Source organism: Cebidichthys violaceus, unplaced genomic scaffold, assembly GCF_023349555.1.
Source record: "Cebidichthys violaceus isolate CVI_PGR_0920_01 unplaced genomic scaffold, fCebVio1.0.p SCAF_14, whole genome shotgun sequence".
Lineage (NCBI taxonomy): Eukaryota > Metazoa > Chordata > Actinopteri > Perciformes > Stichaeidae > Cebidichthys > Cebidichthys violaceus.
The window spans coordinates 12,223,725-12,292,935 of NW_027176307.1; the positions used below are offsets into that span (position 1 = coordinate 12,223,725).

A 69,211-nucleotide genomic window follows, 5' to 3' on the forward strand; every position below is an offset into this window, starting at 1 on the left:
TTTGAATGAACTGACTACTGAATGAACATTCTGTTTCTACAGTGTCAGTGACAATTATGCTTATTTGGAATTAGAGGAACACTGAGAATAGTCTTAATCGGAAATAGAATAGCCTTACTATTGAAATAAAAGCTAATATAATATACTGTACTTTCACTGCAGAAACTTAAAAGGACCAGACTGGAGTGACATTTTTTTTAGGGGAAAAAGAGCTTTCAGTGATGATTCAGAATCTAGTTTAATAAAAAACATCAGAAAGGCATAAAAAATGTTTCTCACTCACAATTTATTCAGCACACGGTAGGCAGCGGAATCTCAGTATTGAAAATATACATAATTTTACATATATTGGTCAAAAGGTTGTAGCAAATAATAATTAGTGTTTGCTGTCATTCACTTCACTTTCAGCTACATTCATGGTTCCTTCAGAATAAAGAGATGAAGTCGGTTACTGTTGGTAGTCAGTCACAGAAAGTACTTCAAGTCAAGCACAGGTGTTTTCACTTAAGTCGGCTGATTAGCCCTCTCCTCTGGACCGTGATTGATTGCCCCATCTTCGACCTGTAACGAGCTCTAATCAGCCAGATAATTGAAAACACCTGTGTGGTGTGCCTATAGCCTTCAGAAGAAGCAAGCCTAAGTAAAGTAGGGTCAAAGAAACCATAACACAATGTTGAACTATCATTACATGTCGCACAGTTTACATTCTTTGTGTGATGTTGTGACAATTAAGTCCATTCAACCTCTCTAAGCTGAACAATTAAAAACAAAGGAGACACAGTACCTACTTAAATAAAGTAAGAACAAAATCGTATTAGTTGGAATGACTGGTGGCAGTGGAGTGTATTATATGGCCCTAATCACAAGATTTAGTATGGGTATGTACTTCTTGATTTAGCATTAGAATACAAGTACAGGACATGAATTAGTATAGAAATTAACAATTAATATCGCAAAATTAAGGAGGCGATAGACACAAAAAATAAAGAAGAGGGAATTGTCACTGAGAGCACTGCATTGGAATAAGATGAATGCAGTTTATTGGGTTTTTCATATTTGATTCGATGAACGAAAGCAGCTGCTGCAATACCACTGATCTGAAGGTTTGTCGCCTCTTACCTGCCTTGTGCAACTTGCTGCTCCATTGTACCCAGAAGCCTCGTCTGTACTGTGTCTTAATAAACGTCCTGCCACAGAACACAGCAATACTCCACCTGTGTGTCCACACCTCAACTCTGAAAATCAGGCGAGGGACTAAAGCGTTTAAGCTTTCGCGGAAACGTGAAACCGTGCCAAAATCAGACACAGATAATTCAATTAAAGCTGATTATAACAATAAAGCCCTCAACCCTAGTTTGGTTTTCACAGTGAAGGAGTGTGTGCAATCCTGTCAATGAGTACAGCTACGTCTTAAAGCTATAACCAAGTCAAATAAAAGACAGAATGACTCCCCTCGTGAGAGGAGTGAGAAGAGGAGGAAGAGGAGGGACGATGAGTCATGCTTTGTCCAGGTTGATGACTAACCAGGAGAGGTGGAGGAGAGGAAGAAGAAGAAGAGGAGAAGAAGACGACTTCATTGTTTGACAGAAGCCCAGATGATGAGTCCGATAATAACAGCAACTACAACCAACACTATCCCCAGGATGCACATCTTCTTCCGGGAGCGCCCCTGGGGGGGGGGGGGGGGGGGGGGGGGGGAGAAGCACAAAGAGGTTGTTTGTGTTAGTATTAGATATAATCTGGATGTTATTGGAGAGATGGATTGAAGTGACTCACAACCACACTATGAATCCGATCACCTTGTGACTCAGCTTTATCTTTCCTCTTTGTCTACGTCTTTTGCCAAAGCAAACGTACTAAGAGCTTAATCACACAAGGGAGTCCTCATGCAGGAGGTAGAGGAGTCATACACGCACATATACTGCTCCTTCAAAGAGCCCTAGAGCTATTACTCTTACTTAGATTTATTATTTATTTACTATCGGTCCACCAGTTACAAGCTAACTTCTCTAACATTTATACATTTTGAATGCCTCTGCTCTCTCTCCCTCTCCTTGTTTCCTTTCCTCAATCCCTTCCCATCCTCTCCGTCCTATCGAGTCTTACCTGGTAGTCCGCGGCACGTGACAGCTGCTGGGTTGCGCTCTGGACGTTCACGTTTGCAGTCTCCACATTGGCTTCTATACTGTCTGCAGGACACACAGGAAAACACACGCATATCACACGCAGCAGGTGGGAGGAAGAGGGAGCAGAGAGACTCTTTGCAGTATATATATATATATATATATATATATATATATATATATATATATATATATATCACTTGTTACATTATTAGAGGGACGGAGAAGACATCTAGGAGCAGGTGTCAAAAGCTCACCTATCATGTCTCCCTGCTCATGGACCATCATCCCCAGGTCCTTGAAGATGTCATTGATATCTGTGATGTCCGACTGAGCAACATAGAGGGAGATGGTTTCACGTGAAGCGGACGAGGTGCTGTACATATTAGTGTCCACGCTATTATAGACCTTTGATTCTTATTTGTACCTCCAGCTGCCTGATGGACGACTCTCTCTCCTGGATCAGCCTCAGGTCTTCTTCAGTGATGGCCTCAGTCTGAGCCTGCACCTGGGAATCGCTGCGGGGACAAGTTGTAGATGAAATTGTAATAATAGCAATGACAACAAAAGGAAACTGTGATAACGATCAGAAGTAGTGGGCCTACCTAAAAAAAGCAGGGACATTTCCGAAGCTGTCGTCAGGCTGTCCTCCCTGTTAAAGGAAATGAAGAAGTTTAAATAAACACACTGCGCTGATGTGCTAGTTATTGCAAATATACTGCAGAGGACGTTCTTCACTGCGATTGTGGGAACAGCAATGATAAATTACGTGCAAGGTTCTACAAAACCTACAGTGCCCATAATACCTCATTATGTATAATTAGATTAGGTATTAACGAAAAAGGCTTGCATGGTGACAGAGCAAATAAAAGCTGGACTGTAGCTCCCGCGCCGAGATATGTTCCTTAACAACCGTTTAAAGCTGCTCCTGCTTATCGGCATGAACACGGCAGATACAGATTTGTTTCTGTGCAGTGAGATTAGCGGTGTGGGGACAGAGTTGACAAGCAAGCAGGCTCTCCAGAGGGATTCGTGTGTCCAAAACCATAATGTGAGAGCAACGTCCTGTGAAACTTCTATTTTAAACTAAACAACAACAAATACAGGTTCAGCAGCACCTTCTCTTAAATGGGTCTTACTGTTCGGATTTATTTCAACATCAAAAGTAAACGTTTGATTTATTTCTACGTTACTTTTGAATTGATTTAGAATTCAGAGACACGAGGAGGAAGAAATCTGAGAAAATGAAGGAATCTATTTCTCATGGATCAGTTTGTGAATACGTTTTAGATGTGTAATGCGAGGGTGAATGTGTGAATTGTAATTTGTAAATGAAAGTAATCTTTTGAAAATAAATATAATAAGATAGCATTACATTTTGATCAGTAACTTCATTAGAAATGTATTTTTTTTTTAATAAGAACGATACAAAAGAACACTAATATGGCAAGACGTATTAAACTTTAGTTAAGGAAAATATGTTTAAATCATGCAGCCTATGAACATGAATGTATTGCAGCTTATCTCCTAGACAAGATGAACTCTGGATAAACTATGGATTTGTTTTTTGTGTGGTTCAGATACATTCTATCTGTTTGGCGACACCTGGAGGCTCCATTTTCTTCATATATTTTTACATATAATTCTTGTCATTTGGATTATCTATGGTGTATTTTTGTTATGTTGGTTATTCTGTACAGACGACATCTATTGCATGTCTGTCTGTCCTGGGATGGGGATCCCTCCTCGTTTGCTCCTCCTGAGCTTTCATTTATTTCTGGGGGAGTTTTCCATCATCCAAAGCAAGGATCAAAGGACAGACGTTGTCTGTATGTTGTAAAGGTTGTAATGCTCCTTGAGGCAGATTTGTGATTTTGGGCTGTACAAATGAAATTGACTTGGCTGCAGTGGTAGATGTCGCTAAAAGGAAAAAATCTCTGGAGGGTCTCTGGGTTTTGTATCATGCGAGTTGGAGCTGTTTCTTTTCTGTGAGCATGTCTGCTTTTTGTTCACATAGAAGTGTGAAGAATAATAAAGTCTAAAAGTTGCAAAGTTACATTTCTGGGAATCGTACAATATTTTGTAAGCAGACAGCCTCTCCTTTTCCCTGGTATGCATCTGCACCTTTCAGAGGTTGGATGGACAAACTATCCATCCCTCCTAATACGTCTGTCCCCACTTATCAAGCTTTTGATTACATTAATGTGCAGAAATCCTGCTTTAATTTAGGAAGATTAAACTTAAAAAAAGGAAGTAGAGGCCAGAAAACAAAGACTTTTGACTGACAAAGCATAAAGACAAATTAAAAAATGTGGATCAATGGCTACTCACTGGTGTTTGTATTACTGGTCATTAATATATCATTTAATCTGGTCTACACTCTGACCATGAGAGCGTGCAGACACAGCAGAGTACTCACAGACACCCTGGAGCTGGCTCTCACTCTGGCCACAAACTCTCTCTCTTTGTCGGCCGCCTGCCGCTGGGTCTTTTGGAAGCTGTTCAGGGCGGCGGAGAAGTCGTTCACCAGACGCTCTTTCTGTATCTTTCTCTGCCGCTAAAACACACATCGAATAAAAAGGTCACAAAACTATACAAAATAACGAGTGTGGTACCAAATCAGTATCAAAAAGCGGGGCAATTATGACTTCTGACGACAGTTGAGGAAGACGATGGCAGTTCAGTACCTGATCAGGGCCAACAGGAAGTGCACTGAATGCTTTGATTTGTCGGTCAGTCTCCTTCGCTAGCTGGTTGCCTTGCTGCTGTTTCTGTTGCCTGGAGACCAAAGACATTTTTTATTTATTTGGTAAAGTAGAGAAACACTGTCAAGAAAACAGATTGCTGAGAGGAGAAGTGGTAGAAATCATGAGACCTGACTTTCAGTAGAAATCAAGAGCAGTCGATGTGCGAATTGTGTGCGTCGATCATGATCGACCCAATATATAAATATTTATAGATGTATTTTTACGATTCATCACTTGTCGATCACTTTCAGACAGGCGCGCTTCAAATGTTCTCCACCTGCATTTGAACCAAGATGTTCGAAGTACACTAGTGGACCAATCATGCAAACCAAGCCGTGGCCCCGTTACTCACAGCGTCTGTGACAGCTGCCCGCCGTCATGCTCCGTTCCCAGCCGAGAAACCGCTCTCTGCAGCTCCGAGGCTGGTGAGGAAGAAAGAATGGAGACATTGTTCATCCGTACTGAAGTATCTCCACGTGTCCACCGTGATTCACTTAGTGGAGTCAGTAAAATGGGTGGAGTATGAAAGCTGCCGCTGATGATGATATGTGTACGTGTGTGTGTGTGTGTGTGTGTGGTGTGTATATTACTCAGCAGTGTCAGCTTCTGGATGTTGGAGGTTATGTTGTGAACCAGAGCACTGGGGTCCTCTAGCATCCCAGCCTTGTAGGCCATGACGGAGAGCTGTGAGGACACACAACACAATTAAATCACCTCGTTCAATCACTCACTAGTCAGACAGAGAGGTCTGTTACCAAAGTCACAAGTTTTAATCCTACACGACTGTGAGTGACACCAAATGGCTAAACGTGACACGGATATTACACCAACACATGACTGACATCTCACTCCTAAACTGGGAGACAAAAACGCTGAAAATCATTTCTTTATGGACCCCACTTCATGTACAGTTTCATGTCCAAAACAACAATTCCCAACCTGGGGGTACTTGAAAAATAGAACGTGTGAGATGTGAGATATATATATATATATATATATATATATATATATATATATATATATATATATATATATATATATATATATATATATATAGTTTGATTTATTTCCAGTCAGGAATATTTTCTATTTTTTTATTTGCATTTTTATATAATTTTAGGTTGCAAAAAGTCCTCTTTACAAATACATGTTATTTTGTATGAAGGGTTTTAAAATGACGACGTAATGTTTTGTACATGGAGAACAAAACGCTGTACAACAGTTCAACCCGACTGACAACTGAAAGTGCAGAAAGAGACAAATATGCACCTGAACAACAGCTGCGTGAAAATAGAAGAGAACACCAGTCAGTGGTGGAAGAAACTGAAAGTTTAACATTCAAATAAGTTCCTGTTTCAGTCTCAAGTGCACACTATAACTGCTACTATAACTAGAGGGAATACTCGCTTAAGCAAAATGTCACGATAGAAATAGAGGGTTGTTGTAGGGTTAACACTAGTTGAATACGAGTTGAACATCCTGATCAATCACAGCTTTAATCCCTTCAATCTAAATACTAGAGGCCAAGAAGAAGCTCTGTTGTGGTTCACTACTGATCCAGGGTCACTCGTGCTTTTCTGCACTGGAAAACAAAACAAGTTCAACATTGAAGGGTATTTGGGGATGATCGAATAAACATATGTTTTATTCATCTTCTTTTAAAAGGTGAAGCTATTTCAAAACATAAATAATGTATTTGGTGTCTGAATTAGAATATTGTTGTCTCTGTTAGAATGGTCACTATTGAAACAAAGGAGAAAAACATCAATACAAAAGATGGCCCCAAACTGTGTATGTACTGTATAAACCAATGTACTGTGTAAATATGAGTATGTACACACACACACACACACACACACACACACACACACAGTACAATCCACATATTGGTGTTTAAGGAAAAAATAAATATCCGTGTGAGTTTAGCCTCTGATTTGATCTGATTGTTACTAAATATTTTGTCACAATAACTAGTAAGTTACCAGCTTACTAGAGCTGTTCACTAAAAGACTCCTCTTAACTGGGACTATATGGGCTTTCCCAACCAACAGTCCCACACAGACCTCAAAGTTTGTCAAACATGTTCTAACCGGGCATCTGCTCTTATTTACTGTAGATACAGTCTAACATCGTAACGGGGTTGTGTCAGTAATGTTTACTATAACCCAGTCGAGCAGACTTCCTGTACTGAACCCACAGTGGGCTATGTGCATGTAACCCATGCTTTCTACTTTAGCACATTTAAACATTAAATCATGACTTCTACTCCTCCATGTCTGCCTGTGTGTGTGTGTGTGTGTGTGTGTGTGTGTGTGCGCGCGTGCGTGTGTGCGTGCGTGCGTGTGTGTATGTATGTGTGTCCACAGTAGCTGGCAGCGAGAAAAATGCGGAAATCACATGACTTTACAATCACAAGAAGAGTCGTGCACAATAAATGATCACGATTTACGAATGAGCCACTTATTACTATTTACGGTAAAGTTGTGTTAATTTGAACGGAAGTCCTGTGTGGACCGTAACAAGCAGCTGGTCATTAAGTTACAATCAAAGTCGCAGCACAATTGGAAGATTTGTCTCTCTTGCTCTTTTTTCTTTGGATAACATAATCGCTCAAATGTCTTTGTTCCTAAAAAAAATTAAAAACGGCATAATAAGAAATCTGTTAGCATGCTTGTCCGTCGGGATTGTAAACGATTCCTAAATGTTCAGCTCAGCAGAGTAAAGAGTTTAGACTTTACCTTTCTTGTGACTTGCGACAGCGGTGTGTGTGTGTGTGTGTGTGTGTGTGTGTGTTTCCTGATTCCGGGCCCCTCCCACGTCACATGATGTCTGGCAGCGAAGCCAAACCACTGGCAGAAGAAGAAATAGATCCGTCAAAGGAAGGTTTGTATTAAAGCAATGAGAAATATCACAGAACAACACATTCTAGAGCAATAAGTCCACTCACATGACTAGTGTCTACTCGTAGGCTTCTTGAGTTTCTCCATTATATGCAGCTTCATACTTACATTACACACTTATTTGACAGTTGTTATTGCTCGTTACCCAACAGATTACACACACACACACACACACACACAACGTGTGATTGTTTTCCTTATAAAATATGATGCGTTCTTATAGATTAAAATACCAAACAGTATACTGGTGCTTTAAATTAGCTCCTCTTTAACAAGCTACTTAAATGCATTACTGCAAGTACATATAATAATAGAACACTCTGAAAGGATTATACTGCAGAACAAGTACTTTTACTGTAAGTAATCTTTTACTTGTACTTGTACCAGAGTATTTTAATTTGATAAATTGCTCATAGAGGGTATTTTATAGGCTCATTCCAGTATTTTAATATTTAATTTATTAAAAATGTACTACTTTTAGGTCAACAAAAAAAAAAGAAAGAATTGTGGATTAGTCCTGGCAGTGTGAAGACAGTTGTGAAAACTGACGTGATGCACTGATGCTCACACTGAAAGCATTTCAGACACTGACTCAAAGGAATTGAAGAGGCTGATCTGATATCGGATACCATTAAAAGCCTAACCATTCACTGCATATATATATATATCTATGTATTTTGTCATATTTTTGTTTAACAAAGTTAGGAAGGCACTGTTACATCAAGCCTGATGTTGTCTTACACATAAACATTTTTTATCCCAGTCTCTTACCCAGAGCCCAGGTATGGCTACTGAAAAAGTCAGTGCATCCCTAAATTATAATAAAATCTTGGCTGCAGCCCTGCAGCAAACATCAAGTACCGAACATGTAATGTCCAGAAGAGATGTGTTGAACATGAGCGTTCTATAAGTGCTGTTTAGGTAGCTGATTTGATCTGCAGTCATGTGTATGTCTAGCAGCACGTGTTTAAACATTGAGGTTCAAACAGGTTAACCACGCTGATAAACAACAGGCCCCAGTTCCTGGTAATCCAGGTCAGCGTTACTTTGCAGACCAAAAGCCGGTCAGGATCATTATTCCATTTTGAATTAGTTGTACTTGTGCTTTCCCAGAGTTTTCAGGTCCAAACATGGGTCCAGAACCCGTGTTATCTTCGTCCTTTGAACATTGAGGGTCTGCAAATTGGCAGATATGGATTTACCAATGTTGACCAACAGGACATTGCTCTTTTTCTTGTTATCAGTCAACAGAACAGTTCTTTGGGTTTCCATGCAGGTTGAAATGAGTTTAAAAAATGTTTTACTATTAGATTTAATCATGTATATGCAATATAAATATACAGTATATATATATATATATATATATATATATATATATATATATATATATATTCAGATAGAACATAACAAAGGGATATTGAGCATTGATCATTGTGAATAGATTAAGAGTTTCATAGCTTTTTTACTTTTACTTTTAAACTTTTAAAATCCTAAATGTCGGTGAAAGTCTGCAGGTCGAGTAGCATGATTGCTCTTTTATATTGTTTTCATTCTACCTCACACTGCATTGAGTCGTCTTTGATTGTGTGTACGTGGGCGTCTGCATGAGAGGGACACTGTTTTTGGACGGTATTGAGCTCTGTGCACATTATCTTATCTGTCTGTCAAAGAGAGTCTACTGAACCACATGTCACATGGTTCGCTCAGGTGACCTGTGGGTCAGAACATTTGAACAGAGTACATAAGCCTTGCATTCATGTGACTTGAGTTTCAGTTCAGAGTAGACCGACTCCCAGCTCCTCAGTCATGCTGCGCCCCGCGGTCCTCGGCCTCCTCCTGGCATGTGCCGTGTCTCTCAGCAGAGCTGCTGTCATCCTAGAGAATGGCATGCCCATCCTGTGGGCTCAGACGGCCGGCCAAGTGACTGACCTGCCGATACAGAACGGCATTCTGACCCCCAACCCGTGGCACTTCCTTCACCGCATGAGTCTTTACCGGCTGATGATAGCTGCCACAGACCCATTTATGGGATCCATGGGGACGAACGCCACTGACAGTCCAATCTGGGGACTGCCGCTGCAGTTGGGATGGATGCTAACTTCAGGTAAATTGAAAATACTTTTGAAATCGTTTTGTTTTTTTGGAAGAATTATTTCATAGTTTGTTTCCCTTTCCAAAATGAGAGTTGGTGCAAAAGTTGGTCGTGAATCATAGGAGCAGTAATATAAGAAAAGATAATAATCCTTTATTAGTCCCACAGCGGGGACATTTGCAGGATTACAGCAGCAAAGTGGACATTGCAACAAGAGACATCAGTAAAAAAAAAAAAAAAAAAACTAGGGTCAATGACCATTTAATGACAATTTAATGACTAACAATCTAGACACAAACTGATGGCGTTATGTACAATGTGTTGTTTCATAGGGCGTCTCGCTGACCCAACTGCTGCTACAACCTGCGGCCAGCAAACAGGAGATACTATGTGTCTTTCTACTCAGAGCTGGTGGGGCTGTAAGTATGACAAACACACACACACACACACACACACACACACACACACACACACACACACGTTAAAGTTTAACAAAACCACTTCTTCCTCCTCCAGGTGTGAACTACTTTGCCTCTGTACTACCCTTCCTGTCCGCTGCACAGCAGGGCTTCATGGGAGCAGGAGCTCAGGTATGTGTGCTGCTGGACATCTCAAACAGAAAGTAAGACAATAGTAAACAAGACTAGAGCTATACTAGCTCCAGACTCTGTGAGGCTGCAGGACAGCGATGATGATGATGATGATAGCCTTTGCGTTCCAAATGTGACACAAACTAGTTGCATGTGTCTGCTACTAAATGGTGTAGCTGTTATCGCTGTAACACAAACAGACAGTACATGGTTTAGTCTCGAACGTGTGAAATGAAATGTTATAATTCACCGCATATTCTGGATTAGTTGTAACATAGCCTGTAATACTATGAAAAAAAGTATTATGACAAAAACTAGGTTTTTGTTCAACACTTACGAGTCCACAGGATCTTTCAATTCCACCCGTCCCATTCACTGTCTATGTAAGCAGCTGTGCAATGCATTCTGGTAAATCGCAAAAAGACAACAAAAGCTAAAAATGCAATATAATATACCATGCTGCACATATGAGGTGTCGCAATACGTTTGTATCGCAGAGTATTTATATTGCACACACGTACATTGATATTGATAAATGCTAATATCAACAAGCCATGGCCATGATGATAAGGGTTGATGTTGACTCTATTAGGTCCAGATGCAGGCCCCTGAAGGTGTACTGGACTATTGCACAACATATGCTGACTGTGCAACTAACTACCCTGACGCCATGACTAAGTGGGATGCCTTCTTCCAGGTACATCCGGGTACACACGCCAACAGATCCAACTGATTCTTATGTATCGATACACTAGTGGACACAAAGATGAATAATAATCTCTTCTGCATTTTAAGGAGGTGCAATAGTAAATCGCTGGAGGTACCTCCTCATGTCTGTTTGTGTGTGTTTAAAGGGACTCAAGGCAGCGGCTGAGTCTCCTCTCCCTGTAAATGAGAAGAAAGACTCTCTCCTTGGTCTCTACTGGGTGGCCCAAATGGCTTCAACTTACGCCTCTGCTGCATGCAATTCCAGGTAATCTATCTATCTATCTATCTATCTATCTATCTATCTATCTATCTACCTACCTACCTACCTACCTACCTATCTATCTATCTAATTTGCCTCAGAGGGCCTTTGACCCTCGCATCGGATCACAGTCACGACGAGCCCCGGTGCCTGAACTATGTGTTTACGCCCCTGTACCACTGTCATGATGTAGTGTGGAATCATTTTTGTCATTTAACTCTCGGCAACCATTCAAATAAGCTGCACCCCTCTCTTGTTCTCTCCACTCCTTCAGGCAAAGCCACTACTCCTCCGTAGAGGTGGCATTTTCGAAGAGCTGGCAGAACTCGGCCGAGTACGTTGCTGCGGCACATTTCCAATCCAATTTGGACAAATCTGCACTGTTCATGACCCCTCTCCCGAGTCGTATTTTACAGGTACGTAACGACGACCGCATCCGTCCATTAATTGAATTTGTTTTACGACCTGCGCATTTGTCCAACTCTTGTTCTGTCTGTCATATCTGCACGTCTAGGTGGGCGACAGCGCGCCTAACATAGCCGATCTGAGCGAGGCGGAGAACCACACACTATACATCTTCTCCTGGATCAGCAGCATCAACAGTTTACTGGGTAGGACACACACACACACACACACACACACACACACACACACACACACACACACACACACATTATAATCAAGGCTTTTTGAACTCTTAATGATGACCATGTCCTCTACCAGGTGGGTCTCTGGTGCGTATGTGGAAGAGTGCCATGTGTTCAGTGGCCACCAGAGAGAAAGGCAGAGATATGCTGGAGCAGCTCCTACTGAATCCCGAATTCGCCACAAGCACTTTCCTGTCCATCATCTCTGAAATGACCACGGGCTGCTAAAACAAACACGCTCTCACAAACAGAGAGATGTAGCAACATTTTAGTCACTTTTTCTGAAAGAAAACATGAAATAATCTGATTTTACTTTTTTAACATAGTACAGGATTACTTTTGCATTTTATGGGAGGGAGGTTTCATTAACAGAAGATATTTGAAATACAAAAACACATAACTGATGTTTTTTGTAAGTAAAGTAAGATACGTCATTATTTGGGAGATGCATATGATCAACAGGCAGTTCTATATTACAGTTTGAAGCAGTCTTCTGTCTGTCTTTGTTCTCATCACTCTCTTGTGGATGCATATTCCCCAATAAAGCATTAAAACAATATTACTGTCATTATAGTGCTCCGTTTATGATTGTATTATTGCACTTTGATCGATGATAGTACAGAGAAATCTCAAAGACGAGACACAGGAAGTTCTCAAACTCTGGTTTGAAGATGCACAGTTAGGTTTGTTTGCACAGAACATCTTTAAATCATACAACTGCAATCAACGTTTTTTTTTTTTAAATATTTCATCTCAAGACAACTCCAGGAGGTCACAAAGTGTTGAGGCCTTACTCTAGTCCAATAGCGCCCCCCTGTGGTAGTGTTATGTAAATGCTAACATATTTTGAATCGTCAATGAGCAAAGTAACGTTCCATAGACAATGAATTGGGAAAGGCGTTCTGGTATATGGGTACATTTTCTGCTTCAGAACTAAGAACAATATCGTTATGGGTCCATAAAATCAGTTCAGTGTCTGTGGAGCAGCTCCAGGCTTGAAGACATCACAGGCTTCATATTGGATTTCTTAATTTACATCCACAGAGAGAGAGACCTCGCCAGACGAACAGAAAGGCAGCCACATCTTTGGGGAGAAGGATGACTTATCTGTCCATTACATTATAATGGATATATCAGATGCCATATAAAACACTCAATATCAATTTTCAAATTGAATACACACCATTAGGGGTTTCCTGGTAATGGATTGTTGAAAGGGAACAGAAGCAGGAATAGTATTTCTGTGAATGTATTTCACAGGCAAAATGTGAACCTGAAGATACAATTCATAGACAACAAGCAAAGAAACGAGACTAATGGAAAAAAAAAAGTCTTTATTTCAACACAAAACACAACATTTACTTTAACGAAATACAACACGCATGTTAAATCACGGAAGGTGATGGCATCGAATAAGAATGACATCCAAGAGATTTGTTTAAAAGGAAGACACAAAGGGTCCTTACACCCGCCATGGAACAACACAATAAAACCATCTTCATATTATTAACATGATGTACTGTATCTACACTAGCTCATGATTGTCTGTGGAAAAGTAATATCAAATACAAACTCACACTAAAAAAAACAAAAAAAAAAAACAACCACAAATGCAGATTGTGATATCCTGTGAAGGCTGGCACACTATGTGTGCTTTAAGGGCTTTTTCTGGTTAGTTTTGAGCTTATTCTTGATGGTTCTTCCTTTTCATGATCATTAGATTAATGCTACCAAATCTGTTCTGTAAAAAAAAAACATAAATTACATTGATGGCGCAAGATTTCACGTTACAATTGAACATATCCACCTTACTCATGTCGTAATACAAATCGAAGAATGCCCAGAGTATATTCTGGTTGCACTGTAACTGCATAAAAACTGTACTGAAGTCTCATATAACCTGTGTTAACTTCCAGACAGGACTCATCACTGCTTACTCAGGACATTTATATGATTCACCACACTGTCTGTTCAAAATAGTTTGGATTCTACACACATTTCTCTGCTTAATTAACAGCAATGGTTCCCAAACTGTAGGGTGGAGCCCTCTAGAGGGGCGCAGAGGTATTGAAAGGGCCACACAAAAAGAAGAGTGAAACCACAGACGGCAAACAAACCTTATTCACCAGCAGAATATGTTGAAATGAAACAGAGGTGTAACTAATAAAAGGTATTAATTGACCGTTCATTGAAAAGCATTTTTCCAATTATGGTTTACTGTCCAGTTTTGGGATTTTGTCCACATGCTGAAGCAATGTAGCTACATGGGACATGTGTGAGGGTGATGTTCTGTATTAAGAGTCTGAGGTCAGAACCTTTAAAAAATAAAAGCCTTTGTAAAAAACAAAAATGCAGTTTGTGTTCATATGTTATTTAAATATATTTCATCTCCTTTTGTTAATAGTTTCCTCAGTATTGTTACCAGTTAATAAAAATTCAATACATTTATGTGTTTGGGTGTGGCGGGAGAGGGGCCGTTTGGGAACCACTGATTTACAGTAACAATGATCTTCTTGACAGTAACATTGGACCAATAAATAAATAATAACATTATCTATGTGAAGAAATGTTACAATTTTTTATTTTTTTTTGTAAAGTGTCATATTGAGCACCGGGGTATCCTAGTGGCTGCAGGGATACAAAAGACAGACAGTGGATTAGAAATGTCACCACGCTCCGACAAGAATGATAGCCGAGGCAGTTCTATCGCTCCGCTTCCTCTTAGCGCAGGATGTAAATTTCACCGAGCTTGACAAAAACCTGTGAAAGGTGGCATAACTAACATTGAGTCTGTCCAGATATGAAGAAGGAATGTCACTGTAAAGTCTAAACACAGGAGAGGAGTAGAGAAACATTTAAACAAACATTAGTCAAACCCACTGCGGAGCTGGATCAGCAAGTGAAACAGCCTCAGCAGAAGGTCTGCGACAAACGTCTTCCAAATCATACTCCAATGAATTGAAAACATCCGCGGTTGGTTTATGGTGAGCATGTATTTCACATACACGTGTACTACACAGTATCGGCCATTATCAATCTTGCTTTTGGCTTCTTTTTTTTTTTTGCCGTCTGCTGAGTGGTGAGGTAGAGAGATGACTGAACGGCAGACCTGCCGTTAGCGCCGTTAGCCGACTTATGGTCGAGACTGCATGTTGATGCCGTTCGGAGTGTTGCTCGGCTATATGAGAGGTCAAAGATCACTGCGCCTCAGACAGGAAACCGCCCTGAGCCTGCTAATGCACTGGAGTGTGTGTGTGAAAGAGTGTATCTGTGTGTTTGATTCTATCTGAGAGAACGTGTTTGCTAACGTGTTGGGTATGTCAGACAGTTAATGTATAGGTACATATATATATATATATATATATATATATATATATATATATATATATATATATATATATATATATATATATATATATATATTTTTTGTGTACGTGTGTGTTGAGAAGAATGTCCAAGGAAGTTAAGCCTCTCCATAGGCGGAGGCCTTGTCTTTCAACAGGTCCAGACACACGTGACAGCTCCAGCTCCCTGCAGACAAAGAGAAGAGGCTGAAATCGTTGTCCTCCTTGCCGTTTTTTTTCCATATATAGCCTTAGCTTGTAGTCTCTCTCAAACATACAGCACATGACATATATAGTATCAACACGCTCATGTATAATAAAACCTGTGAGAGTGGCTGCTGTACCTTCTGGAGGCTTGGTCATTGGAGGCTTCAGGCAGTACATGTGGTATCCTCTGTCACAGTCGTCGCAGAACAGCAGCTGGTCCTGCATTAGCAACATACCATCAACATCTTAATTATTATATTATATTATATATATATATATATATATATATATGTGTGTACAGGGGGCAGAAAAAATAAGCATGAATTCTGCCTGGAAACGGATATATGTGCTGGAGTAAGTAAATCGGTTTTACAATACTGCTATAAATGTGACCCACATTATGTTGCGGCATTTATTAGCTATAAAAAGAGGTCTGGCAAGTAGCACTGTGAGCTTTCAAAACATCTTGTGACAGCTTCGAAGAGAAGTCTTTACGCCCGAACTTCTGCTACGTCTGTCCAAAACGTGGTCGGTAACATGCAACCTTATATGATACGCCTTTGTCGCTGTGGTGGGTATGTATTACCTTAAAGTTGAAGTCCTCTTTTAGTGTTAACATAATTATCTTCTTATCTTATCTTGCAAATCACTGTAGATTTGTATAAAATGGTGCAACACATATAAATGTATCCCATGAATTTATGATCCAAAAAGAGTAAAACATGTATTTTTCGCTGTTATACAACACATCATTAAAAAAAATACCCATCGCATCACGGCTGACTTGTCACATATAATATCCGCTTGGCAAGTATGTATTGCCGTTGACAGGCTGAGTGCTGACACTGGAAAGGTCACATCATTAAAAAGGAAAGCGAGTCAAATTTGGTGCGCTTCAAAGCCACAGAGGACAATAGAAGACGTCCCTCAGCTACAGCAATACGTACGTCGTTCTCTGAGGTGCCGCAGAGGCTGCAGGACTTGCACTCTATGCACTGCCACTGGTACGTCCTCACTGCCTGCATCATGTTATCAGTGAACTGCAGACATGTGGGGTGACCTGCAGGGGGGATGGTGAGGGCAGGCGAGAAAAGGGAAGAGGGAAGGAAAGAAGGAAGGGAGGAAGGAAGGAAGGGGGTGACAAGAGTGGATGGCCAGAAGAGTTTACAAAACAATGTCAGTGGTGATTTGTATGTGATAGCTGAGAGACACATTTGCAGGAGCTCTGAATTGCAACAGACAAAGACTGATATTTAAATCATCCATAAAGAGCAGTATTGCCCCAGTGCTTTCTTCAGGCTATGTTAATAATTAGCAAAAAACTATTTGTAATAACCAATTGCAAAATATAAAATAAAATGCTATTATGCTTTCTTTATAGGTATAAAATGGTCATCTGGAGTAAAAACAAAAAAAAAAAGATATGGAAGCGATTGAAAAGTAATTTAGGAGAAGATTGCTCTGTCTTCACCAGAGACAGCAGTAAGTGTTAACTCTGCCTGTAATTGCACCCCATAGTGCTGACAGCCTGTACAGCTGGATGAAATGCAGCATCAAAAGCAGTCAAGTGATTATACGTCTGGAGAACAAAACACGAGCCGTGATGTGTGTGTGTGTGTGTGTGTGTGTGTGTGTGTGTGTGTGTGTGTGTGTGTGTGTGTGTGTGTGTGTGTGTGTGTGTGTGTGTGTGCGCGCAGGAAAACAGAGCCAAGCAGTATTTCATCATCCTCCCAAAAAAATGCACAGCTGTGACAACTCAAAAAGAATGATATTTTTGGTATATGTCACATTTAAAAATCGAATAACAAACATTTTGCAGCTACTGTCGATGTCTTTTTGTAGCCTCCCCACAGCTTCACGGTGCTGTCGGCCTCTCGTACACACGGTTATCTGCGTGACCCTGATATCAATGGGGTATCAATGAGCCATGAACGAGCCATAATGAAGGATTTACATCTGGACTGGGAAAGCAGCCAGAAACATGGAAAACATTCGTCAGCCTGCGATGGGTGAATGAAGACAAAATGTGATCTGAGCAGAAAGGTTTCAGCTGCTGCCTGCCTCCTAAATTAAACTGAGGAATTACAGGTCAGGTAGAAATAAGATGCGGCAGTTTAAAAAGACGGCCTGTCGTCTTAAAGGGATACCACACAGTGAGGCTGTAGAAAAAGTAATTTCTACTCAACGTCTACTAACAAAAGAAAAGATCTTGTCCGTAAAGACAGAGAGGAGCAATGGAGTGCCGATTGGCTCTTACCTCTCGGCTACCTGTCCTCTTTAGCCAATGGAGTGACTCAAGAGTCCACGCTCATCCCTCCCCCCGCCACATTAGCGACCACTCATGTAATTTATTCCTCTTTTCTCTGGTCCACCGTGTCTGCTATTAAGCTTTTCAGTCCAGATTTAATTAGGACGTAGCTCTGAAGATTAGTTTGTGATCTTGATTATCTTACGCAAGCAGGTGTGAGGAGATTATTGTTGCTTTATGAAAAATTGAAAATGTCTGAACCATGGTCCGACCTTGGTAAAAAAAAAAAAATGACACTTTATCCATCGGAGGCAACATTTCCAAGAAAAAGATGTTTTTTGAAGGAATGCGCTTCCTACATCTTTAAAAAAAGTAAAAAATAAATCTGGAGATCTTCAAGGCAAGTTGTCATTGTGGTCCAGTCTTCCAGAGTTCCCGCGATGAAAACATTTAATCAGATAATTGGTTTTATTGTCACGAGGTCCAGGTAGTCAGGAAGTCCCGTCATCAGCTGACGGCTACAGCATCACCATTGTCTGAAATCATAAGGTCTTCCAGCTCTGCGTCTTCAAAGCCATGAAAGGTGGAGGCCTCGCTGTCTGACGCGCTGCCGAACAATTCCTCTAGAGCACTCGGCTTCCTCCCATGCTTCTTCCCTCCTCTTCTTCCAGCTACCATGAAAACATCAGCGTCAGAGCAACACAGACAAGGCCACACACTCTCGCAGCTGTTCTAACAAAGTCTACCGTAGCAAGAAAGCATCTCACTCGTTGAAATGAATGCCCTCTTACTACGCAAGACGTTTGAGCTGATTCCAGAAAATGTTTTGCTGAGATATCCAGCAGAGGTGGCTTTGGCGAGTGTGGAAGAAAAAAAAAGGGGGGGGGGGGGGGGGGGGGACAAAAATGCAGCCAAAAGTGCCACAAAGTAATGCGTGAAAACTGAGCAACAAAAGAGTGAATATGCATGTCGTCTAAAGGCAGAAGCCCTTACTGATGGGCGAGGTTGACATGGAGAGGCATGCAGGATGGAAGGAAGCAAGTAGCGGATCAATATTATCTTTAGGAGGGAAACTGCAAAAAGCTCCAGCAATCGGCTCTCACTTTGGATGGTCTACGAGACTCATTGACAACCCATTGAAAAGACACCGCGGCAACACGAAAGCTCAATTCACTGCACGGCATGAACGCATCATCAGATCTACATCACCAGGTAAAGACACAGGTTGGTTTGAACAGAAGATGACACGGAATAATTGAACTAGAATGAACTGTGTGGATGTTAATGCAAAGTTTATAATAATAGTATAGTTTATCGACGAGGATTCCAAAAGATATGTAATTAATAATCTGAACTGCTCCACATTTGTGGCCATTAAGGAAGCACCAATTAAGTCCATGTAACGAAAATAAACATCCCAAGGAAGCGAGGAACAGACACAAACAAGATTGTGGATAAAAAAAGTAGGTAAAAAGAAACAAAATGAGATGTGTAGTAGACACAAATTAAAGTATGACACTGACAAACAACTAATTTCCAAACATCTCAATTATTTCCTAAAGGAAGAGTTTGAGATTTTGGGAAATATGTTTATTTGTTTTCCGCTAATTTGATTGGAAGGAGAAATACTCATGGTCTGCATCTAATGCTGACGTCAACAAAGGATCTGGAGCTTTGATGGAAATCCTGCATGTTGGGGCGAATGGAGACTCACCGGAGCGTCCACAGTCAGAGCAGGACACCAGCTCCTCGGCCTGGCCCGTCTTCCTGTTGGAGTCCTGGTCTCCCAGGCAGAAGTCACAGTAGTCGTTGGGGATGATGGAGCCATCCGCGGCCTTCTGAGCTGTTGGCAGGAACAGACACATGTAAACAGAAGGACACATGAGCTGCCATTCATTGTCTGACAGCTCGAGGCCATCTGCTTTCCCACAAACCGTGATTTGGGAAATTGTACGAGTGTGTGACTGCGTACATCGGGGAGTCTCTGTCCTGAGCTAGCACTTACTGAAACTTTTTGACGGGCTATGTAATCAAATGCTAGCCTGCAGCTTACGTTTGTGGTTGTCGGCGCTAAATGGAGGAGACGGGGACCTCTCCGTTTCCTTCTCCTCCTCACCCTCCTCCTCTGCCAGGTGAGTGTGGGTGTAGTGGTAGCTCAGGCCGGGCCGGTTCTTGTAGCGCTTTCCACAGACTACAGATAAAACATCAAAAGGTCCATTAGAGACACGTAAAACCTTGTGCAATATACTGTAGAGTAGTCGAGTCTGCTCAAAGGCATCTGTCATCCCTGTCTTAATTGAAATATAACATTATATCAATTTGCAGGAACTGTTAGTATTTATGTTTGATGATTTGCACTGTTTTACAGTAATTTTATGTGAATAAAAATGGGATGTAGCCATTAGTTTAAGACAGAGTTGTTGAGAGGATCAATTATTGCTGCTGAGACAGTGAGCGAAGAGCTTTATCTACTACATATTTAACGCCTACAAAATGGTTTTATGATTTAAATAATTTGAAACATTAATTAAGGCAGGACATAAAGCAAACATCAAATCAGGCATTTATCTAAAAAAGAAAATCCTAATTCAAAGTATTTCACAAGGAAGTCTAATGAAAGGAAAACTAGATATGGGGACATGACACAACAGACCTGCGACTGTTAAAACAATCAAAAAACAGATATTACCAGAAAGTAACAGGTTAAAACTATGGCATCTTTTTATAGAGACAGAGCGCATTCAAGTCCTGCTTACTTGTCCCGCCCACTACGCAGGGGAAAACAATTCATCGCTCTCCGTTGACTATGTCTTGCGTGAATGTGCCTACTTGTCACTTTCGTCTGATAGCAAACAATTGAAAATTGCCTAAAAGCTGCTGTGTGTTGGGATGCACTACCCAGAACCCCCCCAAAAAAAGACATCTCAGGAAAAATGTCAAAACTGTGCAATTCTGACACTAAGTACAGTGCAGCAAGCTTTTTCTCCAACTGTCAGTTCTAGGCTAACTATATTTCTGTAAGTTAAGTTAAACATTTTGACAGTATGCAACTTCTGTAATAGAGGAATGAGGATAAATCAGAGAGTTATGCAGTATTATGTTTGCAAGTGCCTAAGCTAACTACAATAGCTTGCTAACACTTAGCTAACATCTTGCTAACATCTTGCAAACATATTGCTAACAGTTGCTAACATCTTGCTAACACTTAGCTAACACTTAGCTAACATCTTGCTAAACTTGTTCCATCATCATTTTAGTACTCAACTGCACCCCTGGTAGACATAGGGTGTCAATATAATTACTTGGCATGCTGATATATGATGTTTTTAGCTAGCTACGGGCTTTTTGTTAACATTTCAGCCCTTGGTTGCATATTGTGGGGTTGATTCTTTTCCCCTCCTTGTGGGCAGTTGTTTTTTAGTATGACGCTTTGCGCTCTGTCTCTATCCTGCCGTGGCTGCACTGTGAAGCCAAGGAAGTCACAAGTCTAATATATAAAAACAGGATTTGGAAGCATTTATGCGCTCATGAATAAAACTATAATCTACAGTCTAATATTGTAGTAGCTCTAGGGGGTCCATGTAGAACACGTTAGAGCTGTAGCCATCATAGAAGTTTCTTATTATATTTATGCTGCTTTTCTTGCTAGAGAAAATTCTGCAGCCATTTTTTTTTTTTTTCACCAGAAAGCTCCAAAGCTTCACCTGTAAACTCACTGCCAATCCAAGCCCACAGTTAAAACCTGATCCATATGAAACATATTAAGAAAGTCCACCCAGTGTGAACACTTCTACAATGGCTACGCCTGTGGATCACATCACAGCTAGTGCGGCCTTCAGAAACATGCATCCCTCGTTGGGACATTAGTGGAGCTGCAGCTTAGGCATCATTTGGTGCATTCCTTGCAATATGCAAGCATTAAGGCACACAGCGTTAGTTTCATGCAATGCTCGCACTGAATTCAGGAAAATGGACTAGCATAAAGCACTTAAAGTGTTAGATATCTCCAGAGGGATTAGCATTCAGTCAGCCATTCCCAAACCGGATGCCCATGAGCAAAAAAAAAAAAAAAAAAAAGCCAATCATATAAAGACAGTTCACGGAGCCCCTAGAAGGACAAGATGGCGACAGGTTCAGATACCTTCTTCAGCCTTTTTTGAGTTATGCTTTTGTTTGTATTTATCTGGAACAGAGAAGACACAAAAGCAAACAATAAAGGAAAGACAGCACAAGACACAAAATGAGGATGAGATTCATTTGTTTGGGGCTCAGTCAAGTCAGCGTGGCTAGTCAGGTCTGGATTAACGGCAAACTCTTCCTTCATGCTGCAGAGCACAGCTCTTAGGACAGAAGAAGAGGGGGGCTAGCATTGAGAGAGAGAACGTCTGCTGGATTTGTCTGTTTATAGAAGCTAAGACTTTGGAACAAGCTTGTAGAAAAGGGTTTCCTGATACATCATAAAGGAATTAACTTGGGTAATGCCAGATCTAAGGAGCAGAGAGTTTCTCCACCCACTTGGGCTTTAGGAAACGCTCTGAATTTAGGTAAACTAGTATGTAAAGCAAAAAATAGTGACACTGATCACACGAGGGCACATGATGTACAAATAATTAGGTTTCCTTTTCCCTTACTGTCACAGACGTAAGGTTTGTCCTGGTCGTCGATGTTTACGGGTTCTGTCCTCCTGCGATTGGATCCTCTGTTCTGAAAGGAAACGCAACACCCGTCTGATGTTTAAACCTCCAGTGTGTGAATGTTGAAATTTAGGATATTTTATATTTAATTCGCAGCATACTGTACGTTACAGAAATGTGTATACGTCTTTAGACTTATACAAATATATTTTGTATTGATGAAACTGTGTTACTATTCTCTTTGACACCACACACACACACACACACACACACACACACACACACATGCTGGGTCTCTGGTCTGTAACACTCACTTTGCCTCTGTTTCTGTTCTTTCTCTTTGGGGTATCCTGCTCAAAGTCTTCATCATCATGGAGGCCGTCCCCGTTTTCCTCCGCCTCCAGAACTCTCTACGGAGCACAAACACACACATAGTGGGAAGGGTTAGGTAAAAGTAAAAAGAGGTTGGAAAGAAGTAATACGGGGAGATATGGGTTCATATTTTGGCAGTAGATATACATTAATAATGTATGATACTGTACATAATGTGTGACAAAATACCTGTATTTCCAGCAATGTTTCCTCTTCCTTACAGATGTTGTTTTTTTTCTCCAGCAGGCTGTCCCCCCTCAGGAGGGCCTCCAAGGCTGTGGCCTCCCCTGGGGGCACCTCGCGCTTGGGGGCCAGCTCGGCTTCTGAGGAGGTGATGACAGAAGAGAATAAGAGGTGTGTGTGTGTGTGTGTGTGTGTGTGTGTGTGTGTGTGTGTGTGTGTGTGTGTGTGTGTGTGTGTGTGTCTGAGCCAATGTCTTTTCCAATGCAATTTCTTTTTACAATTTCTCATTTGTTTGCTGACCACATTAAACACAACACTCAAATTTGTATAAGTGTTCTCTCCTGGCTGTCTGCAGGACCAAAGCAGAGAAAATGCATCAATGTGGACATTGTGTGAGTGCTGCCTCTGCATGTAAAAGGGAGCTTTAGTAACAGTGGCACCAGGTGCACAGTAAGAGAAGAGGAAATACTGAACCTAAACAAGAAAACACTGCTCACAGGCCTGAATTACATCTCCGGTCTCTCTCTCTTTCATGCATCTGCTCTTGGTCTTTCTTCCTCTCTCTTTATTCATTTCCGTGGAGGTGAACTACTAGCTCGTCTTTGAACTCTTAACACCGGGATCAGAGCAGAATGAAAGAAGGGCTGTGATAAGAACAGCGGGGAGTGTGTGAGATGTTCTTATTGAATACAGAACTGCTGGGTCTCCTCTTTTCCCTCCTCCTCCTCCTCCTCCTCCTCCTCTCATTTCTTTGTGTAGGTTGACTTGCTGGCACAGACAGGACAGTCCCCCACTCTGTATCCCTCACCACAGCCCCCCCCAACCCAACATATATACGGCTCCTCCTTCACCTCCGTTCTCTGCTGACACCCTCCCTCCTCTCCTACACTGCTTGCTTTCCTCGCCCCCTCCCATTTTCTTTGCCCTCCTTCCCCTTTTTAACCTCCTCACCCCTCCCTTGACGCTCCAGGACAAACGTGGTGGGGAGAATGTGGAGCTGAATGTTCTGCTCTGCCAGCGAAAAGCAAAGAAACGCCCCACACCCCCAAGCCCATACGAACAAACATCCACACATGCTCACATATCATATTGATCTGGATCCACCGCTGACCTTAAAGGGGCACTCCACCGATTCCACCCATGGAGGTCAGTTCTACTCAGCCCGTGAGAGCAGTTTGTAGAGTCTCTTCTATGGGGCAGAAGAGATTATAGCTCTTCTGGAGAAGCTTTCCAAGGTTTGAGAAAATAAAGCCTGATGAGGTCATTATCTGGGTTTGGGCTTAAGACTTAAATCTCTTACGGAAAGCTGACGTTTTCACACTGGAGGTGTGGGATTTGAAAGAAGTGGACATTTAGGAGGAGACATGGAGGCAGGGCTGTAGTCAAGACCAAGTCAAGTACAAGACCAGGTCCAGTCAAGTCCAAGTGAAGACCAAGTCTAAAGGCAGTCGAGACCAAGTCCAGAAAAAATTGAGTCCTGTTCAAGAACATAATAGATAATAGTGTCTTCCCCGTGGTGTTATAGTGATTAGGGAGTTCGGACGGACAGATATAATCTATCTATAAACAATATTGATCTTCTAACATGAAACTAATTCATTCATAGAATGGTTTGACGACCATTACAGATTTCTACAAGTATGTTAAGAAAGAGGCGGAGGGCTATTTTTTTTTTTTTTCACGCATCTGTTGGAAGAATCTTCCTGTACAACTGATCCCGAATCAACAACCAGAGACCAAGACGAGTACAAGACTTCGAAAAAGTGGTCTTGAGACCGGACTCGAGTACTACAGCCCTGCGTTGGGGTTTGCTTGCTTTTTTACAACCCTCATTAGATTAAATGGAGTTTATACTGAGGGAAGCAAAATGGCCGCTGAGTCATGTCCACTTAACAACGGCATGAACAAGAAGCAGAGGATCTAACGTACAAAACAAGGAGTTAAGATTCCGCTTTCAAAACGATTTCAAAGTAACCTTGTGACAGAACCTCTGTGTATCTTCACACAAAAGCCAAACCTCTCTGCTCAGGAAGCATTAAATAAACATAAAGCGTTTCCAAAAAGTCTGAAAGGGGAGCACTCACATTCCTCTGTCGTGTTATGATAAATATCTGGGCCAAACTGAAGAAATGGATCCCTGAAAAACTAAACTGGAGACGTCTACTCTTTCACCCTACAATGGCTGTCCTGCTCTGGTTAACTACAGTGTAACGCTAGTTTTCTTTCCCTCCACGTACTTTAGTTAGGTGGTTGCTTCTGGAGAGTTTCTTCTCTCTAGTTTTTTTTTTCCTGAAAATGCCCCTTGTGCTTAAAGCTGAATCGTTCTTGGTGGAACACTCTGGAGTATTATATTGCGTCTGGAAGACAGCAAGGTGGAAACAATAGTGTGGCAAAGCAGATACAAAGACTCCCCTTTATGTCTCCCACTTATCGGGTTCCTGAGGCATTCCTTTGCTAAAACCCCCCATAACACACACACATATGCATGCATGGATACACACACACACACAGACACACACACACGCACATAAAAAACCTCATAAGACTCACTTACATTCTAATGCCTCATGGACAAATGATTATAGAGGCCCAGTTAGGGTGCTTCTGTGCTGCAACAGAGAGCGAGAGTCATGTGTGGGGGTGTTTGTGCGCTCATGTGTGTGTGTGTGTGTGTGTGTGTGTGTGTGTGTGTGTGTGTGTGTGTGTGTGTGTGTGTGTGTGTGTGTGTGTCTCTACTGCCAGAGAACAGTGAGAGGAGGTATTGATTCAGGGGAAAGAATGAACCTGGAGACCTGGCGAGAGAGAAGGGCTAACCAGAGCCAGATGGTCAGATAGCGAACATTAACGCCACTGAGCACGCCTAAAGCTCTGTGCAGCCACACAAGAGCACAGAGGGCACACAATGCACATGTGCATTTAGGTATACGACGATGACCAACAAAAAGGAGCGGCCGCACCGGTTAAAGTGGCTTTCATTGTGTAACTGTGGGTCGATACTCCTGCGGCTTTGCCGTTCACTCTGCATGCATGTCAATGTGCTGCATGGCCGTGTGTGTGTGTGTGTGTGTGTGTGTGTGTGTGTGTGTGTGCGCACGTGTGCTTTGTTTGTCTTACCCAGTCGAAGCTCACACAGGCGGAGCTGAGGATCCAGGGGAGGGTGGAGTCGCCTCTTCTTTCTCCAGCAACGAGCAGGATAGGTGTACATCTGTCCTGCTGCTTGGCCTGGACACACACACACACACACACACACACACACACACACACACACGTTCATAAATATTGGCGTACACACATGCACACAGGAAGAATTTTAACAACCATTGGCAGGCTTACCATTTTAACAAAACTTACATTGAGACCACTACAAACACACACACACACACACACACACACACACACACACACAGTGGACTGGTCTTTTTTCCCTGACACTTAATATGTCTCACTTTCAGTGCTCAGGCTAATGGTCCACATATTCCGAAAAATCCTGCTCAGATTCCAGAAACTCACATAAAACTTGTGGCTTCTTTATCATATCAGTGTAGAACTACAGCGTAATGTCGAGGTAGATAACAATTGAAATATGTGCTTTGTCACTATTTCAGAAAAGCGGCCTTCTTGCGCTTGAATCGAATGAGTTGGTAACTTTGTGTCTCATCACACGGAGATGAAGACAGAGATGGAGGGGAATGAGCTATTTCCTCTGTCAGCATGAGCAGAGGAAAAATAAAGAGAAGGAGGGGGTAGGGATGAACTCAGAATAAATTCATATAATGCGAGTTAGGTCTGCCACAAAGTATAGGGTGTGGCCTGAAGGGCTTTGCATACAAGATGGAGAACAGGCTATTTGTGTCCAGCTCTCGGTAAAGAGCGGATTGTTCCCTTTGGCTGGACAGGCGACCCAGATGTGCATTCTGACGGCGTGATAAATCAGCAAGTGGTCACTCATGTAATGAACAAAAGATGAGGTGACTTGCTTTTTTTTTTTTTTTCAATTGAGGGAGGAGATCTTTACATGAAATCCTTTATATGCATACATATTTATGTATTTTTGCTGAGCGTTAGACGAGAAGATTGACACCACTCTTGTTGTGTTAAATACACAGCCACTAGCTAGTTAGCCTAGCTTAGCATAAGGACTGGAAACAGGGTGAAACGGCAGGCCTGGCCCTGTCCAAAGATGAAAAAAATTTGGCGACCAGCTCCTTTAAAGCACATTAGATTTCACAGTAACTTCACAGAGTCTACATTGGTTGCCTGTCAATCACAAGAAATCCCTAGGTCTTCCCCTGTTGTCAGCCTTTATGCTAAGCTAAGCTAAACGGCTACCAGCTGTAGCTTAGCTGTAGGCATCTATCTTTTCATCTAACTCTCGGGAGAGAAAGTGATGAGCGCAATTTTCCCAAAACGTCAAAAACTATTCCCACCTGGCTGGCGGTGGCACTTTTCCATCCAGATGTAGCAGTTGTTCTGCGCCACACCGGTCTGCGAGTCCAGGAAGGGCATGCGCACGCTGCGCTCGGCACAGAGACGGGCATTGTAGCTGCGGCAGTGTTCGATGGCCTCCCTGTAGAACTGGTCGCCAAGCCTGAGGACGGACAGACAGACGGAGAACGTGGTCAGATAGACAGAACCAGGCTCATAATCATGTACTTCTACATGAAGTGCCACCTTCATTTAACATCTGACTCCAGTTACCCACAGAAACATTACAGTCCTCTTTCTGCCATTGATCTAAGCTATTTGCAGCATGCTGCTTTGATTTCTGCTTTCTGTGCGCCGAGTCATGCCTGCTCTTGAAGTCTTATAAGCTAAATGTTAACATTTTTGGGATGGTTAATGGCAATAACATGTGCTGGGCGGCTGATGATTTAGTACGGCCAGCAAAATAAAGTACGAGCGGGCCTGTTCAGTCCTGGTTAACTTCAGCTCAATAGAACACGCCCAGTCTTCTCTCTACATTTTGCAGTTTGTTGTGTAAACTCTGGTTTTGCTGCATACATAAAGATAAAGCATGAAGTAGAAAGGAACATCTTTACACACAATGAGGGCCGTCAACACAAGCAGGAAACGGTGAATAAGGATAAGAAGAAATGTTTCATCCCGTCAAATTGATCGACAAGTGAGAGTGCCGGAGTCAAAGTCCACACAACAGATGGGCTACACACACACACACACACACACACACACACACACACACACACACACACACACACACACACACACACACACACACACACACACACACAAGACAGGGTCTAAATCAGGGTGTGAGCCATTATTAACCTCCACAGTCTCGCTCTAAAGGGAGGATTTCTACAACATCATTAGAGACAGACCGAAAAAACAAGATTAACTCTCTTTTGCCAAAAAATAAAATCTACACCTTGAGTAGGTTATTCTTAATTTAATGACATCGCTGGAATCCAGAGAGGAAGATAAAGGACAGATAGCTCTAGTGGGGTCTGATCTTGAGCCAGCAGGAGCACACATGGCTCCGCTCCAGAGGAAGTGGACTGAACAAGTCGACCCTCTTTGGGCACAGTTCACCGGTTAGTTACTTTTACTAAATGAGACAGCCACGGAGGAGAATTTGCCCTCAGTATATATATTACAACCAGACATCGTTTGAGCTAATATCTGAGCAAAAAAAAAAGTGAATTAAAAAAAAAGAATGCCACCAGTATCGCTGCTGGGGAGACAGAGTAAGCAGCAGGATCTTGTCTCTTGTCTCTCTGTGCATACACGTCTATCTGCCTGTCTGTCTGTCTGTCTCCCTGTCTGCTGAGCACAGATATGTTAAGAATTCCAAGCTGGACAAAGACCAGCACTCTGGTCGCACTGAATATCACAAAGATGTGCAGTGTTTGGAAGGTGGAGGGAGCGGAGGGTGGACGGAGGAGGAAGAGGATGAGGGGGGGGGGGGGGGGAGAAGGGTGAGAGGTTGGAGTGAACAACGGCAGAGAGTGAGCGAGGTATTGCACGTACTGATGAAGGAGAAAGGGGGGAGAGTTCAGGGGAGACAGGTATGGAGAGGTTGCTCCATTTGTGGTTGACAAGAGGAAATGAAAGATATGAAGAAGGCAACAAAATAATGACACACGGAGCAAAAAAAAAGAAACTGAGGGCGGACAGTTGTTTTTTAACATGACCAGAAGTGAAATCATCTTTTATTGTATCGAAGCAACAATTATAACTCATATAACTCATATTAGGCCAAAAAGATATGACATTATTAATAGGACGGTACGGTGGCCTTGGTCATGGTATATTATTTAGGCAACCAGAGGAGATTCCAGTAAGTCACTGCTACCGGCTAGTAGTAATAGTCCGGCATAGTAGTCTGCGCATACATTCTGGTCTAGAACACGTGTGGCGTTTGCTGGCCATGGTTGTTGTCGAGAGGCCGACAGAAGCGAGGAAAGGCGGCTGGTGGTTTTTTTGGCGACGCGTGTTTTTGCAGTGCGACGACACCAGCAGTCGATCCAGTCAAAACCTAAATCTCCAGAAGAGACGTCCTGTCACATAACTCACATTCCCAGAGGTGGAGCATTATCTCTGCTTTCACTATTTGTTGCCTGAACTCTGTCTCTGTGTGTGTGTGTGTGTGTGTGTGTGTGTGTGTGTGTGTGTGTGTGTGTGTGTGTGTGTGTGTGTGTGTGTGTGTGTGTGTGTGTGTGTGTGTGTGTGTGTGTGTGTGTGCGTGTGTGCACCTACAGGCATCTGTCTTCCCCACTTTTCTTCCCTCTCTTCCTCCCGGTGTCGTCCCGTATCGCCTGTACATTTCCAGCAACAAAGCGTCTGTGTGACGTCCCCGGGGCGGCTTCACAAACTCTTACATAAGCGAGCGTTCGTGCCTACATGTTTGCCTGCTGTGCTTTTGTCTGAGAGGGGTGTTTAGTTAAGTGAGAGTAAAGAAACATGCGTGTGTGTCTCTTTGCCTCCGAGACCATCTGTCTGCGGGTTGCGTGTCCCGATACCCACCCCCCCCCCCCCCCCTGTAGCCACCCAAACCCGATTCAATCACCAGAGATTCTACTGCGCTCCTGTTTGTACCCATGAGTCGACTGTATGGCTGATCCTAGCGATGGAGCTTATGTAAGGGGAGTTTTGCAGGTCGGGGAACACATTCCTCCTGGTCAACAGCTTCCTGGATACTGATGGGATCTGCAGTTGTGTGTGTGTGTGTGTGTGTGTGTGTGTGTGTGTGTGTGTGTGTGTGTGTGTGTGTGTGTGTGTGTGTGTGTGTGTGTACCACTGTGATTGTCTCAATTGCTTCCATACTAGCACAGAGGAGCTGTGTCTGTGTGTGTGTGTGTGTGTGTGTGTGTGTGTGTGTGTGTGTGTGTGTGTGGGTCAGTCTTTTCAAAGTGTCTATGTAAAAGCTCATCGAGGTAAAGCTTAGTGACCATGTAGGTGTTCAAACTTAATCCTTAGCTCTATTATAATCAGACTTCCTGTTGGGATGACTGCGGTCATTCCTCTCCTTTAATCTTACTCACATATGTCAGTTATGTATTGCTCACAGCACCGTTCTCTTCCTCCTCGCTTAATAGAACAATCCCTGAAACTCATCAGTGGCATGATAAACCACTGTCACACGTCTCTCCACATTCACGCTCATTTCCTCCTCGTCCACAGCGTCTCCTTCCTGTTTCGACAAGTTCGGAAAACGCGAGACGTCTATTAGTCGATTTGTCAATTCATAAATTAAACTGCAACAATTCAAAGCTTCTCAACTGTGGAGGGTTGTTAATGTTTAGTCTATCATGTATGGTGTCATTTAAAATGAACGCTATTTTAATACGTCAGATTGATCATAAAGCACATTTCCACTATTTATTTACATTTTATAAATCAAATAATTCTTCAATCACTTGAGAAAATACTCAGATGCCGGTTATCTGATGAAGAAAACAATTGTTGCTTTTCTTTATCCGCTTAAAAACATCAAAACAAAAACACATTTTGCCTCGAGGCCGGAGGTGTTTAATCACATCTTGCCAATCATTTCATTTAAGCGCTCTACTTTGAAGCAGCATCTCAAAATCAGCATCTGGCTGTAAAAATACATATTCTATTTATGTCTTATCATTATGATGGGAATGAAATTTGAATGTGTGACACTTTTGAGTGTTCATCAAAAGGAACATAAAAGTGAAATACTAACAGAGCCTCCGGTGATCTGCAAAAAACGGTTTAACGTTAGATTTCACCGCAACAACCACCAGCCAGCTGTGTGTGTGTGTGTGTGTGTGTGTGTGTGTGTGTGTGTGTGTGTGTGTGTGTGTGTGTTGGCATTCTTGCAGGTGTGTGTGTGCAGTAGAGCTGAGGTAGTGTTGAAACATTGCTCTGCTTCTGTGTATTAGCATTTAATATGACATTTGACATAAGTGCTATGATTTATAGCTACGGTTCAAACTATGACATGGAACTTTTCATATCATTAACTAAATGTTGTTCATTCATGTTATATGAACATATGTAACAGTAGTTCTTCTGTGTGCTTCAATATGTTCAGACATCCTGGGATAAAACAGATCGCCTGAAAGTTATCGCATCTTTTACGATTCACTTCGTCTATTTAACTGTTAATGTCTTCATTAAATGCTTCACAAACTCTGGTTTTAGCTGCTGTATAAGTCAGAATATTTCAGTGGCCACTACACCATCACACTATATACACTGTGCCTTTAACGTACATCATTTTGATGAGCTGATCGTAGTCCGTGTGACCTTCCAGGCACCGCATTTCTCAGCATGAACTGTTTAAATGTTGTTAGCATGACCTCATTCAGCACAATGAGTCAGTGGTACAGTAACGGGGAACTGTATTATAAGCTTCTAACGCTTTCACAATAAAAGCCTCTCCAACAACCAGGCACGTCTTTCGAACAAAGCTTGCAGATCTGCTCGGACTTTACGCGCAGCGTCTCAAAAGGAACCGTTTGAAACACGACTCGTGGTGTCAGGGAGTGGTGGGGGGTTCTCCACAAATTAGGAGAAAGACAGTAAGGGTAGAGGAAGTCCACTTGTAGGAGGCCCCAAAGGAAATGCAGGGCAGGGCAACAGCATGTGGGCACTGATAGGCGTCGTTACGGCACTTTTGTAGGCCGAGCAGCGGGGTGAAGCAGAGAGGAAGGAGGGGGGGGGGGGGAGAGAGAGGAGGAGGAGGAGGAGGAGGAGCCAAGGAGGGGGAGTGGGAGGGAAGAGGAGGGGCCCCGATATGTCCCGGGGCACACGTGTTCCCTTTCAAACCCTGTCACACTCATTTTCTCTCAAACACGCGGATGTGTGTACGCACGGGCGCACTCACTCTCTCACACACACACACACACACACACACACACACACACACACACACACACACACACGTTTGTCTGTGCGCAAACAGATGCACAAAGGGGATGAAAAGGGAAAGGTGCAGAGTGCAGGGGAGGGTGTTGCAAAGGGGAGACCCTGATTCAGATTTATTTCAGATGCTATTTTTCTATGTGGAGAATAACATGCATACATACATGTCTCATCTCTGCACCATCCTCTCGGACATCTCACACATGCATACAAAAAAAAAAAAAAAAAAACATAAAGAGAGGACCTTGTGCCAGTTCCATGCGCAGAAAAGGGAGAAAAGAAAATCAGGATTGATCACCGCATGGAGCGTTCTGTAAAACATGTTCCTGGACATTTAATTCCCCGTGCCTGGAAACCATTCCCGGACATTCCCATTCCCCGGCAGACAAAGGCCAGAGTTCACCCTTGTGCTGAGGGTTGTAGTATAAATGTATGTAGTAAATGCAGCCAGACAGACAAACCGAACCCCCCCCAACCCTTTAAAAAAAAAAAAAAAAATCCCTCCATCACTCACCCACGCTCCCTCTCACGCAAATTGGGGGAGGGGTGGCCAGCTACACAACCGCCCACACATGCAAAAAAAAAAACACACATAATAAAAACACAACTCCACACACGCCCCCCAACACACACACACACACACCAACATCATCTCGTTTACATTTCCCTAAATCTCAGTCCACATCCTTTCAATCCTTATGCAAACACAGCCAGCCCACCTTCCACCTGAGCGCTCTTGTTCATTACAAACCCAAACAGAATGATTAAAAAAAAAGGAAGCTAAAAGGACACATGACGTGCCCATAAACACACCTCTGCATATGAATTACGTCGCTCATTTGAATACTTCTCATGTCAGCTCTTCATTAAGTCCCATCCCACACAGCTACCCAGTGTTCAATCACAAAGAGGTCTTTGTGTATGTATATATATATATATATATATATATATATATATATATATATATATATATATATATATTTAAAAAAAAGAGATAGTTTGAATAAATCAAGCAATATGCACGCTAAACACGACTGACTGAGTCGAGGGAGCCAGACGTATTTACTGCAAGCAGCTGGTGGGTGAAATTCATTTTTCAGAGCGGGCAAGATTATTATCACGTCCTTATTGACTGCATATGATTTACCAGCCGCATCCTGAGGACAGATGACAAGGTGGCCCCATTGTTTCAAACAGACAGTGGACTCACACAACTCTCCGGCCTAAAAAAAACTACATCGCAACATTACTCCCCCGTGGTGGTAACTCACATTAAGTAATATTAGCTCTTACACGACAGGTTTCCCTTGTATTATGGTACGGGCTATGACTGTTTTTGGTAGGTCGAGTCTCGCCTACACATAAACATATTGTTGTCCATTTTTTGCAGATATTGGATGGGGTGGAGGGGTTGGGGGGAGGCTGTCTGCGAGAATCCTGTCATATATGAAGGGCAGATGGGGTTCCCTTCCTCCATCAGTCTGTCTGTCTTTACATGTACCTCTCGCTCTCTCAACAGATGGACCCAGGAGAATACTGGGACGCTCCTAATCTGCCGCTCTGCATGCACAACTGCAGACGCGCGCGCACACACACGCACGCACACACACACACACACACACACAGGAAAACCCATACACCTACATTCTCTACAGCCTAATCTGTTTCAGTAGAATACAGCAGCTTAGAGCCGTCTTGCTGGGTGTAGAGTGGAATCTCTCTTGGTTGTCAACAAAGAGCTCCACAAAACAAGAGCATCGCGAGTTCTCTCTCTACTTTAGAAGACAGTTCATGCTCCTTTACTTTCCTCTGATTATGAATACAGAATATGTTATTCACCACATTAATGGTTCTGTGAAAGAAAGAAGAAAAAGAAGCTTGGGTGTACAGCTGATGACTGATTATATTTAACAGTTGAAAAGATATCTTTACACTTCCTAGGTGGGCACCTTATTACGAAAATGAAATTGAATGAAAGCAAAGATAGGCCACACTTATCCGCGCCATCAGAAGGATAGATATTGCCTCTTGCACAACAGATAATGTGATACTTGTCTCGCTGTCTGCACATTCCTCATGCGTAGTGGTAAACATCTGCTGTCAGCCATGAGGAAGACAGACATGCATTCAGTAATATTGACTGAAATATAGCTGGAAGTTACAGGGGCAGTTAATACAGGGGGGAGACATGAGGGAGGGTCTATTAAATTAGTTTCAGAATTAACAATTATTCCATTCGTAAATTAGTGTGGAATATGGTAAAATTGTACATAGTAGTTGGCTTTTTTCCCCCATATTTGTCCATTTCTGCATATGATCTCAAACGTAACATTATCTCATGTCTCTACAAATCAGAAAATGTTCATGCGCTGATTACCCGGATCAGACACTGACACCGTTAAGTGTGTGCGTGGTGTTGACAGTTTTAAAAATGTAAACTTCAAGGATATTGCACGCCCCCTAAATCTGAATTACATCGCAGAGTTCTTCTACACGCACGATGTGATACAAATACCGTAAAATAACATATAATCCGCAATCCATTGTTTGCATGTAACATTCGCAGCGAAATCCCGGGGAGCCGCGCTGCGAGCGAGAGAGTCGAGCCTCTCAATGTGCGCTTTGTGACATTAATTGCATGGAATTATCTATGCAAATTCAACCGTCTAGCACTGACAAAGAAAGCCGTGCTTGCAAACTTCTGTCAACCGTGTTTGTAAAGCAGAATGTGGACAATGGCAACTTTCTGTGTGGAGTGCGGACATTTACACGCGGGGTTGGAGATGTTTTTCCTCTGCAGATTGTGCACGAGTGCATGCCTTTATATTAGTATTACACAACAGAGCAAGTAGGCATCGGGGTACCTGCGGATAACACACGGAGACTGCCTGTAAGTACACGGCGAAAGTGTTCATTTTGTGGTTTCCCCGTTTAAGCGCGCGGTTAACCCTGTATAGACCGATCGCGACATCCAATCAAACAAAGGAATGGTTTTATTTTTTTTAAATAGAATTTTACTTACGATTTTAGAGGATTATGAATGACAGTCGCCATTTTCCTGCACGACTGTAACGTAATATTCCAAATCTCGGTGTAGTTTGGGACCCTTATGAAAAAAAACACACACAACAGCCAATGCGGTCCTGGGCACTGTGCTCCCGACCAATAGAACACCAGCTATTAAGACAGTGGGCGTGGCCTCAGAGTAATCTGTCAACATCAGTGTCCCAGTTCACAGTGAGTAGACTAGTAATAATGTCATGGAATCAAATTAATTTGCCTTTATTTTAGTGGAGACGTCACAATGTGAAATACGACTATCAAACATCATGAGCTCTGACGTGATGTTCTCTGTAGTTTTGGTTTGGTTTAGGTTTTTTTTGACGGCTGTGTGGACAATAAGTATTTCTTTTTGTGACTCATTAGAATTAGGTGGAAGTAAAAGGAAAGTTTGTGGAGCACACGTGTTGTGTTAGTACTTTAGAGTATGTATCATCCATGTTAAATAAAACAAATCCCTAAATTATTATACTCATGTGTGCCTGAAACGTTTGCAACGAAAACAACCAATGAATGCCTGCCACGTCACGCACTATTGTTAGCGACCAGCCAATGACTGACATTTGAAGGCGGGATAACAGCAGGAACTCAGCAGTTAGCTCAAGAGGTGCTAAAACCAACTGTAAAATCAGTTTGATAAGAAAATAAAGCCTGTTTATACTCAACGGAAAGCGTGTTTATTAATATATTGAAACCGTCTTTACGTTTACTCACGTTTAATGTCCAGTAATACTTATAAAAGTGTCGAGGACGATGTGTAGTTGACGTTAGCTCAACAAAATGCTAATGACTACAACTTGCTAACTTGGCTAACAAGTAAACATGCTGCTACACACGACTAAAAATAGCGTTAGAAGTTAACTCGAAAGACGCGGCGTGAGGGATCCTCACTTGGTGACCCAAGCAGGAAAGGGATGAAGAAGTGGAACTGGAGAGAAGGGCAGCGACCGCACAGGCGACGAGGTGGATGGTACAGAGGCAACCGACAATGGTCAACACAGGACGAACAGTGGTACGTTGAAGGAGACATTGAAGTTTAAAACAATAATGTGATGTGTGCCTCTTTAGTCAATACTGGCCACCAGTGTTTGTAACGTCAGTAAGAGTGGTGTTCTGTTCACAGCTCTGGACATAGTAATGCACGGCCATCATTAAGACCACCTGAGAGGAGATTTGAAAACCAGTCCGCCTCCTCCTCGTCTTCCTCCTCATCTTCCTCCTCATCTTCCTCCTCCTCCTCTCAGACCAGCAGTGCTGTACCAGGTCAGTACCAACCCTCTCCATAATTAAACAAGCATTAGTTCTCTGGTGTTCAGTCAACAGCCATTACACGTAACAAGCACTGTGTACGTGTTAGTCAGTGACAGTAATCTGTCTGCCCACCTTATCAGTGCTTAATTTAATAAACACCCGTTCTGTTGCCAGAGCTGCCTGGTTTCTACTTTGACCCAGAGAAAAACCGTTACTTCCGCCTGCTGCCCGGACACAACAACTGTAACCCACTGACCAGAGAGCAGCTGCAGGAGAAAGAAAGAGAGAAACGGAGAAACAAGATGCTTGCAGAGGACGAAAAGCCCAGAAAAGTGAGTTTGTTGTCATTTTCGAAGCTTCGGTTGTACTTTTGCTCACCACATGCTTGGGTTTAATGGTGGAACATGTATGATGTTCTTCATAGAAAGCACCAAGAACAGGACTGAACACTTTGCTGCTGCTGCAGAAAAGACACCTCGGCATGTTACCTGAGAACTCCTATTGCAGGTACTGTGACACACTGCTGTGTGCGCATGCATTCCTGGACATAGAGCTGAATGCCCACAGCTGTAATACATCCCAGAAAACACAGTCACTTTAATCACTTTAATGATAATCACTTCTGCATGTCTAGAGTTTTCTTTGGAGCACTGCCGGGCCACTAACTATAATGCAAATCAATTTTGACGTGAGTTTGAAAATAGTCGCGGTCAAAATATTGCGTTGCCTGACAATTTTAACAATGTTGATTCAATTCCCGGAGACCGGAGAGGAGGCGTGTTAATGATTTGGTTGTAGTTGGTGTTTACGTGGTTACTGTGCGTCTCCAGGCTGGTCCATGAGGTGAAGGTCAGTGGAATGAAACGCCACCAACTGGAGATCCAGAGCACGGACAACAGCAACCCCAACACCGACAACTTCAGACTCATAGTGGTGAGAACGTGGACGCGCTATACACGCGAGGGCTAATGCAATATCGCAGTCGTAGTAGATGCCCTGTATAGACGCAATTTCTTCTTAATTTCAAAGTTGATTTATTTCATTTCTCCGTCTTTTTCCTCCTCTTTCTCAGGGGGACTCTGCATGCGAGCGAGTGTTCACAGTCAATGACGTCTCACACGGAGGCTGCAAGTACGGCATCATGAACTTCAGCAGCAGCAGCCGGGGATCTTTGTCCGTGGAAATGTGCGACAACCTCTACTTCACAAACCGCAAGGTGGGAGTGTTTCACAGGAGCCGGAGCGGTGACTCTTTTTTTTATTATATTTAGATAAGCTAAAGGTTTTTGCTTATTTCAGGTGAATTCCATCTGCTGGGCCTCGGTCAACTACCCAGACTCCCACGTCCTGTATCCTTCAGCTTTAGTAGTGAGCTTAGTCAGCATGCATGCCTTTTTTAAAAGCAAAGACTGTATAAGCATTAAGAGTCCAGAGCTGCCTGTATGTCCCTTGACGGAGCTGACTGCCAGGCTGTGTCTGGTCGGAGCAGCAGACACCCCCGGCTGCGTCAGTTTACTTCCTGCTTCCCTCTTCAGCAACTCCAACCCAGGTTCTACTGAATAGAGTCTTCTCATGTTTCTCACACTGTTGAAGACATTCACAGTAGCCTACTATGTTTAATTATAGACAGTAGATCTTTGTCTGATTTTAACATAAGGCTTTTTATTTAAATGATAATTTACTACACATTCTTTTAGTTCATTAACACTCATTTCGCTTAACAATTCCTGAGCTTGTAATACGCTTGCAGACTGAAAAAACAGACATATTTCATGTTGGCATTGTTTGTTTACGACCCCATTATAACATCTCTCCTCTGTCCTCAGACCAGCCCGGGATGCTGTGTAGCTTTAAGATATCCTCAGCCTGGTCTTGTGCTTGGTGCCTCAACCCCCAGTTTGACAAGACCTTCAGCACTGGTCTGTGCAGTCATCATCAATTTGTCTCGCAACGCATGATCAAATATGATATTCATAATCAAATGACCATAATAATTGGCGTCTGTAGAGCCGTGAGGAGTTTGTTGGCGTGGCTAACGTCTCTTAGAGCACACTCAATTTGTTTGGGCAGAACACAAATTTCAAATTTCTATATCTAAGCTATTGTTTTTCGCACGTGTCGGCAGGCCTGTCTCGTAGGGTGATAGTGAAGGATGCGGAGACGGGCCGGACGCAGACGTACAGCACCGGCAGCGACGTCTTGGCTCAGCAGTTTGCCCTCCGGGTGAGTCATCTGTTGCGTCACACAGTGATTGAGTTGACTTTTAATGTGTAGTATGGATTTCTCTGTGACGGAGCACACTGTAAGAAAGAGAAGAAAGGCCAGGAAGATAAAACGCCTCCTCGTCTCCCCCCCCCCCCCCCCCCCCCCCCCCCCCCCCAGGTCCCTGTGCTGTTTAACGGGTGCCGATCAGGAGAGATCTTCAGCCTCGACCTGCGTCAGCGTGGCCGCAGGGATCACAGCTGGAAGGCAAGTCGCTTCCACCAAGAGTCGGCCATCACCTCCGTACGCGTCCTCCAGGATGAGAACTACCTGCTTGCTGCTGACATGCTGGGCCAGGTCAGCTTTATTTTTATTTATTTTTTTAACGCCAGAGATCGGACTAATGACCCAAGTGGGGAAAAAAGAAGATAATTAAGAAACATATTAACCCACAGGGACTTTATTATCGCCATCCATTTGTCTGTTTTCTTCTATTCATGTGCAGATTAAGCTGTGGGATGTGCGAGTGACAAAGGCAGTACAGGAGTACAAAGGGCACCACAATGAGCACGCCTACCTTCCCATCCAAGTCAATGAGCCTGAGGGGCTTTTGTTGGCAGGTATGAGAGGACACACTGTGCTTCATCAACACACTGTAAAACAATTCAGCTTTCACAACGCTCGCTGTTTAACTGACTCCATCAAAGGGATACCAGGTTTAGAGTTACTCAAGATTGAGCCAGTCGCGTTTAAAGATTCACTACGGCCAGATGAGGTGTTTCAGAGATGGTTTGAGAGAACCGAAGCTCGCTAAAGATGTCTAATGTCTCTCCCAAGGTGCTTTCCATCTCATTTTGCATTTCCTCCTCCTCCTCTGTGCTTTTCCCCCAGTCGGTCAGGATTGCTACACAAGGTTATGGAGCCTACAAGATGGCCAACTACTGAGGACTATCCCATCCCCCCACCCAGCCGCAAACGACATGATCCCCAGCGTGGTTTTCTCCTCCAAGTTGGGCGGCTGCCGTGGGCTCCCCGGCCTCCTCATGGCCGTCAAACACGACCTGTACTACTTCCCATACAACACCGACTACCAGGAAGGAGGAGAGCAGCCGGGCTGGCTTTTAGGAAAAGACTGAGGATTCTTCATCTCGCTTATCGTTTCTTAAAACGCCGTGTGGGGGTTGTTGTTGTTGTTTTTTTTGCCAAATTTATGGATGGAGTTATATTTCATAGAGGGATTTTATAATTGAAAGGCTTTGGCCAGTATGACCTCAGAAGAGTAACGTTGAAGTCTCAGGGGAATGTTGTTTTTTGACCCACTTTGTTTGTGCCAAAAGGAAATAGAAGTGCCACATACACAAGTGCACACAGTTAGAGTTAAGATCTCTGTAATCTTTACACAAAAAAAAGTGCTCTTATGACATGATTGACTTTGATTTTTAATATGATTTAGGATGTTTCTGATCGGAGTGATAATACTGTAAATCAACACATTTTCTAATTGCTGTTCAATGACAATTCTATTTAAAAAAAAAAGAAAAGCAGTAAACACTGGTCTGTTGCTTTGTATTTGCTCCTAAATGACACACACACACACACACACACACACACACACAGTGAGTTTCTGCAGTTTAATACATACTGTATGAGCATACATGACATGATCATAAAGGTATTGATTTGTTCCTCGTGACATTCGTAACATCTCTTGAAATAGGAACAACGATGACAGTTCACTGATTCAGGTAAAAGTGTTATTTCAGCTTATTTGTTGCGATAGTAATCAAACCAACTCTCCCAGTCAGTCACTTAAAAAATATAACGGGTTAACCGTCCCGACAATGCCCGGGTGTTCAGTCAAAAGCGTAGCTGCGTCATCGCGTGCGTTTGTCACATTGATGCGCAGTACAGTCAGTAACGTGGCGCTACGATCTACCTAGCGACTCGGCCTGAGTTGGACGAGTAAACGATTACTCTTATTTAGTCGTTTCCCGGTTTGAGGGGCCAGCCTCAAAAGATGGTTTCAAGTCTTTTCTGTACCATGATGCTACTGTGAGCCAGCCACTCCTTAAAAGCCCTTCCTGTTGCATTTCATCCCAATGCAGTCAGATTTGTAGTTTTAACATTTTAAAAACAAATTGAGGCTATTTAAAAAAAAATCCCCTATGAAAGTAAACTTTTTTTTTTCTTCCCCATATAGATACATTATGTAAAATCTAAACAATGTGGAGAGCGTTATTAAGGCTGCTCTATTATCTGTCCATTCAAATGCACAAACAACCACAAAGTATTGCGGGATTATGTAAGAAGTTTATACTAAGTAATTATACAAGTTGGAATGCATCTCGGTGCTACAGTACATCAAAGGCTTCAGATTGTTCTGAAGCCAAAAAGGGCAGCAGAAAAGTTAAAGCTTCCAGGGCTGAAGCAGAGGAAAACTACTGTGGATCCATTCGAACAAGGATCAGAAACAATCGTGAAATTTCATGGTTCAGGTTTTCCATCGATTCCTCTAAAGCCAACCCCCGAATGCTCCGTCCAGGGGCTCCTGCAGAAACATTCTTAGAATAAAAGTGCTTACCTGGAATCGGTCCTATTATTAAAACGGTTCACACATGTAGCCCCAGACTACAAAAGGTGCTAATAGTACTAGTGTGTCACACTGGGGAGGGATTGTGAAAGGGGTTCATGTGCATCAATACACGTTTTAAAAAAAAGGATCAAAAGAGGTAAAATGGAAATTTACCTGAACTCAAATTGTAAGCAAGCGGGTACAACACTTCCTTTCATAAAACAGCATCAAGTTCTTTTATCTCACCTCCCTTCTTGATATTCAAGTCTCACTCTGACTGATATTCTTCACAGTGTAAAATATAGGCATATTAAAGTGAAATAGCGTCAAGGGACTGACATGAGGACGGTGTCGGGGGGGAAAAAAAACAACAAACAAGAGTCCAACCTGCCACAGACAGTCTAGTGGCAGCCAAGGAATGCCACTAAAGAGACCAAAAAGGGGAACGGAAGCATTTTTTTTTTTTTTTTGTCAAAATGTTGACAATTCCAGTTTTCACAGAGGCCGGCGCCCTCAAACCCGCTCCTCGTCCTGCTAAAGCTCCCCGGGTTTCTGGGTGCAGCCGTTGCAGACCCTCACCGGGTGGTCCCATCCGCGGGAGGGAACGGCGCGCCGCTCCTGGGAGCAGTCGTCGCACACTCCCTGGCCGCAGGAGCGGCAGTGGTGGATGGAGAGCCGCGGGGAGAACTCCCTCTGGCACTCGCTGCAGGCGTGGATGTCCTGATCCGGGACCCAGTAGGCCGGACGAGCGGCGTCCTTCACCAGGCCTGGACGCAGAGGAGACGAAAGCGGTAGACAGAGCGATAGCTTCAGTTACAAAATCTTTATCTGCGTTGTTTTGATAATGTGGACGGATGTCATGCTCACCGAGAGGTATGTCGATGGCACCGACCACAGCCCCTAAAGTGTTCTGAACCACCTCCCCGACCTTCCTGGCTATCAGGGTGCCTCCCTCCTCCTCCAAGGCAGCGTCCAGCAACTCTGCAACACGGAGGCATGCACACATTAAAAAACCAGGAAGTCACACGCCGATAAGAATCACATTCTGTAATTAAAACTGACATCGCATCGGACATTAAACGGGGGGGATTTACCGGTTGGGATTCCCCTGTTGTGGAAACACGCGTCGCAGACCCGGACCGGTGCGAGCCCCCAGCCCCTCTCTGGGACCGGCCGGGTTTTTGAGGAGCAGGACTCACAGAAGCCCTCTCCACAGGCGCGACAGTGGTGCTTGGTGTCATTGGGCTGGAACTCTTCCCCACATTTATGGCATTTCTGCAACACGCACGCACGCACGCACGCACGCACGCACACACGCACACACGCACACACGCACACACACACACACACACACACACACACACGATGAGATGAGAGTTTACCACCAGTTGTCACATATCCATATAGTCTAACATTTTCGAGTATCTGTCTTCATTGCCCCTTCACCAACGCTGCATCTAAGCAACAAATGTTCCTCTTCAAAATCAAATCTTCGTCTTGAAATGTTGCACTACTGTAAAGCTGCCAGCTGATTCTACACAATCTACCATTTAACCGTTACAAATGCCAAAGACGTGTAAGAAAAAGGCTAAACCTCAGTGAAAAAGACTGAGCTGAGTACAGCGAGGACTCCTTTGAACTGAAAAACTGTTTGACTCAAGTCCAAAGTTGCATCTACATGTGGTTCTGTTTTTGTTTTTTTTTTGTAAATTGGTAATTTCCCTCACAGCGTTTGCATTGTCCTCTAGCTGCAGTGCAGTTTTAGCTACGCACCAGGATAAGAGAGTTGGGCTTCCAGTAGGTCGGAGCGATCTGGTCGGTGAGCCACGAGGTGACCGCTTTGGCAGGCTTGACGCTGAGTTCAGACACCGACTGAGAAATGTATTTGACTCCATCCAGCAACCTCTGGGCAGCGTTGTTGTTGTCTTTCAAAAAGCCGTCGGACTGAAAAGACGAAGACGAGAGGAGAAGAACAAAGTAAAGATACACATGAAAACACTAGCTGACAGACTTTCCGTACCCACATACTGTTAAGAGAATCTTAACTTAACATTAGTTGCGTGCAGAACACAATTACAGTATTTTAGTGTGCCATACACTATCCAAAACCACATTTTGCATTAGTTTCCTGGGCATCCACATTCAACCAGCGGGCAAGAATATACTGCAAGCGCAGCTCGCAATGGATGTGACAACATTCATTCGAGTTAAAAACTGGCTGTTCCACTGTGGACTTACCCCAGGCCAGATGTGCTGGATCTCTGTTCTGACCACTGTTTCCACTGGGTCCTGGTTTCCATACCAGTACTGCCTGCTTCTGTAGATCACTGCACAGTTGGGGCACTCGATTACATACCTGAACAAAGACAAAATAAAACAGCTCAGATCCAGGACCAAGGGGAGAGAGTATAATGCCTATTGGTGTGTGTGTGTGTGTATAGCAGAGCTGCAATACATCTGTCTTTGCACTGTTTGTTGTTATTAAAAGAGTTCCAGGTTAATTAAAGGGTTGATCACACTGTGCTTGCAAGAGAGCCATTTCCAATCGTCTTCCAGAGGGCTCTGCGGTAGCTGGACTCACCCGGACCAGGCGTAGATGGCCAAGCCAAACCACGGTGAGTCAGACGAGGCCGTCGTTTTGGGAACCACTATTACCTCCTTCCCTCCTTCGTAGCAGGCCTGAGAAGTTCAGCACAGACACTCAGAACCCACTTACAGGTACACTTCAACACACACACACACACACGTGTGGCATTCTGGGCCTGTACTTGCCTTGCAAGTGTAGATGCGGTTGTCATACTGTGCAGAGTAGCGGCAGCGATGTTTGGCTTCGTGGTCCAGTCCTTCTTTGAGGTGGTTCATGCTCCTCTTACAGCCTGAACTGAAAGTCAGAGACAAATAGGCCAGAATTTGTAATGGTTAAGTTGTGAGGTTTTTTTTAGGGCGACTGTTAACATTCACATTTTTAATTATAATTCCAAAAATACTCTTCCATTACTTATTCATTTAATAGTTATCTTATTATTATCTCCATTAGGAGGATCATGCGATGTCATGTGTACATGTGTCTGTGAGTGAGTGAGTGAGTGAGTGAGTGAGTGAGTGAGTGAGTGTGTACCTCCGTGTCTGTCCACGGCTAACCTTGCATTCTGCAGTAAATTGTATCTGACCAGTTATGGCAGCATGCTCAAGAACCTCTCATGGTTGCGGCGACTCAAACATTTTTGCCTGTTTTATACTGCCATTGACTGCCTGCTGACTCCTCACTCTTACGGCGCTTGGCTAACAGCTAACAGCCAATGGAACTACCAGTACACACACACACACACACACACACACACACACACACACACACACACACACACACACACACACACACACACACACACACACACACACACACACACACACACTGCTGTCTCTCGGCGCAACTCAGCCACTGCTAAGCGGGCAGACAGCTTGGTGAGTTTAACTTCGAGCAGCTTGCCTGCATACATCGCTACTTGTTTTTGAGTTTGAATAAAGTGTGTTTTATGACGCCTTACAGGCCATTGGTGACTAGAGGGGGAGTTAAGACAATAATGGGTTGTGTCCATTCAGTCCCACAGCAGAGCAGCGGTCGTTGCAGAGACACCGGGCCACTGAGTGCTCTTTCCGAGTTAGAATATTGTCGTTAATTCACTTGGCTGACATTCACTTTTTGTCCTTCTATCAAAAGCTTAATTTCATTAAAAATAATTGGGTGAAACTAAGCCGGCCTGTGTGTGATCCGTGGAGAAATAAAAGGGCACTGCCCAGTAGAGCACTGTGAGAAGCTACCTACATTACCCTGCAGAAGATAGCTGTGACATCTGGGAATGTTTAGTTCCGCGACACCTTTTCTGTCATATCTTCTTCGTAGTATCACTAAATTCTAATTTCTACATTTCTGTTAATGAACTGCAAAGGTCGCAGCGTGCAGAGGGACACGTACCCACAGCTGAGGCAGAGGCTAGAGCAGGTAAAGTACTCATCTGGGAAGAACGAGTTACTGGCCATGTGCTCGTCTGAAATCTCCCCGCTGAAGCGCTCGCTCAGGGCCTGAAGGAAGGAGCCGAGGGGGGGGGGGGGGGAGTCAATAACGGTCACTGTCAATATTGACATTAACACATTCGTAGTGTATAAACGCAAACACGTTCTTGGAGTGAGAATAATACGATCAAGCATCAGTACCTGCAGAGCCTTGCAGATGACGCTTGCGGAGCGCGGCGAGCGGGTGGTGTTGTTGTCCAGCTGCTGCTCCAGGCTGCGCAGCAGACCGCTGAAGTCTGTGGGAGGGTTGTAGGTCCGAGTTCCACGGTACTGGATGGAGCTGAATGCTTCTGGAAACAGACCCAGCTTCCTGAAGCGCTCCTGGAGAAGACGCTCTGCCGAGTCGGATGGTTTGTCTGGAGATGGAGAACAAACGGAGGCAGAGACGGACAGAGAGTGGAGGAGAGAGAACGTAGGATTCTTATGTCAGTCTTGTTCATTTTTGCAGTCCAAAAATATACAAAGGGAGTGACTGATGTACCTGATCCTAGCAGCTTGGTGTGCACCGTCTCATGGAAGATGATCACAGCAGGGCCCAGAGTGGACAACGGGACGTCCAGACCACAGCGGGTGGTAGTCGCTTTCAGCTCCCTGGTGAAATGTTTCAGGTAGGCGTCTGATGCGTCACCGAGGAACTTGAAGAGATCATCGTGGAGGCGGTCGGCATGGGTTCGGTAGATGACCACGTCGCAGATAGCCAGGACTTTGAGGAGCAGGCGTGTTCGCTGGCCTTGATTTGCTCCTGGTGAGTGAAACCACAGCAGGGTAAAAAGGTGTGTTAGTTGAGAAAAGCAGCTACCTCTGTTTATTTCATGATATTAAGCTCTTCCATTGTTTGCCCCATACCAGCCCCAAGCAGTCCTTCTGTGTCGATGACCACCACCCGGTGCACAGGGTCCATAGCTGCCCACACACCCACGGTGCAGGACTCTTGGGTGGGGGAGGTCTTGAACACTTCTCGTCCAAGGAAGAAAGTATGGTTCAGGGTGTGGGACTTGCCCTCCCCGGTGTTTCCAAAGATGGAGACCACTTTGAGGAGCTCATCTGACCTGCAGCCCAGCCTGCTCACAAAGTCCTCCTCATCCTTCACCTGAGAATCCACATGAGATCAGCCCCATCGTCATCACATCCCAATAACCAGGTGCTATGGTAACCACATTTATTGCAACATGCGACAAGTATTTACCTGCATCTCCTCCTTCTCGTCCACCAGAAGGAAGCTGCACACCTTCTCCAGCTCGGCTTTCAGGATGTCCATCTGTGACTCCCCAGTAGTCGCGCTGTTGTCCTGAGGGGCTTTGGCAGGGGGGTAAGGTGTCAGAGGGTGCTTCCTCTTGTTGACTCCACTGTGGGTGCGTTTCTGGCAGTCCAAACACAGGTTGATCTTACAGCCCTGGCAGCGCACCACTGCTCTGAGCCGTCCGCCGTTGACGGAGCAGCTGCTGTCACCTTTACACGAGTCGCAGAAAGGAACGTGGCCCGGTGCAATCCGAACCCGGTCGTGATTCCTCATCCGCTCCTGGCGATGGAGCTCCATTTCGCAGCGGGCGCACTGCAAGCTGCCGCATTCATCGCACTCAAACGCAGCCTCATCTGAACCCCCACAGGCGTAGTTCTCCTGACAGCCCAGGACCGCGATCAGCCCTTTATCTGCAGCCGGACCTTGACCACTCATCTCAGGCTCTCGACAGGTCAGGACGACTTAGATTGCAACAGCAATTGCGGCAGATGACAAATTTATGGTGCGGTCAAGCAAATCTCTACGACTACAGATGTGATGTAACGTTAACCTTGTTGTTCAAATTGTCCACACAAAAAAAAAGCAAAATTCATGCAATACTGTCAAAAAGCAAAGTTGCAATTTAAAAAGTAGCCCAATACGCTAGTCATAATAAAAATAAAAAAATACGTTCTGAAACGTAATAAATAGTTTTATCTTATCACTAGAGCCACACAAAGAGACGTGACACTTTTAAAGAAACAAAAAACATTCGTTTCAATCGACTGACCTAGCAGCAGTTGGAAGAGTCCGACGGACGTCGACTGCCTAAAACGCTGCCTCGGCACAGTCTAAAAGCGGACACGTATACTGTCAAACACTGCCGACTGCCACATATAGCTAACGTTGTTGAGAAAGTTAGCTAGCTGAGCTATTCTGTGTCGGTCAGACACCCTGTCGATGTTGTTGCTTTTGCATCAGCTGATCGGCTTGTTTTTATCCAGAGTTCACAGTTCATTTTTTTTAAAACGCAATGCATTTTGGGAAATGACGGATTTGGAGTTTTGCAAAAAAAAAAGACGAGGGTTAAATCTGTGATTTTTATAAACTATTGTGTATATATCTGATATATATATATACTAACTTATACTCCTGAAACGGTTTTTAAATGTAGTTTGGCTTTAGCTACTCGGCTACTTAAATAAATAAAGTGGAAATATCGACGAGATGCTAACCTTACCCATAATGCTTTGCACCTTCTACCATTTGTAACCGGAGTAAACCGAAGTTTACAAAGAGTCGGAGACAGACAAAGTGATTTTAGTACACAGCGCGTTAATATCAAATACATGTATGCATGTTTTATAACTAATTATAAATAGTTAGCATCGTATGTGCATTCATCATTTCCCGTCCAGGAAAACATCCCTTTATCTCTTCATGTGCGACTGACCTTGCCCCGGTTCGCTGATAGCCAAAAGCTAGCTCAATGCTAACCTTGTTTTGAGTGTTAGCTGGCTAGGCTAACTGTGTTCGAGAGCTTTGCTTTCTTCCTCTGCTCTCCGCCGTTTTTTTGTTGCTTTCGTGATGGAGGACGAAGCCTACACTGACATTAATGGCAAAGCCATATCTCTGGACTGTCAGAGTCACTCCAGCCTCTGCAGGGAGTTCACCGTCAGCGTCCCCAAAGTGTCCATCGGTAAGGTGATGGTGTTCACCTGCTCGGTTTGGCTTTTGGCATACGCCGTGTTCTTCTTCACAGAGGTAAGACACATGAGCTCCGACAACAGTCAACCCTGACTAGAACTGAATCATGTTAACGTACTATGTTAACGTACACCTATGCAGGACTAGTTATTGTTTGAGAGCAGCATCAGTCATATTGTTGAGGCTAGGTACTAGGATTTTACTTCTAGTGGACAAAATATTGCTGATGCTCCCTTTGGATCAGTAAATTTAATTTCGTTTTTTAATATCTACATGTTGATTGCTCTCTCTCTCTCTCTCTCTCTCTCTCCAATTAAATTTGCTTTATTGCCATGAACAGTATTGCCAAATCATCAAAACAAATTAAACATACAATAACATGGATACACAATAATTATTTTTTTATTATATGATATAATTTCAATATTCTCTCTCTCTTGCAGAACACAGCTGTTCTGTCCAGTGCCATATTCGTCACCCTGGTTGGCATGATGCTTCACATCCACTTTGTGAAGGTAGACCACGAGTCCCTGATAGTCATCCGCTCTCTGGGCATCCAGCTGTCCTCCAGCTACGCCTCAGGCCGTGAGACCACCACCTTCATCGAGATGAGCAAGATCAAGGACATCGTCATCAACGAAGCTATTTACATGGTGAATAAGGACGCTTGTGCCTCTGTCACTTGTGTGCAAATTCACATTTTCACATCATTTTATAATATGCAGTAAAGTTATGTCAGTTTGTGCTTTTGTAAGAAGAGTGCGTTGATGTGTAATGCTTTTATTTCAGCATCAAATCATCTACTACCTTTGTGTGCTGTTGAAGGACCCATCAGAACCTGATGCGGTGTCGAGTGTTGTGCCGTTGTTTCAGGTGAGGTTGACTGCAAGGTGTACGCGTATCCCATAATGCAGCTTGCTTTTGGACAGTTGGTGTTTCTTGTTTACCTCCTGTATGAAGGCTTTTAATACACACGGTGTCATTTGCAGTAACCTGTTTCTAATTATCCTCTTTTTTCTTCTTCTAATTTTTCAGAGTTCAAAGCCAAGGCTGAACTGCTTGGTGAAAGTTTACAAAAGCTGTCAGGAGATTATTTCAAAGTGCTGATGACACACAACTACATACATTGGCAATGTTTTTCTGGCCATGCAGTATGCTTTTAATATTTCTTTGTTCAATTAATTTAATTTTAGTGGATAGAAGCAGAAAGCCGGTAGTTTTTCTTGATTTGATGTACAGCGTTTTGAAGAGTAAATACAGTGTATTTTTTCACGATTTTCTTTTTTTTCTAACCTGTATGAATGTGAATGTAATCTGTTGAATACAAAATCAAATTTAGTCATGTTTTATAATAACTTTATGTTGATTGTTACTTGAATAACTTGTGCAAATAGCACTGGTGTTAGACGACTTAAACCTAAAGAGCCAGACCTTTTTAAACTGGCATCGACTTATATATGCATTTAGATTTTAATTTACTATTTATGCCAATGTCTGTATTTTGCAAGCATTCCCACACTGTATTTTTGATAAAAATAAATTTGTTAAAACACAATCAATGTTGTTCCTAAATGATTTGCCGTCACTGGTAGATGCTGTATGCCTTGGGTTAATGTTTTTGACGAGCTTTACTTTCCTTCCCCAGTAGGGGGCAGCACCACACTTACTCGAGCTCATATATTGCCTTAGTCAAACTTTTGGAAAGTAGATTCATGAATCAGTCCACAATTACATAAGAAACCTGCTTTCTTTTTGCCCCTGTATGTACGGAGACAGCTTTAGGAAATACTAATTAAATGTGTAGTGCCAGATGTAATGTGTATTTTATATATATATATATATATATATATATAATACATTTTTTATAAATAAACATCCACACCGTCCTCAAATATATTTTTGCTCGACCTTCAGCTCTTAGAGGCAGTTGCTCACGTTTACCTCAGGTGTCACCTTACCTGAGACTTTACCAGACCTGTTTTCAGAAATGTCACTCAAGGGTACCTCACTGAACAAACGACAATAATGACGTCAGTCGGATCAAGTTCAGAATGAGTAGCCATACGTTGCAGAGGAATGACCCGAACCGTTTGATAAGGCCTTAAACTATACGAGTGCTGAGCTGACACTACTTTTTCTTTTGTAACCTTCTTGTTAAATTGTGATTGGAACAATTATTACCCCAGCTGTCACCCTGTCACTATAAGAAGTAGTATGCAACAAAACACATCTTGTCTCAGATCAGTGCTGCGTGAAGAAGTTTATTCTCTAACTCACCACTAATGCAGAAATCAAGTTCTTTTGGATAACAACCAAACGAAGAAGCACTTCCTTTTGAGTGAGGAGCATTGTGTCCAGTGCTTACTGTAAAGTGACACTGCTTGAATTAATTGCAATATAAATGTATACGTGAGGACAATATAAGCTGCTTGGAGTAAAAAGTTATCCTCCTGGTTGTAACTAATCTATAAGAATATGTTTGAACGTTTAATGGGTCTCCATTGCCCACAGTTTAAAGTTCAGAGTCCTTGTTTTCACCACCACTCGGCCTGTTCACCCCTCCAGGCCTTGTCTTTTTTTTTTTTTTTGGACCATTCTGATTCTCTATGACCATCTGCAGTTCCCGGTCAGAGCCGTGCGTGAACTCTGCGCTCCACAGGCCAACAAAACAAGCAGAAGGGTGTGATTTTCACGGGGCGAAGCGTTACACTGCTGTGAAGAGTGGCCCGCTGACAGGATAATAGTCCCTCCTGGAGGTGCGAAACAGCCAGGGACCAGGCGGAGCAGAAACCTGGGAGTGACCAGGAGTGACACCTCGGGGCCTCTGAATAGGCCTCATAAACAAGCAACCCCCCCCCCCCCTCATAGGTAGTGCAGAGGATTGGCAGGCCAAAAACACAGTGAGGCTTTCTTCAGAGAGAGGTGTGGACTTTTAATTACCTTTTGTTTGCAATTGCATATTCACGTTTGTGCCTGCAGTGTTTCTGTGAATGTTTTGAACTTTAGAAAGACACAGCAATAGATGCTGCCTTTCCTGTAACTGTTGTTTTTTTTTTTTAATTTTGTATTTATCTAATAGTTACCACCTGCACACACAGAGTTGTGAGGTAAGAGTAAGGAATAGTTTGACATAGTCCAGCGCATAACCCCTTATCAAACTCCAAATTTATGTTTTTACACCTTTTTATTGGTACGGATTAAAAAAAATAAGATTTAATGGTTTAATTAGCAAGCTTTGGAGGTGCTGGAAGGCAAATGTTCTTTCCGCCAGGCTAGCTGTTTCCCCTTGTTTGCAGTATCTATGCTAAGCTAAGCTAACCGACGGCTGTGTGACACAACATTGTTCCCTACATTTAAGCTCAGTGGCAAAAGGTAGCAACGACGGGCCCCAGTGCACTCTGTAGTTACTAGTTATGAAGCGGACACATACATCATTAGGCATGTATTTATTTTACCATACCAAAGTTACTCTGGCTATTCGGACTAGCTCTCTCTGTGGGCCCCTCAACAGCTGCACTGTCTATATATATATATATATATATATATATATATATATATATATATATATATACACACACACCCCTGGCTAGGCTGGCTGTTTCCCTCCATTTCCAGTGTTAAGCTAAAGTAAGATAGACTAAGCTAACCGGTTGATGGCGGTAGCTCCGTATTTACAGTACACACAAGTTTGAAGTTTCAGGTCTTTATTTGTCATGCTCAACAATTACAGCGGAGCATTTGCTGGCAATGAGATTGTTTTTCCCAGGCTCCCTCCAACAATGCTACTACGAGAATGTGTAAAAGAAAAACACAAAAGTCAAAATGAGAAGAAAGTGCAGACGTTAAAATATAGGAATACAGTTTAATATATAATATTGAATAACATATTAAATAGAATGGTAGACTGGGGTACATTAGTGTTAAAATTGATAAACTAATATAGACAGAATAAAATAAGTATACATATAAACTGTGGTGTGTGCAGGTATAAACAGGAAGTAGAAGTTAAGGTAAATGGTCCAGGATGATGCCATGATTCTGTGTTATTCTTGAGTATTGAGTTCTTGGCTGACAGATGCGGAAGGAAGACGTCATGGCATTGTTTGAAACGTGTCTGTTTATCTGCTCAACCTACCGGTCCATGCAGGCAGGTGTAACTTGATGTCAGTTTGGATTTGAATCTCACAAAATCCCTCCCCGCCTCACTGGTATCGTCAGAGGGAGTTTAACAAGTCACTTCATTCTCCCTCTTCTGAACACACAAATACAGTAAACCATTTTCTCCATCTAGGATTTTACTCTATATGTAAAACAGTTAGTTGAGCTTTTTTCTCTTTTTTTTTGCATTTTGAGCAGGTAATGTTAGGCTCCATATCAGTTGACTTTTTGTCAATAGAGCTTTCCTCAGGGACACTAACTACAGAACCTTATTGTTCTTTTCTCTAAAGCTCAAAATGTACTTGATCACCTCTCTGTCCAAATGAATGGACAGACTAATGAACAGCCACTGAAAGAGAGAGCAAACCACAGCGGAATAAAATACTCAAATAAGACACAAAGTAAAAACAACTGTCCATAGACTTTTTTCATCGATTTTTCGACAACTCACATTGGCATTTACAGGTGTGCAAATTTACAGAAAACAGAATTCACTCATGTGTAGTTCCCGGCCTTCTCCACACTAAACTAGACTGTGTTCACGTCAATGACATCGGAAGTGCAGATAAGACTGAGCTGCAGGTCGAGGGATAAGCCTGGTCTGCTGGGTGGCATTTCAGAACCGGTCTTCTTGGCACAAAGGATCACTGAAACTCTCTGAAACCTTTTTGGTAACGTGATCCACATTAAAGGTGCATTGTAGATGCTACAACTAATTGATACAACTGCCGTCTTGTTTCCTACAAAATAAAGCTGGGTGTATTTCCAGCAATGTTTGTGTTTGTCTTCAATGTGTACTTTAAATAAACGGCTCAATAACTGTGGAATATGTGGACTCGAGTCATGACACAAATTTATTTTAGTTGACTTTAGATTTGACTCGATAAAATCAAAAAGACTTGCAACTTCACTTGAGCCTTTTTGCTAAATAAATACTTTCCCCAAAGCCCAAACATTCTAAAGTCAAATCAATTCACTTCCTGAATCAACAAATGTTCACGCTATTCATTCCCAGCAACAATTCATTCCCCAAATCCACTTTGTTTACACTGATCCAACAGCATCCAATCCAAAGTTGCAGGAGAAAACCATGAGCGGCATTTAAACATTTTTTTTTTTTACTAAAGATAATTTCAATCGAATGCGTAAACTACGTGTTGGTCAAACTACAGACGGAGACACAGATCCCATTGCATTTGGTGAAGAATGCTTTATTACTTGTTAAGGACTCAAAATCAAAGTTTAGGACTAGAGTGCAAAGACTTGCTTGCAAGACAATGACCTGGACTATACCCAGAGGAAAATAAGAATGTAAGTTATTACTATATATCGCTATATGTTTAAAGGCTTTGATCTTTATGTAATCCATCAACCCGTCGGACGTTTGCAACCAGCGTGATTTATAGTTTTCTTTCTTCAAGTGAAGATTTGCTCGGGGACCAGTTTCCTCACTGGACAGGAAAGTCCAGTGCTGCCTTCCTTCTGTCCTCTTCACAATGTTGAACCTCAGCGTTGAGGCTGCCAAAACAATATTTGCCCAAGTTTTTATCACCTCAACCAGCAACTGCAACTCAGTTTAACGACACTGTTGATACAACTCGGGGATCCTGTTGAACACTTGGCAAGCTGACAGCCCAGTTTCCTTCTTTTAAGTTTCTGAATTAGTCTGTTTAAATGCAAATTGTCGAGCCACGCCCACCTGGTAGACATGAGGTAAGTGAGACTAACTTCTAGTCGGACCAGCTGGCAGAGGATAAGAGAGCGAGAAGCCTGCTCTACAGGTCTGTCAGGGGAGCTGACAGCAGGGAGCTGCCTGCAAACACACATCCGTTTTCTCTGTTTGTCTCCAGAGACAAAAACCTGAGCCACTGTGATGAGTGTGTATGAGCGTGTGGTTTTGTGTGTGCGTATATGAAGGCAGGCCTAAACTGCCTCATTCAAACCCTCTGGTCGTATTTGTGCTTTTATCATTCTGGAAATAAGTGATTTGATTGTCCCTCTATTGTCTGTGTGTGTGTGTGTGTGTGTGTGTGTGTGTGTGTGTCTCCAAATAATTTTGCTCTATTCCCACTCCCAAATCACTCGTATACCATTGCTGTGACAGCTCCTCGGTTTCTTGACTTTCAGTGGAGACGCAGTGTCTGTGACCAGTGATCGAGTCAGAGATAATGTGGTTTGCATAAAACTTTAAAGGCAATGAATTAATGAAAGGACCGTTAATAAACAAATGTGACTTTAAAGACGGTTCATGACGGAGAAGCAGACCACAAAACAAACACCATCAACTTGTATGATTGTGCTGGTGCTATAATGCTTTTTCTAGAACCTTTATGTCTTAATTGTGAATCATCCCAACACTGGAAAACACCCCAGACACCTACTAATGTAATGACAGGGGTGTTTCCATCACGTCTGATAATAGTTAGGCATTCACAGATATGTGTGTCAAGGATAAGTGCAGTATGCCCGCTCTGTAATCAGCTGTTGCAGACATGTGAATTTTGTAGATGCTATGTCACTTGTTCAGAAATACCCGTGCGGTTTCCACATGCCGAAGACATGCGCTCCACACGCGAAATGACATCAGCTGTAAAGACAAAGGACAGGTGAGGGAGGATTAGATGCCAGATAGGATAATCGTACTGTAACCTAGAGTTCTCTTTTTGAAAATCTGAATGCGTTTTACATTGTCAACATTAGTAAAATGTGCTCCTTCGTCGGTAAATGCAACATGAAAATGATCCACCGTAAGTAGAAGAAATGTGTTCTTTTACTGTCGATTTAAAGGAAAAATCGGTGTAAATTAACACATGGGTTGAGGAAATAAAAGACTTTTTCAGACTTTTTCATTTGCAGCTAATGGAAAAACTTTTGGAGATACAAGGTGTGGTAGAAATATTTGTTAGACATGTAGAAATGCATGAATCGTGCATTGTCACAGGTTTGGTATTTTCAGAGGCCTTTCTACTTGGCATGCTTTATGTTGGAAGTCTCTGGTGCCAAATGTAACAGATAGGATGGACCTTGTAGATGTTCCCCGACTCCCATACTAAATAGTCTGGACCAAGGCTTACACATTGTTTTGTCTCATCACTGGGATTCTTGGTGGTTCTGTGTGACGTGGGCAATACTGAGAGATTGTAATGTTGATGTAAGTGTGTGGGTTAACTGTTTCCATTGTACACATGCTGTCCCAGGATCTTCTCTGATATCATAAACCTCTATAGTCAAGGACAACTGAGGCTCATCGAGTTATTCCTTTTATTCATCGAAGTGAAGGTTGACCTGAAGGTTTAACATAAATTTTTTTAAAAAAAACTAGATTAGTACCATTTTCAGTAGAGGGAGGTTTCATTGTGAAACAGGCTTAATTATAAATACAATGTTTATTTTGGTGATCATTTTGTTTCAAAATAAAAATCATTGCCATTGACTCCATGGCCCCCCCCCCCCCCCCCCCCCCCCCCCCCCCCCCCAAGCTCCTCCCCTTTTACCCACGTATGAGCGGCCCTGCATGTGGATCATCTCTTTATCTTGAGTCTGAGGAAGCTGAGTTTCTGTTATGTTATGATTACTGATCTGTCCGCCTCTTTTTCGGGTTTGGCTACAGATTAAGATGCAGCTCGATAAACTGCATAAAAGCAAACTCACTGTTACTGCTTGTGGCGCCATCTTTACTTTATAATTTACAGTACCATTGATATTAAAATGCGTACCTCAAATACCCACCAAGCACATCTTCAGCGTACCCCAATACATTTCAATACATATAATACTGGATAATTTAGAAAAAGAAAACAATTTCATACGATCACACTTGATAGTGATTGACCCTGCATGCAGGACACACTCGCAAAAGACTCACGTATCTAAAGGGAAATGGAAAACATTGCATCTGAACAGCTTTGCTATCAAATCTGTGGACCTCTCAGCGCTTAATGAGCGTAGTGTTAAACGGGTAGGGGTTCACCAACAGCTTGAGCTTCTTCTCGTGTTGCTGGGGGGGTAAACAGTGTGCTCAACAGGCCCGCCTTATGTCACAGGTGTGTTGACATGGAATAGATTAACACTGTTTCCTTAATGTTGCAACACGGACACCGTGCTCCGTAGAGCTGTGACTGTCTTTACATCAGGATTTTTTTCTGCTAATGTTTTAGCATCTTTTGAGGAGAAACAGACCTTTAGTACAAATACATGAAAATCCCGCCCCATCTTATCCTCTCATTCCCACCTCGTCCTATTTTATATTGTAGTAATATTAACTATGTAGAGGATGAATAGCTGGAAAAAGTGATGATTTCTGGGAATCAGAACATCTTGTGCGACTAGCAGCTGAGTACATTTACTTCAGTACGACTTTGAGATCCTTGTACATTACTTTCACCATTTAATTACCATGTTATGCTACCGTATAGTCCTCCACATTTCAGAATCAGAATCAGAACCATTTATTGCCAAGTACGTTACACATAACAATCAACACATCAAGACATCATTTAAAAATAGAAAATTTCCAATAAATTATGGTATACAAACAAACAGATAACAGTACTTTAAAACAAGTATATTGTAAAAGTGGCAAGTGTATTTAAATATAGAAACATAGAAAGGATGTGCAAGAGAGTGTAATGGTAGGAAATTGTCCTGGGGATGTCAGAGGGAAATAGCACTTTTTACTACATTTGACAGATATTTTTTTATTAATTGTACTAAAATAATTTTTCATACAAAACACATCTAAAAGTCTGGAATTAAGTCTTTGAAGTTTTATTTTCTTACAAAAGGTGACATAACTCTACGAGTGTAGAAGGAATATTTCACAATGTTTTCCTTGAAAATCAACTCATTTTAACAATTCTGTTAGTATATATTACATGATGAAAGGGATTATTCTGCATAATGAGTATTTTTTACTTTTGTTATATTAAGTACATTTCGCTGATAAGTACATTTACATGAGTTAGATTTCAAATGCAGGACTTTTTCTGTCACATTGTGACTTTTACTTCAAGAAATAGACATTTGGGGAAATTCGCTTAGCTGCTTTCTTACCAAGAGTTAGATGAGAAGATATAATGGATGATGGAGAGTGGTATCAATCTTGTCCTCTAATACCTCCTCCACCCCTCCTAGCCAATTACAACATTGATAAAGGTTTAGATGTAAAAACACACTTCATTGTAAATGGAGCAGCTGCTGCCTGACTACATCCCACCTGATTTCATGATTATATTAGTTCACTGGTCATTGATTGGTCAGGTGATATTCAAACACACTGATTCATCATGGTGAACCTGTGTTTTTTTTCTTCTCTTCCTGACTAAAGGTGACCCCCACACATCGACTCGCTCCTTCATGACGGTGACACAGACGAGCTGAGTAATCCGATTTGCTGTATTCTGAGTAACCGGACAGCCACCAGTCACTCTCTGCTGAACAAGTCCAGACACAGCTCATCGCTTTCTCAGAGAGTTGACTGAAACGCACAATAGAACAATTGTCATGACCCCATTACACTCAATCATGTGTCAGAGAACAGTGATCGATGCCTGCTTGTTCCGGGGGAAAGTATTAGCATGCACCTTTTACCTATACTGTACTACAGTATTCACATCATCATGTATCACTTAACGGTGTACGTGTGTGTATTTGTACCTGCATGTGGGAGATTGTAAGTGGTACAATAAGGGTTGTATCGACTTACATCATGTCTTCACTTGCTTCACTGCCACCATGTGCGTTGTGTGGATGTCACAACAGCCCCCCCCCCCCCCCCCCCCCCCTCTCATCGCCACTGTGAGAACACCTCTCCCCCTTGATTCCCAGACGTGGACACACCCAATTCACAGACTCACCACCAATCAAGTCGCACACGTCCCACATGCAAATGACTCTCAGCACTCGCTTCAGAGTGTGGTTAACTGTCACTTTTTCATAGTTACATCTTGTTTATCTGTCCATCTCTCCTCCGGCTTGGTCCCGGATTAGGATGATGCTCGATAAACTGCACAAAAGCAAACTCACTGTTACTGCTGGAGGTGCCATCTTTACTTTCTAATTGACCTTACCTTAGATATTCAAATATATACCTCTTTGGGAAAATAGAGAAGCAAATACTGACCCAGAACATCCTGAGTGGTAAACTTAATATATTTCAATACATACCATTTAGATAACCCTACCAAAGCACTCGTGCCAAAATGTGATTTTTGTATTACTTATTTAGTTTAATTCTGTTCTGATTCTGTTCTGATATCTGTTCTGGTTAGTCAAAACATGAATAAAGCCTCCAAGGGTCTTTAATCTACAACCAATGTGTATCTCACACGACTACTCGTCTCCCTCCTCACAACAGACAGTCGACTCTTTTAATTCACATCAGAAGGAACGTATTTAGATCTCTCTGTTCTGGAAAGATAATGCGGTCGTTGACTGGAAGATCTTCAGGAGAATGAGGGATGAGTGGGTTGTTAAGATTGTGACGCTTTTCGTCAGATCGCGTCTGTTTTTCACCATAGAAGGAAGCTTGCACTTACAATAGACAGGGACTTGATGATTTCACAATAAACAACAGCATATGCTCGTTTATGTGTATATGTGTCAATTAAATTAGAATGAGAACAGAAGTTTAGGGCTTTAATTTGCTACATTAAAATCTCATTCTGAAGGTTAATTAGTAGCTGTTCCCACAACTGCACGAGTCAACAGTCTTACATTTATCTATTGATAATAAGCTTTGCACATGACTTTAGTCCAGTTATTACCCTCATGGCTATATTGTTACCTTATTTGCGCCTATGCTAATATCAGTACCTGTAAAAACACTGCAGGATGGTGTATTGTCTGTGTATTGCATAAGTCTGTTGTTCTCTTTTGCTTGTATTGGGGCGTCTGTCACGTGTGTTGTTCATATGTGTATTATCTTAATTATGTGGATCCACAGCCAATCCATTTTTAAAGTGTCACAATATGATCGTGGTTTTGGTGAAAGCACATGAAAGCAGCGAACATCACACACACCGAATCCTCCCTCTTTTTACACAACAACACACAAACATGTCCTGGATGTCTTTGGGTCGTCGGCGACATAATGAGGCTGTCTGAAGTGCTAATCACCTCGTCGTTCCCAGACTGAGAAATGAACCCTTCACTTGTTTCATCTCAAAGCTGCATGCACTTCAGCTGAGCACGACTTTGATCATGTGTGGTCGCTGATGGACGCTCTGAAGTCATTATCTCCCTTGATGACTGCAGATACACTGACAACGTACAGCAGCAAGACGTGTATCAGATTGAACGACCCAGGTGTGTTTCAATGACATTAAAGGGTCCTGCACAAATGAGCGGAAAAGACTCGTGAGTATCCGCTGTTGACCTCGTCTGCAAGTGTTGGAGGTTGGTTTGCCTCGTCAACCTCCCTCTGTGTTACTCAACTGCAAGACTGACAACGCAGCGGATTCGCTGAGACGTTCTTAAAGCTGTTGACTGTGGGACAGAAATAATTGTTGCTGCCTCCGGGCGCAGTCACAGTCAAGAACGGGGACGATTCTCACTGGCTTTGCTCGACACCGAAACTGGCAGTTTATGTTTGGACAGAAATAATGGGAGGTTTATTTTGTGTGTGGTTAATGTGACTGACAGTTCTCTCTTGCTAATAAAGTATATCTATCTATCTATCTATCTATCTATCTATCTATCTATCTATCTATCTATCTATCTATCTATCTGTCTGTCTGTCTGTCTGTCTATCTATCTATCTATCTATCTATCTATCTATCTATCTGTCTATCTGTCTATCTATCTATCTATCTATCTATCTATCTATCTATCTATGCAAATTAACCATATAACTGAATTACATGAGAAATAGGGGGAAAGACCACATGTTTTGGGTAAAATAATATGTTTCTAATCAATAAATGGCAAAATTAACTCAATCTTTCTTTATGTTTTGTCATTTCTGCCTTCGATCTTATCCCCCTGACTCCAATAAAGGGAGAAAACAACAATAACAGAAACAAATATCACAACATAGAGTATTTTTGTTGTTGTGTGAAAGAGACGCTGTGAGCTGTTCCAAGTCTTCCCCAAAGCGTGGCGGTTCAAACTGCCAATTTGGATGGCCGAGGAGCAGGCGCAGTGAGCCAATGGGCTTTGTCCCGGGCCAGACAGACCTGTCGGTGCACCTGCTGATTCCCAGGCCTCCTTGCCAATCTTCGACTACAGTGAAACCCAGCGAGAGTGAAACTGGCCCCGAGCCAGAGGAAGAGCTGGTTGACTACTCCTGACACAATCGCAAAAAAGCAGGGGTTCCTGGGAGAAGGACCAGCCCTGTGTGGAGATGAGACAAATACATGACTAACCCTGAGATGAGAACGAGAGGAGGAGGAACAGCTCAGAACTCCTGGGAACCTAAAACCTGTCTGACGTGGCCCTCGCGATTGCTCAATGAGTGCGCTACTGTTGCTCACCCCGTCTGTGTTTGCATCATGGTGTGAGCGCAAAACAACATGCATTCGAGATACTTTTCTGTATTAGAGCGAGGAACCTTGCGAACCATCTGTATTTTGCATTTAATTTGAAAGACAGGGAAAGAGCTTGAGTGGAAAAGAGTCATAAATAAGACGTGACATTTGAGTGTGTTTCCCAAAGGAGTCTCATTTGACCCAGGGCTGCTACCTCTGAAGATGTTAATAACCATCACACTAAGCTGAGCCGCAGTCACACGCGGTGGAAACCTTTTGATTAACAGCGATCACGTTTCACAGTGTTTCCCTCAAAACAACTGAGAACATAAAGATGTCTATTCTTACAAATTGGGTCTTATTTTGTTTATTTCAGTCATGGCAACATTACACTCACCATGTAAATTGCTCAGATTTTGGAACATAGAAACATTGCCGCAACAAAGTCTGATGTTGGTAAGAAACACATGCAGTCAGACGTGTTTTAGCAAAATGTATCTACACCACTTTATCGTTGATCATTGTATCGTTTACCTATCTTCTCCCTCAAATAAGTTTGGCTCTCCTGGGGTTTGTTTATTGACTTGGTGAATACAATATTACTACAATATAATATTATTACTACAATATTATTACCCTGAGCCTTCCACTTAGCACTTATTGTATTCATATTAGTTTGTTGCACTTATTGTATTCGTATTACTTTGTTTCTGCTCTGTACTTTTGCTCTGCTTCATGCTCTCAGATGCTTGTTTAAAAAAGGAGATGCACTTATGACTTCTGGTGACTAGTAGTTCTCTTGAATACATTATGTTGAATACACTTATTGTAAGTCGCTTTGGATAAAAGCGTCTGCTAAATGACAGTAATGTAAAGTAATATTAATGATAGGAAAAATGGTTAAAACAAATTTGGCAGAAGTTGTGATAAACCGGTTTTGTGCAGAAGTCTGTCCCGCTACCGGTGACTGCTTTCCCATCATACATAGTCATTTGATTAACATAAACGTATTGATTACAGCAGCTTTAAAGCCTTCTATAGAATGCCAGTGGATCCAGCTTTGGGCTGGAACTAACGGGTCCCTGAGGGTCTACGGTCCAATTCCTTCGGATGACAAAACGCTCCGTGGCCTCTCCATAGGAGGTCACCAGGCTGAGACGGAGGATGTCCCGTTTCAACCCATTGATAACAGAACCTAACACACGGCTGCGAGATGGACGGCTCGCTGGCTAATGGCAAACAGATTGCTCATGTATTGGGATAATAAAGTGTGTTTCTTTTTGTTCCACTCATCTGTGACTCATCCACCCTGCTCTGAACAAATGCACTGCAGAGCTGTCAGATCCTCAAGTGTTTCGTCTTTTTACGTCTCTCTCTCTCTCTCTCTCGGTCATGTTCACTTCACATTGCTGTACTAAGAATCCTCTGCTCATGTATTGTTTTATACAGTCCTACAAAGTTCTATATAAATGTGCCGTCTACATTGTTGTGATAAACCAGCACACTGCTACTATTTCTTCTCAATCACACTCTCCCATATCTCTGGCCCTTTCGAAATCCGACACAGTCACAGCATGGCACTGCCAAACCCCGTCAGCAGTCATGTGGATTGCATTAGAATCGGTCGAGCCGAGGCACAGCTGGAGGCCAGAGGTTACTTATCATATCCTTGCACCCAGAGACGGTTCAGGAAAAAGCACCCATGAGTGCTGATGAGGATTATTCGGACTCCCTGCGGAGAGCAGAGCTCCGGGCGTTTTTAAGTGCTTTTGGTGACCCCCCCCCCCCCCCCCCCCTTTTTTTTTTGAAGACTCTTCCCTGAATGTATGACAGTCGCCACCATCAGACTTGATAAGTAAATCGGTTGTGAATTGCACGGTCACAACATCGCAGGCAAGCTGTTCTAAAAATACACACGTAACACAGAAGCCATACTTTTCACTTCTTTTATTTGTATCACTTCACTCCCACGCGTAACAAAAAGACACGCGGGTTAGAGAAGGAGATGGTGAATCCAGATTAACGACAGTGATAGAAAATGTAACAAAATATACGTGGAGTACATCGATGCATTTAAAAACCCATGTCTTATCTAATATTTAAAATACATAGACATGACAAATGACCTGTTTTAAACAAACAGAAGAGCATATACATTAAGCTGACTTCCACAAGAAGTATAGTAAAGCCTATCCCTGGCTCTGGAGACTCACATACAAACCGGTACATGCACCAGACATCGTTACACTGGAGGGCAAAATCTCACTTTCCTACAAACAAGTATTACCTTTCACTTACATTAAAGTAGAGGCTGTTTGGTGTCCTCTAACTCTGTACACACTGGGCTATTGAGGAGATAAGGAATGTATTGAGCTTGTAAACAAAGAGGGGCGATTAAAAAAAAAAGGCTGTGGTGAGAGGATCCGCAGGGTGGAAGTAAAGACTCCCGCAGTTCTTGATTTTACAGATGCAGATTGGTGGGAGACAGGAACAAAAAAAACAAAAACAAACAAAGGTTACCACTCCCATGGACTCCCCCCCCCCCCTCACCTTAAAGGATTTGTTTAAAACAAGTTCCTGTGCCAATCCGAGAATTAAGACATTTGTTCCAACAAATCACCCTGCCGTGTTTCTTTATCACGTTCATGCTAAATAAGCTGATAAAATCCTGATCGAACGTATATGCCAGGGGTGAGAAGACTGTCAGGTGATTTAAAACTACCAGCCCAAACCAGGCAGGGGAGCTTTCACACGCAGGTAAGAAAGTGGCACCTCACACTGCAATCCAAACTTGCATATAAATAGGCCCGGTGTAGCCAGACGGCGAGAATACAACAGAGAAGTGGCTAACGCCCATCTGCTCAAACCCAGCCCTGGACGCTTTCTGTTTCTCTCTTACATTCGAGGCTGCAGCAGGCAACAAAGCACGGCATGCAAATCCACCACATTTACATGATGACCTGCGCTTTCTCTCTGTGGCTGTGTGTTGATACGTTCCTCTCCAGTCTCAATTCACTGGCCACCACTGATGCGTACACATGAAAGCAGACGCACATTTTGATTTTAACATGAGACATATGGTTTTGCCCCTCCCCTGTTTACCTGGAACAATCTACATTTGAATATAATGTAAACAACACTGCTGTCCTGTGTCTGTCTGCTGGAGTGTGAAACCACACCCAGAATCCTCTCTGCTGTCCCCACAGATGTTACTTCCCAGTGCTGCCCGTTCTCATGTATTGTTTCCCCTTGCACCATTTGGCATCCCAGAGGAATATAAGCCAAAAATACTTAACAGGGAAGGATGCTAAACTGTCACAAATCAGAGCCGTGACAGCATGCAAAAGTAAATGAGTTAAATAAATTAAAGGTTTTTTTTGTCCACAACCCACAGGGTTAGCAGTCTTGTTCATGAGTTCAGATGAAGCAGAAGAACTTCTTCCAGCTGCACCTGGAGAAAGCTTTGGTGCGTCTGTCAGAAAACCTCCTCTTCTTGGACTTGCGGGTTTTGTTCTTAATGGCGGCAAAGATGGCCGCATCAAACGCCTCCTTCAGGTTCTTTTGCGTGAGCGACGAACACTCCACGTAGTCTGCAGCCCTGATCTTCTCAGCCATGCTCCGGGCCCGGGAGCTCAGGATGGGCTTGACGTTAGATCGGTCCAGGTTGATGAGGACATTCACGTCCAACAAGAGGTCCGACTGAGTCCCAACGAGGATGATGGGCGAGGACGGGTTAGAAGCCCGGATCGCTGGGACCCACTTCTTGGTGATATTGTGGAACGAGGTGGGGTTGACCATGCTGAAGCACAGGAGGAAGACGTCCGTGTGGGCATAGGACAGAGCTCTGAAGTCATCAAACTCCTCCTGAAATGAAGACAGGAAGCACAGGTAAGTGTCAATCAGACTACGTGCAGACATGATGGAGGAATGAGGAAAACATTGTGGATGAAGCAATGAAGTTCCTTCAAAGCTCAGCTCTCGTGACATTAACAAAAACAAATCTGAATATCAGCCTATATTAACAATGGGGAGTTCTTGTTATTGGACTGTATTTTGTGTCACGTCACTTGAAACAATGAACAGCAAACAGATGACAAGTTGGGACTACAAGGAAAAAGTAAATATGGTGGTATTTGTCCACATAATGTCTCGTTGAAAACAGACAAACAAACAGTCGTACCTGTCCAGCAGTGTCCAGAAGCTGAACTTTAACCGGAGATCCTTCGACTTGGACCTGACCTGTTGAAAGAGCAACAACATGAATCAGTCAGCATCGAGTTAGTTCACTTTATTTCAGACATTTCAAAGAAAGAAAACGTTTCAAACATCAACATCACACATGCATGCTCACAATAAAACGTAGAAGTGACTTCTTACTATTATATTATCCAACAAAATTATATTAAATAAAAAAAAAAAGGTCGAGGTACTGCTGTATGATCACTCACCGGAGAAGACATCAAAGCCGGTCTGCTGGTACTCTGTCGGGTATCCGTTGGACGTGTAGCTGACGATCATGCTGGTCTTCCCGACGGCTCCGTCTCCGACCAGCATACAGCTGATGACACCGGGCTCCAGCTCGTCCTCCCGGGTCAGCCCGCAAGCGGAGGGCACTCGGGACTCGTGGTAGAAGTAATCCATGTTAGGTGGCATGTCGAGCCGGAAAAAAATGAAACCTGTGAACGCGGACGCTCTCCTTCACTGATCTGATCTGATGAGAGACGAGACGGGTCTGTCGCATACCGCTAAGGCTGACTATCCTGTTCTGACTGACGGGCGACACGTGCGGGGAGGAGAGCTTTAGGGGAAGTTAGTGCGCGGACAGGTTGTTGATTTGCATAGACACTCCCACCGATAAAAAGATAGATTGATAGAGAGAGAGAGAGAGAGAGAGAGAGAGAGAGAGAGAGAGAGAGAGAGAGAGAGAGAGAGAGAAAATGAGATAATCTTTTATTAGTCCCGCAGTGGGGAAATTGGCAGGATTACAGCAGCATAGTGGATACAAGAGACATAGTAAAAACAAGAGCAAAACAAGTATTATAAATAAGTAAAAAAACAAAAAAAAAACAGTAAAGAATATTGAATAAGTAAAAAAGCAAAAAATCCACTAAAATAAATATTATATATACAGAGTAATTGTTGTGTTGCAATATTATATATACAGACAGAATGTGTTTTGTATTGCACAGTGTATTTATATTGCACAGAATACGTAAAAAGTTAATGATTTACAATCAATGATAAAATGAAATTATATTGCAGTGCACTAAAATGTAACACTGAAAAAGTATTGTCATTGAGGTGACTATGAGTACTTAAATTGAGTTGCCTACGCTACTTAATTCTCAACAGCTCATCACAAACCACTTCACTCTAAATGTGGGTGAACAGCGCCCCCCAGCGCCAAATAGCAGCACTACATCAAACGTGATCACATGACTCCGTGTGTCACCTGATTATCCGTGTTCACCCTGTGTAGTGTAGTCGGGAGCTACATTAGCTGTTACAGCACCACGAATGATTGAAATTGTCGGATATTCCCGTGTTTACGGCAACGTAAGATATTACACACTACGTCTACCTCCTGCATTTAGATGCACGCGGAGACAGGAAGTGCGCTCGTGTGCCCTTAACGGGTGGAGGTTAGAGTTAGCTAGCTAAAGCTGTTTAGCTATGTCGCACTAGGGTTGTCTCTTCGCCATTCATTGCATACATATATGTAGATAATTAATTTAAAGATAGTGGAATAAGGCACATTTGAACCATGGCTTCAATTCTCGATGAGTACGAGGACTCGCAAAACACCAGGCAGAGTGCGCAGCAGCAGCAGCACAGCCGCTTGTCAACTGCCAACATCGGGATAACACATTCAGGTAGGTCGCCCTCCTCTCTGTGGATATGCTCCCGTCTGATAAGCTACATGCAAGGATGCTATATGATGTTATTACTACCTTGTAATGGACGTTAAAGCAGCACACTCGGCGCTTTAACTGACTCCACGCTGCACTTGTTCCCTATCTAGGCTTTGTGAATGTGAGACTTGAGGAAGAGAAGCCGATATTCAACAAGCAGAGGATCGATTTCACACCGCCCGAGAGGATCAACCATCTTGCAGTGTGCAACAATCAGCTGTGCATGAGTCTGGGGAAGGACACCCTGCTGAGGCAAATGACACTATCATAAAACACTAAAAACACTGTTGATGCTCACTGGTGTTTGTACTCATCTGTTGTTGATTGGAGACACAACTGATGCAAGATACTGATGTTTCATGTTCTGTTCTGTGCAGGATTGACTTGGCCAAGCCAGATCAGCCTAATCAGATTGAATTAGGAAGGAAAGATGAAAGTAAAGTGTACAGACTGTTCCTGGACCCAACCGGTGAGAAAAAACAAAACATTATGCATATTCATATATTGACTGCAGCAACATCTTATCCTCGTCTCCTCCTCCATGTTCCCCCCCCCCCCCCCCCCACTGCAGGCTCCCATCTGCTGATCTGCCTGAGCACCAGTGAGTGTCTGTACCTGAACAGGAACACGCAGAAGGTGCGCAGTCTGTCCCGCTGGAGAGGCCACCTCATCGAGAGCGTGGGCTGGAACAAGCAGCTGGGCAGCGAGACCAACACGGGACCCGTGCTGGTCGGCACCAGTCAAGGCATCATCTTCGAGGCGGAGATCTCCGCAACCGAGGGCAGCCTGTTCAACACCAATCCGGATCAATACTTCAGACAGGTCCGAGCACGTGTGGTCAGTCTGTTATGCGTGTTTAGCATGTGTTATCCGGTTTCAACATACAATGTCACGTTGTCTTCCTGAGACAGGTCCACTCCCTGGAGGAGGACGGGAAGCCTGCGCCAGTCTGCTGCCTGGAGGTGGAGCGGGGCCTGGAGAACAAGTACTTCATCATCGCCACCACCCGCAAGCGCCTGTTCCAATTTGTGGGTAAGGTGGCCGAGGGGTCCGAGCAGCAGGGCTTCAGCTCTGTCTTCAGCCAGAACCACGACCTGCTGCCCAGCTTCCAGGAGTTCCCGGCCAACATGGGCTACAGCGAGATCACCTTCTACACCCCGAAGCTCCGGACCTCCCCAAAGGCGTTCGCCTGGATGATGGGTAACGGCGTCCTCTATGGTCAGCTGGACTATGTCAGGCCTGATTCCCTGCTGAGTGATGTGCAGGTAAATATCTAGAAGTTAAACTAATGCATTAGTTTAACTTCTAAATTCACCGTTGTTTATCTTTATGTTTCACGTACTTATTCTCCATTTGTTCTCCCTCGCAATGAAACAGGTATGGGAGTACACCCCTGACATAGACCTCAGTCTCAACAAGCCCATCTCCATTGTGCTGACGCAGTTCCACTTCCTGCTGCTGCTCCACGACCGGGTTAAAGCCATCTGCACTCTGAATGGACAGGTGGTGTACGAGGATGTGTTCCCAGATAAATTTGGCGCCCTCAAGAGGATGATCAAGGACCCGGTCGGCGGGTTGGTGTGGATCTACACTGAGAAGGCAGTTTTCCGGTACCACATCCAGCGCGAGGCCCGGGACGTCTGGCAGATGTACATGAGCATGACTAAATTTGACCTGGCCAAGGAGTACTGCCGAGACCGCCCCGAGTGCATGGACATGGTGCTCGCCAAGGAGGCCGAGCACTGCTTCCAGAACAAGCGATACATCGAGAGTGCCAAGTGCTACGCCCTGACCCAGAACTACTTTGAGGAGATAGCGCTCAAGTTCATCGAAGCCAAACAAGAGGAAGCCCTGAAGGAGTTCCTGCTGAAGAAGCTGAGCAATTTGAAACCGAGCGAGAGAACGCAGATCACCCTGCTGGTCACCTGGCTGGCCGAGCTCTACCTGAACCGGCTCGGCCAGCTGGAGAGCGACGGCAACAGCCTCGTCTTCCAGGAGACCCGCGATGAGTTTCGCCAATTCCTCAGCAGCTCCAAGCATAAGGAGTGCCTGTTCAACAACCGCAGCACAATCTACGACCTGCTGGCCAGCCACGGCAACGTGGACGACATGGTGTACTTCTCGGTCGTCATGCAGGACTACGAGAGAGTGATCTCCCACTACTGCCAGCACGACGACTACAGCGCC

At 43.2% G+C, this 69,211-nt stretch overlaps 8 protein-coding genes across 9 annotated transcripts in view; 4 read left to right on the plus strand and 4 right to left on the minus strand.

Annotated features, from left to right (window-relative positions):
- Positions 1-267: 267 nt before the first annotated feature.
- stx7l (syntaxin 7-like) lies at positions 268-7,688 on the minus strand. Its single transcript, XM_068708922.1, has 10 exons — positions 7,609-7,688; positions 5,461-5,554; positions 5,223-5,292; positions 4,811-4,901; positions 4,543-4,680; positions 2,729-2,775; positions 2,551-2,641; positions 2,381-2,453; positions 2,107-2,189; positions 268-1,669 (listed from the first exon to the last, which is right to left on the minus strand). The coding sequence occupies exons 2-10, from the start codon at positions 5,543-5,545 to the stop codon at positions 1,574-1,576; spliced, it is 774 nt and encodes a 257-aa protein (XP_068565023.1). The 5' UTR covers positions 5,546-5,554; positions 7,609-7,688; the 3' UTR covers positions 268-1,573.
- Positions 7,689-9,537: 1,849 nt separating this feature from the next.
- Positions 9,538-12,625, plus strand: LOC137871211 (protein LEG1 homolog). The gene is made up of 8 exons (XM_068708924.1): positions 9,538-9,874; positions 10,195-10,281; positions 10,379-10,452; positions 11,045-11,149; positions 11,307-11,425; positions 11,694-11,835; positions 11,934-12,030; positions 12,143-12,625. The coding sequence occupies exons 1-8, from the start codon at positions 9,577-9,579 to the stop codon at positions 12,292-12,294; spliced, it is 1,074 nt and encodes a 357-aa protein (XP_068565025.1). The 5' UTR covers positions 9,538-9,576; the 3' UTR covers positions 12,295-12,625.
- A 760-nt stretch (positions 12,626-13,385) lies between these two features.
- Positions 13,386-35,492, minus strand: dpf3 (double PHD fingers 3). Of its 2 annotated transcripts, XM_068708925.1 has the most exons (12): positions 35,431-35,492; positions 27,482-27,642; positions 26,169-26,276; positions 23,061-23,194; positions 22,814-22,909; positions 22,497-22,569; positions 22,007-22,048; positions 19,919-20,056; positions 19,580-19,708; positions 16,565-16,677; positions 15,755-15,836; positions 13,386-15,597 (listed from the first exon to the last, which is right to left on the minus strand). In XM_068708925.1, the coding sequence occupies exons 1-12, from the start codon at positions 35,460-35,462 to the stop codon at positions 15,530-15,532; spliced, it is 1,176 nt and encodes a 391-aa protein (XP_068565026.1). In that variant the 5' UTR covers positions 35,463-35,492; the 3' UTR covers positions 13,386-15,529. The 2 variants fall into 2 exon arrangements, with proteins under 2 accessions (XP_068565026.1, XP_068565027.1); XM_068708926.1 differs by lacking the exon at positions 22,007-22,048.
- A 171-nt stretch (positions 35,493-35,663) lies between these two features.
- wdr21 (WD repeat domain 21) lies at positions 35,664-40,469 on the plus strand. Its single transcript, XM_068708928.1, has 13 exons — positions 35,664-36,480; positions 36,592-36,731; positions 36,894-37,051; positions 37,144-37,226; positions 37,550-37,652; positions 37,792-37,935; positions 38,018-38,067; positions 38,188-38,267; positions 38,545-38,637; positions 38,844-38,941; positions 39,101-39,277; positions 39,426-39,540; positions 39,812-40,469. Exons 1-13 carry the CDS (start codon positions 36,383-36,385, stop codon positions 40,054-40,056), a joined length of 1,584 nt encoding a protein of 527 aa, XP_068565029.1. The 5' UTR covers positions 35,664-36,382; the 3' UTR covers positions 40,057-40,469.
- Positions 40,470-40,537: 68 nt separating this feature from the next.
- On the minus strand, positions 40,538-47,752 carry zfyve1 (zinc finger, FYVE domain containing 1). Its single transcript, XM_068708927.1, has 12 exons — positions 46,750-47,752; positions 46,410-46,653; positions 46,045-46,305; positions 45,705-45,919; positions 45,466-45,572; positions 44,265-44,373; positions 44,074-44,171; positions 43,731-43,848; positions 43,266-43,436; positions 42,587-42,767; positions 42,360-42,473; positions 40,538-42,259 (listed from the first exon to the last, which is right to left on the minus strand). Exons 1-12 carry the CDS (start codon positions 47,236-47,238, stop codon positions 42,027-42,029), a joined length of 2,340 nt encoding a protein of 779 aa, XP_068565028.1. The 5' UTR covers positions 47,239-47,752; the 3' UTR covers positions 40,538-42,026.
- Positions 47,753-47,989: 237 nt separating this feature from the next.
- pigh (phosphatidylinositol glycan anchor biosynthesis, class H) lies at positions 47,990-50,044 on the plus strand. The gene is made up of 4 exons (XM_068708279.1): positions 47,990-48,546; positions 48,933-49,142; positions 49,279-49,362; positions 49,525-50,044. The coding sequence occupies exons 1-4, from the start codon at positions 48,370-48,372 to the stop codon at positions 49,594-49,596; spliced, it is 543 nt and encodes a 180-aa protein (XP_068564380.1). The 5' UTR covers positions 47,990-48,369; the 3' UTR covers positions 49,597-50,044.
- A 12,998-nt stretch (positions 50,045-63,042) lies between these two features.
- rhov (ras homolog family member V) lies at positions 63,043-66,142 on the minus strand. The gene is made up of 3 exons (XM_068708929.1): positions 65,561-66,142; positions 65,293-65,351; positions 63,043-64,976 (listed from the first exon to the last, which is right to left on the minus strand). Exons 1-3 carry the CDS (start codon positions 65,763-65,765, stop codon positions 64,530-64,532), a joined length of 711 nt encoding a protein of 236 aa, XP_068565030.1. The 5' UTR covers positions 65,766-66,142; the 3' UTR covers positions 63,043-64,529.
- A 419-nt stretch (positions 66,143-66,561) lies between these two features.
- Positions 66,562-69,211, plus strand: part of vps18 (VPS18 core subunit of CORVET and HOPS complexes) — a 4,798-nt gene continuing 2,148 nt past the window's right edge. Inside the window, exons 1-6 of the mRNA XM_068708930.1 lie at positions 66,562-66,985; positions 67,135-67,276; positions 67,402-67,493; positions 67,596-67,846; positions 67,936-68,289; positions 68,402-69,211. The exon at positions 68,402-69,211 is cut by the window's right edge and continues 453 nt beyond it. Coding sequence (XP_068565031.1) covers positions 66,877-66,985; positions 67,135-67,276; positions 67,402-67,493; positions 67,596-67,846; positions 67,936-68,289; positions 68,402-69,211 — 1,758 coding nt within the window. The 5' untranslated portion in view covers positions 66,562-66,876. The remainder of the gene's footprint in view (positions 66,986-67,134; positions 67,277-67,401; positions 67,494-67,595; positions 67,847-67,935; positions 68,290-68,401) is intronic.

Coding starts and splice junctions, on each gene's coding strand:
- stx7l (XM_068708922.1), bottom strand. CDS start 5,545: ATGGCCTACAAGGCTGGGATGCTAGAGGACCCCAGTGCTCTGGTTCAC. Junction 2,642..2,728: donor AATGTCCCTGCTTTTTTTAG/GTAGGCCCACTA, acceptor TTGTCCCCGCAG/CGATTCCCAGGTGCAGGCTC. Junction 2,190..2,380: donor TGAGCAGGGAGACATGATAG/GTGAGCTTTTGA, acceptor TGTGTCCTGCAG/ACAGTATAGAAGCCAATGTG.
- LOC137871211 (XM_068708924.1), top strand. CDS start 9,577: ATGCTGCGCCCCGCGGTCCTCGGCCTCCTCCTGGCATGTGCCGTGTCT. Junction 10,282..10,378: donor TACTCAGAGCTGGTGGGGCT/GTAAGTATGACA, acceptor TTCCTCCTCCAG/GTGTGAACTACTTTGCCTCT. Junction 11,836..11,933: donor TCCCGAGTCGTATTTTACAG/GTACGTAACGAC, acceptor CTGCACGTCTAG/GTGGGCGACAGCGCGCCTAA.
- dpf3 (XM_068708925.1), bottom strand. CDS start 35,462: ATGGCGACTGTCATTCATAATCCTCTAAAATC. Junction 19,709..19,918: donor TAGCGCCGACAACCACAAAC/GTAAGCTGCAGG, acceptor TCCTGCCAACAG/CTCAGAAGGCCGCGGATGGC. Junction 16,678..19,579: donor CTCTGACTGTGGACGCTCCG/GTGAGTCTCCAT, acceptor TCCCCCCTGCAG/GTCACCCCACATGTCTGCAG.
- wdr21 (XM_068708928.1), top strand. CDS start 36,383: ATGAAGAAGTGGAACTGGAGAGAAGGGCAGCGACCGCACAGGCGACGA. Junction 37,653..37,791: donor ACAACTTCAGACTCATAGTG/GTGAGAACGTGG, acceptor CCTCTTTCTCAG/GGGGACTCTGCATGCGAGCG. Junction 38,068..38,187: donor TACCCAGACTCCCACGTCCT/GTATCCTTCAGC, acceptor GCTGACTGCCAG/GCTGTGTCTGGTCGGAGCAG.
- zfyve1 (XM_068708927.1), bottom strand. CDS start 47,238: ATGAGTGGTCAAGGTCCGGCTGCAGATAAAGGGCTGATCGCGGTCCTG. Junction 46,654..46,749: donor ACGAGAAGGAGGAGATGCAG/GTAAATACTTGT, acceptor GTGGATTCTCAG/GTGAAGGATGAGGAGGACTT. Junction 42,768..43,265: donor AGCCCAACTCTCTTATCCTG/GTGCGTAGCTAA, acceptor TGCGTGTTGCAG/AAATGCCATAAATGTGGGGA.
- pigh (XM_068708279.1), top strand. CDS start 48,370: ATGGAGGACGAAGCCTACACTGACATTAATGGCAAAGCCATATCTCTG. Junction 48,547..48,932: donor CCGTGTTCTTCTTCACAGAG/GTAAGACACATG, acceptor TCTCTCTTGCAG/AACACAGCTGTTCTGTCCAG. Junction 49,363..49,524: donor GTGTTGTGCCGTTGTTTCAG/GTGAGGTTGACT, acceptor CTAATTTTTCAG/AGTTCAAAGCCAAGGCTGAA.
- rhov (XM_068708929.1), bottom strand. CDS start 65,765: ATGCCACCTAACATGGATTACTTCTACCACGAGTCCCGAGTGCCCTCC. Junction 65,352..65,560: donor CGGCTTTGATGTCTTCTCCG/GTGAGTGATCAT, acceptor CTCTTTCAACAG/GTCAGGTCCAAGTCGAAGGA. Junction 64,977..65,292: donor TTCTGGACACTGCTGGACAG/GTACGACTGTTT, acceptor TCTTCATTTCAG/GAGGAGTTTGATGACTTCAG.